Raw genomic sequence first — 72,089 nt, forward strand, 5'->3', positions numbered from 1 at the left:
TGATGAGCTTTCTGTATCCCACACCCCTCCCTGCAGTTGTTTAAAACATTTTAAAACATCCTTTGCCCTTGTATCTCACATTCTTAATGTATGGACTTCAACACAGCATTTTGAGCTCCTTAAAAGTGTTATTTTAAGTGCAGTTCTGACACAGGAGGACAAGTTGGGGCAGGGACAAAAAAGGGAAACTCCACCTTGCCTTTTAAAAAGAGCTTTGGAAACCTTAACTTAGAGTTGTCTGTCAGACCCTTAAGTGTGAAAGCATCCACTGCTAGGTAGAGCAGATGCTGCTCCACAGCACTACCTGCTACACTGACCAGTTCCCCATCTGTGTATTTATCACATCTACTCTGATGATTGACAGTTGTCTTCACCAATAACAAAGGATATTGATTGCTTTTATTGATTGACTGATTAAGGGAAAATCAACTGTATTGACCAATGCACTGGTCTGTGGTCCGTCAATGGACCCACCACTACAAGAGGAAATCTCTCCTGACTTCATGCTGAGTATGGTTAGACACAGTAATGTGACACCAAACCTCAGTTCAAGACCAAGGACAAGCTCACACTGTCTAAGCAGGCCCCAGGAAACTATATAAATGTATTGACTGATTTGGCCACTAGTAGTTCTGGGAGTGATGGCAGCTGCTGGGAGATGCAGTCCACTGCAAATGTGACCTTATTGCCCTTGCAGTCACACTCTAATATGTCTGCAGGAACCAGAGATTCATTATTCATCTTTTTGCTCCACAAGGTCTAAGAAGCTTTTCTATGGGCAGGAAAACTACCAAAATGTTTCAGAACTTCAGCAGTATGAAAGAGACAGGTCTCCATGGCACAGCACTGGAAGCAGAAACACTGCTGCTCTGCTGGCTGGGATGAAGGCAGGTGACATCATCATGATGATGATGAAAGGGCAACCAGCCTGTGGAGGACATATGTAATGAAACAAACCCCTAGGGTGTGGAGGCAACGTGCTTTAGGCTCGAGGTAGGGAATGCTTCAGTGGGCCTTGATAATATAACTCATGTGAACATTCTGGAAGGGAATTAGCAACCAGGAAAATGTATTAGGTTACAGAGCAAGAGAAAGTGGCCCATGAGTCATCACAGCAGTGTTTGATGACATGCTGTTTCATCATGGTAACACTTCATCAGAGTCTTTGGGGGGAAACCTCTATTCTGAGTCCTTGTCTTAGAAAAAAGTGCAGCCTCACTGACTCACCATTTTCAGATGAAGTTCCTTTCTGTTGTAGTTGAATACAAATCTTTGTGACTAGATCTGTGATCTCTGCAGGACCTTTGTGTAATCTAGAACGTCAAAGTAAAGGATATGTAAGAGAAGATAACTGAAATATTTTTATCACTCATCTTATGCACATCCTACAACCACTCTCTTGATGCTTGTGGTTTGCTTTTCTCAGCAAGTGGAAGGAACAGGGCAGCTAAAACCACCTCCCAACAACTACCTTGCTAAAAAATAAATAAGAAAAAACTCTTTTTTCTTTTTTTTTAACAGAAAGTTAAATAGAATGTAAAAAAAGTAGAATGTCCTTTCTTGTGTAGTGTTTCTTTGACATAAAACATATTTTTCTGCATGTTACCTATACCTCTGGACGATACTAATTCAGCTATACACTCAGCTCCCAGATGGTGCTTGGATTTATAGATCCATAGAGCAGTCTGGAAAAGTGTTGGACCCTTCAGCTGCAAGCCAGCACACTGCACTCCAGACTGACCTGGAGCAGTAAATCAATTTGGTATGAACTCAGTTTCTGTCCACTGGCCTTTCAGAGCTAGTCTGTAAAATATTCCTGTTCCATCTCCTTTCTTAAGGGCTTTCTCAGGTGAACCATCACGTTGAGGTCCTCCAGCTTCACAGTACGGCCTATGGGTGACAAAGGCATGAACCTGACGTGCTTGATGTGCTCAAGGTGCACACAGGCTCATCCTGGCCAGGAACTCAGTAAGGCAGGCAAAAGAGACACATTCCCAAAGAGTCCTTTAAACAGTGTTTGTGTCGCTTCACTGGTGACAGAATGGTGAGCAGACCCCCACCAGCATCCACAACAGCAGCAGCCCAGCACACAGAGGTGATGGCATTTCAGCTCTATGACCAGCTTCCACTTAGTGTTCTCCAGCCCGCACTACCTCACTGCCACAGCCAGAGGCTTGTGACGGTGGCTGCCTTACACCAGCACACCTGATTTCTTGATAGGACAGACATTACAGCTTTGGAGCTGCAAGAGTAACAAAACTCCATTGGATGTTTTTTTCCTCTGCATATCAGCTAAACAAAGACTGATTTTTACACTGACTAAGCAGAATGTGTGGACAAAAAGGTGTCCTCTTAAAAGCAAACAAATGTGGGTTTACTCCTGTCTCACTAGCTCATAAATACTGCAAAATCATTCAAAACTAAAATCTCCTCATCACAGAAGAGAGAAACTATCATGTCTTGGTTCATGATTAAGTTTAGGTGGGATTCAGTAGTTACAGATCTCACCAGGTTAAGATGAGTGGAGTATCCTCAGATAAGTGACCTTTGGCATACTCTATCCTACAAGACATTTCTATGTCTTGAGAGCTGTTAAATAATTATTCACTACAGAGGGGGGAAAAATGCCATGGAGAATGACCAGCTGTCCCTGTGCTCTTAATTGCTCTCAGCTATTGTCTTCTCCAAGTAAGTGCTGTTCCTCTATGGCAAACAGCAGCTTCTGGTATTGCTTTACTTCTCAGCACAGAAACTGCTTCTCACTTGTGGTGCTGGCATCATCCCAGTGATTCTTGTACTGGCCATTGTTTGGTTTAATTGCTATTCATAGCTGAGATCAGGAAGAATTCTTTTTCTGCAATGCTGACAAGTCTCTGTTATTATCACTTTCCATTTACAAAACGCATAAACCCCCATCCAATCTCCTTTAGAGTAAATGACAGTGAATAAAACTGAAAGGAACCCAAATCCTTTGCTATTTAACACTGCCCAATATAGACTTGGATTGGAATGGCATAGCAATAAAGAAAATCATCAGTTCCTCTTTCTGCATGTATTCCTCTCTAGCAGGCAATGCAGGCTAAAAAGAGAAGCCAGAGCAGAGCCACAGCACTGTTCTGACATGGTGGAAGCAAAATCTTGCAAGGCGAGAGGAGAAAGACTTGGACCTTACTCTACTACTCACTGACCGCTGTGACCTGGGGTAAACGATGTGTATGCCTGAAGTTCTCCATGCCTGCAGCAAAAGCAGGCCAGTGTGTTCTAGGTCTGCTTCCAAGGAGAGGAGAACACATAAATGTAATTACACCATCAACACTGCTTCAGCAGAGCCACGAACTCTGGAGAGTTCAGACAAAAAAAGTGCACTTTTTACAAGCTTTCCCACTCTGGTAACTCCAGACTAACTAAAACGAGCACTCAGGTGTGCAAAAAGCTCAGGTTTTTATCCCTTGTAGGAGAATGGGTATTACACATTTAAGGGTAAGTGATACAGCTCAATAAGCTCGTGAGGGAGCTTCTTCGGGTTTTTCTTGTATAAATCTTTCATCTTTTGATTATTCCTACAAATGGTTTTTGAACAAGGGTGTGCAAACACTGTTAATCTTCACAAGTTGAGGGCAGGATTGCCATTGTAACAGCCAGAGACTGTCAGCAGTACTGACAGGTATAGTTCATCATACAGAGCTGCCTGTCTGGGGGGGGGGGCGGGGGGGAAGGAAAGGAAAATAATATTGTGAGGGTGGAAACACAATTTCAGTCCTAGTTTGTAAAACTCAGCTGCACCAAAAAAGGATTGTTTAGTTTAGTCAGTTCTGGACATAGCACAAGAACGCTATTCCAAACTGTGGAAGGAAAAGGGAGGAATTCTGAGGAGCCTTGACAGGCGGCACAGCCACACGGACAGCTCTGCTCCAGATCATGCCAGCAGAACGGTGCTTTGTGATTCTGACACGCGTTGTCATCCTGTGTGTTTCCAATAAACATTTGTTCCCTGCTGCTGCTAACAGCTCAGTGACTCGATGCACTCACTTTTTCCTGTTTGGAGGACTCAGGTTTGTGACATAAGACAGAGCCTGCAAGCTCCAGTTTGTGATAATACCCTCACCCCTCCTCCCTGGCCATCCTGCAGTCCTCCTCTCATTCCACCAGATACTTCCCTTGAGACCAAGAGCACAGGCTATGCAAAAGCAAGATATTTTTCTATTCTCTGTTTCTATGCACTGGACTTTGACTGGGCTGGGGTTGGCAGTGCCTCACCACATTGTAAAGAAATGCTGAGTACATAGCTGCATTTCACTGAGCTGTGAGATGTGATCATAAAATGCCATACAGAGGGTAAATTTGCAGCTATGAATACACGAGGAGGACACAGAACAGTAGCCTTTAAAAATAACAGTGGCCAAGTGCATCTGATAGCCTAGCCAGAGAAAAGCAGAAGCAGCCTAAAGAACACAAACCATGACTGAATCACAGCTTCTCAGCAAGAACAATTGTGCATGAGCTGTCTAAGCAGATCATTCTATACAGTGATCCAGAGACAGTACTGCAAAGACAATGCAAATAACACACGTTATGAGATACCAGGTATTAAACAATGTCCCACTAGAGCTTTTCCCTTGCTTAAAGACATTCTCAGTTCAGACCGGCAGGCAAATGAGACTGTTTGCAGAGATATTTACGTCTGAATTGGCCAGATGTGGGCAATTAAGACAGAAATGTTGAGGTCCGGGAGAAAGCATTTGTCCTTTAACAATTTGACTCTGAGATCTCCTATCGAAGCCTGGAGATGATTTTAAGCGTTCATGCTTTGTTAAGCAAAGAAAGGAACCAGAATGCAGATTGCTGTTTACTGCCACTCACAAGCTGACACCACTTTGTGCTTTTGTTGGTCCATTCAGCAAGGACTCAGATGCAAAATTCCTAGTCAGCGTTCCACGGCAGCCCTGCTCAGAGCAGACCCTAACAATAAGATCATTTGTTCTGTTCCTATTTTTGGGCAGTTTTGGAGGCAGCCTGAGCCTTGGATTAAAATTAACTCCATTAGAGAAACCGCTCCTGCTGAGAGGAAGAAAACAAAGATCCTTCCAAAATGTTTCTTTCCTTCCTCTCCTGTGATTGAGCAGAATTTCCCCATAAATATTGCAATGTACCACAATTAAAAGTAGACTTCTTCAGTCCTGATTGACAATAAGAGTCATTGCCTTACATAATTAATTCCGCTGTGATTTCAGAAACAGTCCCTGATCCTTGCAATCAGAGAGTGCTGTGCAGTAGTGCATTAGGCAGAAGTGAGTGCACTTTCACACCTCTGTCTGACAAAGGCCAGCAATCACACCAAAGACAGAGGCACAATGAGTCTCAACAACCAAATACGGCTGGTAGTTTGCTAAGAGAGATTCTTCCTAAGCTTGGACAGTGTGGTGGTAACATACCCTGAAGCACTCCAGGGAAGAACTGTGGTTGGTTTTGACACCTCAGCTTTGCTCTTGAGGTACTTTTTAAACAATTGTGTCCTTTATATCTTCTAACTGTAACCTTTCCATCATGGGCTACATCCTCTTTAACTGGCAAATAATCCCCACTGTGCTGTGCAAGCTTCTTTTTTTCTTCCTTGCTGAATTTTAACCTCCCAATCTTTTGGCACACCAGAGTGGACTGTATCCAGTGGGTGCTGGTTGCCACGGAATGGTCAAAAACATATAACAGAATCACAGAATGTTAGGGGTTGGAAGGGACCTCCAGAGATTGCTGAGTCCAACCCCCCTGCTCAAGAAGGATCATCTAGGGCAGGCCATGCAGGAATGCATCCAGGCAGGTTTTGAAACTCTCCAGAGAAGGAGAACTCCACAATCTCTCTGTTCCAGTGCTTGCAGACATAGCAAGGTTTAGTTTATTAATATTAGTGGAACCAAATCAGAACACAGAATATGCAACAAGAGAAATACAATCCAACATATCAGTCAGCTTAAACTGGTGTTGACTAATTCAGGTCATTGGTCTCTCACAGGGACACTGGTGCCAGGTAAACCAGAAGTCTCTGTCTGGGTACATTTGTGAAACAGAATGGATATAATCAAAGAAGTGACTCAAGACTTATAGAGAGAGAACTGAGAGGAGAATATGGACTTCTCTATAAGCAGGAACACAGGTGAATAATTCATAACAAATAACAAATTTATTTACCATATTTTATCTCCTCTCCCACACAAGATTTGTGCAGGAGGACCTTGAATCCATGCTACACAGGTCTTGGGAAGAACTGAGCAGGAAAGGCTTAGTACAGAGCAAGAAGTGTGCCTCAGCCTTACATGTCCTCTGTGCTATGGCAGGGATGGCTTCTAAATAGCCTTCCCTGTCCTCTTGTCCTTCAGGTGTTTGCCATCCAAGACTGGATCTCAGAGTAAAGCTTTGTTTTGACTTTGCTCCCCAGGACACATCTTTCTCTGGCCTCTCCTTCTGCATAGTGTGCTGCTCCCAGGCTCCTTTCCAGAAACTCAAGAGCCCCACACATCTAGTGCTCTGCAGGGAAGGAACAACACCCTACCGCACGGTACTGCTGGCACTGCTCAAGAAAGAACAGGGCTGGACCACTGCCAGATCTCACGCAGAGACTCAAGCAGTGGCAAGACACTGTCTAAATCAACAGGCAGTCCAACTATCTATATTTAGCTTCCATATTTTTGTGAGTAGCTTTAAAGACAGACAAAGTTGCATTGATTGGTTGTATGCACCCAAAAAAACAACCCACAAACCACCAAAAAAGAAACAACCCAAAGACTAACACTAGACAGCTTAGCCAACAGTGCCTGGGATCAATTCCTGGCATCCTTTCAGGCTGCAGTTAGTTAAGCTTTACCGAGGTATCAAAAGGGAACAAGACACACAGTGTCACAGCTAGTGAAGGGCAGGTGCTTGCCATCACTGAGACAAGTCCTCAGCAGTAAGCTCTTCCTTTCTTTAACAGACAGTGTCCAAGGTAGGCTGCTTTTGATCTCTGGCTCTGATGGGCAGCTTAAGTCTTATTTAATAATTGTCTTTCATTCTCCACTTGCAGGGCAAACAGACAGTATTCCCTCAGAGAATTGTCTTCCACCTGCCCTGGTGCTTGTAGTTCTGAAATCATCTCTGACTGCCTTTTCTCTCTTTTTTCTGGAGAAGCATTGATTGTAAGCATGCTCAGATGCCTCTGTCTGAAAGCTTAAGAGACCCTTTGTCAGCTTCTCAGTGTCAGAAGTGTTACTTGAATGTCTGAGCTCTATCTAGATAAACCTGAGTTTATGGATTTATTTACTATCTTTTCCATGAAGCAACAAAGGTGGAAGAGCAGCCCAGTGTAACACTAGGGCGACTTGAGAGCAGCTTTTCCCTGGGGAGCAGGTGCCACTGATAGAACTCCTTCTATCATCCTTACTCACGGTGAATGACGTCAATTACAGGTGAATAAAAAGTGAGGAGGGATGTCAGAGTGCAGCCTTTTATGTACAAGTTTACAGGTGAATTTAGCCTGCAAAGAGTTGGGAGATTTCCTTCCACTTTAAAGTCATCAAAGATTTTGAAGGAAGCTTTATCCTGAATGATTTTTGCTTTCCTCAGGCCTACACTTCCCTTCTTTGCTTTTGAGAATTTAAAGTAGCTCAGCACCAAACAAAAATCTCAGCTTTCATTTACTTGTTTGATTTCTAATCTCCACTGAGCTTTTCATCCTTTGTGATTTAATTTTATCTCAACCTTGATCCTACTGTGCTATCAATAAAATGCTCACTGAGTGCCGCTTAGCTGTGTGGAAATCACAGGAACTCCTCACAGTGGAACAAAAGAGCACACTCATATACAATACAAAATATTGCCAAAAGGGAAGGAGAAAAGCAGCAGTGGTGGGTGACTTCCAAATGCCAGTAGTTCTGTTAGCATGGGGTCATGAAAAGCATTCTGGAGTCTCCTTTCCCTCTTTTGAAACATTGTGTTTATAGAAGAGAAGGACAATTTCTAGCATTCATGCATGTGAGGTATGGGAGGAAACACCAGGCTGGGAACAGCAATAATGCAGGAAACCAGCTCAGAATTGCAAATAAACCTCTCCTTTCTGCCCTGAGATTCCTCTGAAGTTTCAAAGGGCCTTTGTAATGCCAACCACTGATACCTACTGAATTACTTACAAGTTTGTGGGGTGTGGGTTGTTCATTTTTCATGTGAACCAAAGTCAAGTTTGAGGGGGAAATTACTGAGTTGATTTTATTTTCTCAGATCTGAACTCCTAAAAGACTGCAAATTTCATTGCATTTCCACTGAGCATGGAGATATTTCTGTTCTGCCAAAAGTGTTCCAAAGAAACTCTGGCATATAGGAAAAACAACGTGAAACAGGGCAGACTTCATTCTTATGGTTAATACTTTCTTAGCAGCTTGGGGACTAGGGCTATGCTTATAGTTTTGGTTGTGTTTTTTTCTACTCTCACACTTAGAAGTAAGTGATTCTCTTTTCCTTGTTTTGTTTTACCATCTTACCTGTATCAGAATAACCATCACTGCCTACATGCTGGAAAAGCTTCTAAAGCAGATGGCAACCCCAGGAAACAATGCAACGTTTCCCTGCTGAAATATCCTTTGTTTCATTCCACAGTCAAGGGGAAGAAGAAAAAGAAATCTGTAAATTTAACAGACATGAAGTCCATTGGGTGATTTACAATCACAGTTGGATTATTCCCTTCGTGAATCAGCTTGTGCTCCACCTGTCAAAATCCGGATGCCTGTGAAATTTCACAAATGAATGTTTTGTCCCTACAGTCGAAGTACAGCTCTTGGCACACCACAAAACAGCTTTTCAGCAATGGATGGACAGAGTCCCAAACAAACCAGAAGCCACGATCTCCCCAAAGCCTCACCAATCCCTTTCTTTTTCTTGCAGGTTTTTTTCAGTGTTTCCCACTGATCACACTCCAGAGAACAAGCTGCCTCTGGTGCATTGGTGTGCATTGAATGACCCAGAGAAGCTGATCTTCTTTCAGGGGATTGATCTGATTACTGGGGGGGTTGGTGGTCTCTCTGCACTAACTCATCCTGAAAGGACTTACAGAACAACTGAGTACCTAATCCATGTCCCTTGGATAGGTGTATGCCACACAGGAGGATCAGTTTGAGATTACATAGAATTACATAGCATAAACCAGGTTGGAAGAGACCTTCAAGATCATCGCGTCCAACCCATCAACCAATCCAACCCACCTAAACAACTAAACCATGGCACCAAGCACCCCATCAAGTCTCCTCCTGAAAACCTCCAATGACAGCGACTCCACCACCTCCCCAGGCAACCCATTCCAATGGGCAATCACTCTCTCTGTCTAGAACTTCTTCCTAACATCCAACCTATAACTCCCCTGGCACCACCTGAGACTGTGTCCTTAGATCTTCCCTGTTTCTTTGTAGTCATCACCTCTAAAATGTTTCACTGTTGTTCAGTTGTCTTATTGTCATAAGAGCCCTTTTCTCAGTTTCCTCTAGTTAGTTTCAGCGCTGATTTTGTGCACTTTATTTTCTCCTTATCCTGAGGTCTGTTGGGGGAGGTTTGATAGCTCACCCATGGAGGCAGATGTGTGAGGTCTGGACAAACACCAGACAGCTCTTTGTTCACCAAACTGGAAGATCCATGGCGTTGTAAAGAAAGATAGCAGAAGAGTTACCTGAACTGTAGAGTTTAAGACAGGCTAGGGGATATAATACTCCTGAAGAAACTTCAGGATTTTCTCCAAAATATGTTCATTCTTAAATGATGTTCAACTGCAATCTGCACCTCCTTTTCTATGCTAACCTGTAGCCAAATCCCCAATTCAGATTTTATCCCTAATTTCATTTTCCATATCTTGACTTTATTTCAATATCATAGACAAAAGAAGAGAGATGAACCCCAAGTTTTCACATGGGAAACACATGCTGCCCCTGCCACTTTAACCTTTCCTTCAGTGTAGTGCTGCAACACTTAAAGGTTCTGAGCCAGCTCCAATATGCCCTTGTTTCTCGACAGCTAAAGCTGTGTTCTGACAAAACAGATCTACTAAACAGAAAGAAGAAAGAAGGGTACAAGCCATGTTTCCATGGTTAGCACAAGCAGGGAGTTGTCAGAATTGAATCACAGTTCTTCCAAGTCTCACCCAGCCCACAGGCTTTACAAGTTTGTATACAGACAGAGAAATTCTTGCTGCATTGACTAAGCCTGACAGATTTTCAGCCTTTTGCTTGGTTCTGATACAACAGCAACTTTAATTTTTCCAACTGTTGGCAGCACAGGACAGAATGTACCCTCCTTCCTATAATTGCTGAAATAGGTTAAACACAAAAGCAGCAGGTTAAAAAAACCCATTGGCACTCCCCAGTAGTTCAAAATAGGAAAGTTAAGGTCTAAACCCGGCCTTGTGCATGTGCAAAGATCTGTGCTAGGTGTGAATTTGACAGCAATGCTCATTTTGTGAGAGTCTGTCTATTCAGTGCACATGAAATGAGATGAGGACTGGTTTGTGAAGAGGCAGTTCTGAAAATACACTTCTGAGAGCAGGGATTGGTTCTTTAGGTCCTGAGGAGAGGAGGGCAACCTGCACAAAGCACTGCGAGTGCACAGTCTGAAGCTGCGTGTCTCGTACAGCCTCATTCAGGACAGGGCTTGCTCTGAGCAGAGTCGCAGGAACATTCAGGTTGGAAAAGAGCCTCAGGATCACCAACCCAGAACCCTACTCTACAAGGCTCATGTCTAAACCAGAGCCCCAAGCACCACAGCCAAACCACCTGCAAAGACAATCAGGCTTGGGGACTCCACCACCTCCCTGGGCAGCACATTCCAAGCCCAGACCACTCTTGCCCTGAAAAAAGGTTTCCTCATGTCCAGTCTGAACCTCCCCAGTGGCAGCTTGAGGCCATTCCCTCTTGTTCTGTCTCCTGTGAGAAGAGACCACAGGCAACAGGCTGAGTGTGGTAGGAGAATCTGGCTGGCTGCATTAGCGTGCAGCTTTGCTGAGTTTGACTAAGAAAGCTTGCAGGTTTTCCTGCCATACACAGACAAATCCACTATGTGCTGCACAAAGTCACAGGACACTGACCTGAGAGAATGTTCAGGAAAACTTGTGTTGAAAATCAACAGAGTTGGCTCCTGAGAAGGAACAAATGCAAAATGCAGGAGGAGAGTATTTGGCAACAGGGGACTGTGCCTCGGGGTTGAATGCCCTCAGCTGTGTAGTTTTTATTCTAAAACCCAGAAAGTGTAAACATATTTGGTAAAAATGGTACAAAATTAGAATTTTGGCTGATATTCAAAAGAAGAGAACAAAGAGACTTTACCATTTTAATGGGGATGCTTAGAAGGGAGTGCTAGCAGATAGCCACTGCAGTCAGTAAGACCACACTTGCTGACCTCAGCTGAGCTTCTCTCATGTGTGTCTCTGTCTATTGGGTTTTAGTTTATTTGAGTTAATCACAACTGGACTGTGAGGGACAAAATGAGTCCATTGCAAGGATGAGTCAACTGAAATGACTGAAAATTACTGAAGCTCTGCATCATTTGTCCTGTACATGTAATTGATGAGGTGGGGTTATCAGTTCCACATCTATGAAAGCATGAGGACACCTGTCAGACCCCTAGATTGCATGGAATTGTTCCTCCCTCAACATCTTTCATTTCCCTTTATTCCTTCCTGGTTTGTTCCTTAAAATGTAACATGTTGCTTTTGCTGTGTAGTCATCCTGGCTTGTCAAATGTCAGTCAGATGACTGGTCATTCCTCTTGCAGCATTTCCCTCGCTCTCCTGCGAGAAGGATATTTTTAGTGAAGCTCCCATTTCTGACTCAGACCTCATTTCTGGAGAGTGGCTAATGTGAGCCATAATATGCAGGAACATCGTTTAGGCTTGCAGCATTGTGGTGCTTTCAGTCCCATAGTTACTTCTGCTTCACCAACTTACCAAAACAGAGCTGGCTCTGACTTCACAAGGTTTTCCTCTAGGGCAGATTCAGCTTCCCTGCAGTGCTGGAGGTGAGAGCTCCAATCACAAAGACAGTGTAGCATCCATGTTTGCTGTGCTGGGGAGCATTTCTTCACTTCTGTAGTTACTACACTGGGTGATGGTACTCTGGCAGGGGGGGCTGGACTTGTTCATCTCTTGAGGTCCCTTCCAACTTCTAACGTTCTGTGATACTGGAGCATGTGCAGAGCCATTACTGGAGACCTAATCACGTGTTAATTAACAGTTCCATGTCTCCCTTCACTGCTGTGAGAACAATCTAATTCAGTAACTCTAGCCCCACCTGCAGTTTTGAGTGCTGAGTGGACCACTCTGCTCTTGCCTTCTGTCACACTGTGGCCATAAAAGACAAGGCTGGCTATTGACTAACATACTCATAACCTGCAAGCTGGCTTTGTCATCCATCAGCAAGGGAGCTTCTACAGATCTGTGATGTAGGAAGATGTGTTCCTTCTCAGTCTGGAGACTGTTTGGTTCTAAAGTCAGTCTGAGGGGTGGTTGTGGCCGGGAGGGGGTTGGTCTCTTCTCCCAGGCAACCAGCACCAGAACAAGGGGACACAATCTCAAGCTGTGCCAGGGGAGGTTTAGACTTGAGGTGAGGAGGAAGTTCTTCACCGAGCGAGTCATTCATTATTGGAATGGGTTGCCCAGGGAGGTGGTTGAGTCATCGTCCCTGGAGGCGTTCAAGAGGGTATTGGACGTGGCACTTGGTGCCATGGTCTAGTCATGGGGTCTGTGTTGATAGGTTGGACTCAATGATCCTCGAGGTCCTTTCCAACCTAAGTTATACTGTGATACTGTGATATTGTGATTTTGACCTGCCCATAAACATGCCAAGTGAATAAGGCCAATAAGGAATAAAACACTTAGTGATTTCTGAAGCAATGCAGAGCAATGCCAATATCAACATTGTTTCTGCAGAGTTCTGGTAACCACTTCTGCCCTCTACCTGCAAGGCCAGAAGGAAGAGGGGAACTCTTCTTTCCTGTACAAATGGCAGCATGACCTACTCACAAAAGCAGAGAACCTAGTGGTAAACAGGGAGAACTTTACTGTTTGCAGCGGTTGCCAGTCCTACACTTCCACTACCAAACTGGCACTCGTCATTTCTCTGGGTGTTTTTTAGTTCAGATTTTCCTTTTGCTCCTCCCTGAGGAAAAGTTTTACTTTTTCAGTAGCTCTGTGTAAAGACCACTCAACGTTTTGTGCCTGCACCAAAGGGTTCTGACAAAATAAGGGGTGCTGTGTTTAGAGCTTGGCAGTGCGAGAAAGACCTTTACTTAACAGCAACAAAACAAAAAGGTGAAGGATTTCTGTTGTCTTCCTGTTTTCCTAGCAGAATGAAATTTTATGTTAGAAAGATAATCTTTTATAACCTCCTGCAAGTGTTAATTGCCTTGTTATTAGGCTGTTAGCTAAGGGTCAAAGTCCCCCCTCCAGTGGTTTGGATATCTGCTAAGTATTGAGGACTTTTCATAAACCAGAGTGAAGGTCATCCCAAAGTAGGTCTTATGTCCTGGAACAAAAATTCCAGCCTGGATCTAAGGAAATCCACGGAAATCCATATTTTTTTCTCCCCCAAAATATTTTTTTTAATTCCAATGTACCTTCAGTCCCAAAGAAAAGCAACTTCCTCAAAAATACCCTATCTGGTTATGCAAACCTATTGTTTCCTTCAAAACTGGGGGAGTACAATGTGCCTTCCAAAGAGAGAGAAGATGCTGGAGTCACAAAGAGCTTTCTCCCTGAGCAGTATCAACTACCACTCCCACAGTGATGATGTCTTACACCAGGGCAGCTATGATGAGGCATTTTAAGAGACTTTAAAAACAAGAGAAAATAAGAAAGCTTTATTTCTGATATTTTCTACAGCAAACACTAGATGTTTGCCTGGACCTGAGCAAAGCCTTTGACACTGCCCCGCACCACCTCCTGGTCTCCAGGCTGGTGACACATGGGTTTGAGGGGTGTCCACTAGATGGATACAGAACTGGCTTGATGGCTGCACCCAAAGAGTGGCTGTCAATGGCTCCATGTCCCAGGGGAGGCCAGGGACAAGTGGAGTCCCTCAGGGATCAGTCCTGGGACCAGGCTTGCTCAACATCTTTGTGGGTGCCATGGACAGTGGCATTGAGTGCACCCTCAGCAAGTTTGCTGATGACACCAAGCTGTGTGGTGCAGCAGGCAGCTGGAGGGAAGGGAGGCCATCCAGAGGGACCTGGACAGGCTGGAGAGGTGGGCACAAGACAACCTCATGAGCTTCAACAAGAGCAAGTGCAGGGTCCTGCATCTGGGTCGAGGCAATCCCAGGCACAAATCCAGGCTGGGCAGGGACTGGCTGGAAAGCAGCCCTGAGGAGAGAGACTTGGGGGTGCTGGTAGAGGAGAAGCTCAACATGAGCTCTCAGTGTGCACTTGCAGCCCAGAAAGCCAATCAGATCCTGGGCTGCATCAGGAGAAGTGTGGTCAGCAGGTCAAGGGAGGTGATTCTCCCCCTCTACTCAGCCCTGGTGAGACCCCACCTGGAGTACTGTGTCCAGTTAGGGAGCCCCTATGACAAGAGAGATCTGGAGGTGCTGGAAGGTGTTCAGAGAAGGGCCACGAGGATGATCAGAGGGCTGGAGCACCTCTCCTATGAGGACAGACTGAAGGAGTTGGGGCTGTTCAGTCTGCAGAAGAGAAGGCTCTGAGGAGACCTCATTGTGGCCTTCCAGTATCTGAAGGGGGTTGCAGGAAGCCTGGGGAGGGACTGCTCAGGATCTCAGGTAGTGATAGGACTAGGGGGAATGGAATTAAGCTGGAGGTGGAGATTCAGGCTGGAGGTGAGGAGGAAGTTCTTCACCATGAGAGTGGTGAAGCCCTGGAATGGGTTGTCCAGGGAGGTGGTTGGGGCCCCATCCCTGGGGGTGTTTAAGCCCAGGCTGGCTGAGGTTCTGGCCAGGCTGATGTAGTGTGGGGTGTCCCTGCCCATGGCAGAGGGGTTGGAACTGTCCTACCTACTCTAGTCGTGAGGTCTGTGGTTGGACTTGATGATCTTTGAGGTCCCTTCCAACCTTAGCAACACTGAATATTGAATACTGAATACTGAACTAGATGATCCTTGTGGTCCCTTCCAACCCTGACTGACACTATGACACTATGATACTTGACAGAAAGGAAAGTGAATGCAGTACATAGGAAGTGTTGAATATGTAGTCCTCCAGCCTCCATCAATTTCAAGGCAAGACAAATTTTAGTCCTCAGATGCTTGAGGCTGTTAATTGCATTCTGTAATTATTAATTGAAAGAGAGAGGAATCGTGCTTGACTGGCTAGCTCAAATTCATTCTAGCATCCAGGTTTGTCTCTTCTGAGTTCATCATCCCCACATTTGTAGGGATTAGTCACTTCTGTAAAGTCTTGCCAGCACTCCAAATGCATCATACACAGCAGGGAGAACAATTCCAGTGATTAGCAAAACTGAAGCATCAAAACACAGATTCATGCAGTGCAGCTGCAGAAATAAGGTCACGGAGACAAAGTACTGCGCTCTTCTCATGGAAGGGAGCTGATGTGAAAATCCTTGCAACTTCTCTGCCTCTTTTCTGGCTCCTTTGCATAGGAAGCCCTTGTAAGTTTTCTAAGAGAAGTGCTGCTGCTTCCCCAGCCTTCAGAAGCACATAACATGGTTTGATTTCAATGCTTTTGAACTGTTAGTATGCAACATCAAGAATAAGAATCTTCTGGCATGTGTAAGGTCATAATAGACAAAAAACCCAACACCTTTGTGGCCTCAGAGTCCCACATCTGAGTTCTTCAGCAAGACTGTGCCTTCATGTGTGGTATGCTTATGTGACAGCATTGATAGTAATTCAAAACAAATAGTCTTGGAAAGAAGGGGGAAAGGCAGCACAAAGGATGGTAGGTCTCAGAATACAATGCTTGAGTGCACAATAGCCTTTTGATACTTGCAAAGGAGAAATAATCGATGCATCGAGCAAACAGAAAAGAGATACAGCAACAGCTAGTACATTTTTTGCTTCCTGTGGTAGGTGTGATGAACCAGATGTTCAGCCACAACCGAAGGCATTTTGCTACCCATACATCCTTGTGATCCATTTCCTTGCCCTGCCCACAATTGCCTTTACCACTATTGTATTTTAGAAGCCAGAGTTACCTGTAACAGGAAATTAGAGAGTTTTCTGTTCTTTTCTGCTCTTTGATTTCCTGTCCATAGCTCACTATATGAAACAAAGAGAGTTATGAATCATAGGACACTCTCACTAGGCAAGCCCAGCTGGTATGGAGAACCAGGCAATGCCTTTGTTTGTGTTCTGCCTTACCTCGTTTTTTCTGCTTGCAGCACCACAGCTATGATCTACAGGCAGCTGACAGCATGAGAAATGTCCTGAGTGCTTGACCAAAAGCCTGGGGCACAGACCTTCACCTCACACCCTGAGAGGGATAAATTATCCATCTGCACATAGGCTTATGGACACCTACTGGCATATTTGTGGAGATCAGTAAATCATTGTTGATACAAGACTGACTGCTGGCTACTTTCCACTTGCTGAGCAAAGCGGGCACTGTCAGAGGTCCCAGGGCTGTGACCCCGTGTACATCTTGTGCTGTTTCAGTGCCCTGCCTCTCTTTATTAAAAGCAAGGAGTCAGGTTTCCACATTGAGGCCATCTATACAGAAGAACTCACAGGCTTTAAAATCAGAAGGCACAGTCTTCCTCCCCTCAGTCTTTCACTGTCATGGTTTTGCAGTTGATCTCCTGCACTTGGGTTGCTGAGCACTGTTATATCTGAAAAGATGTACGGATGGCAAGGCTGATGTCTACCCCATCCCTACACCCTGCTATAGATCCCTCAATGACCACTTCAGAACACAGCAGGAGCCATAAGGCTCACAGTGCCAGGGTGATAAGGATGCCCAATGAGCAAAGGGAAGGAAGGGAATCTCAGAAGTGGATGCGAGCACTCAGGAGTTGAATGTACAGCTGAAGGAATTAGATGGATTAAGAAAATCCAGCTTTCAGAGTTCAAAAGTGCCAGCTGGGAGGTCAGCATGGACCAAGAGATTGCAGGAGAAGCAAATGGCATGAAGTATACAAAAGCAACAAGAGCAGCCTAAGGATTGCTTCTCCCTAGAAATCAAATGGAGGAGGCAGCCAACTACAGCACTGCAGGCTCCTTGTACATCTAAGGAGCTGGGGAAAGGAGAGGTGATGAGAGCAGGCAGCATCCTTCCCAGTGTGCAGAGAAACAAAGTACTGAAAATACATTGCAGCTTGGTTTTCTCACCTCTGCTTCTCTCTCTAGTGAAAAGGACCCTGCACCTTCCTCTGCTCTGCTCTCCTCTCCACTCCTGTAATCCCACTGCCAAAATTGATGGTGATGGCAAAAAACTGCAGATTCCAGCTAATGCCTGCTTGTCTCAGCTACCACCAACAGCCTGGTTCTGCAAGCCACACAAGCCAGGCAGTGTTGTTGCCCTTGCTGTGTGAATCCCTTTCAGACAGACTTGCACACTCATTCACACACAAGTGCGCTTTCAGTGTCCAAAGAAGGTTATCTGCACTGAATGCCTACATCACAATTTGCTTGAATCCTAGCAGACTATTCCCAAAGGCCTGCAGGGACAGGACCAGGGGCACTGGCTTCAAACTAGAGCAGAGCGGATTGAGATTGGATGTGAGGAACAAGTTCTGCACCAGGAGGCTGCTGGAACACTGCAACAGGTTACCCAGGGAGGTGGTTGAGCCCCATCCCTGGAGGCTGGACAGGGCTCTGGGCAACCTGATCTAGTGGAGACGTCCCTGCTAACTGGAGGGGGTTGGACTGGATGAGCTTTGGAAGTGCCTTCCAACCCAGACCATTCTGTGACTGAAAATCAGCTTTGCAAACAAGGGAGCAGTAAGTGGCAGTTATTCCACCTAATGTCTGGCACAACTGTCTGAAAGTAACTTATGTTGTGCTTCATTATCACCATATGAAACAAGAGAAGCAATATTACTGCCAGCTCCTGACCTGTACTTGAAACAGGAGATACCTCTGCACTTGCCTCTTTCTATCTGCTTTGCTGAGTTAATTACATTGAGCAAGAGAGAAGAGGAAACCGTTTGATCTTATGGATGATTCCCACTGAAGTATTTTTGTGCAGAGTTTGTTCCATGTCACGAGAATGAATTGTATAACACCTGAATTCCTTAGCAACCTTCCTACAGTCCCATTGGAAGGATCCAGCTCTCGCAGCTTCCAGCAGCTTCACAGGAGGTGCTCTGCAACTCTACAGCTCAGCCCTCCCCTGCTGCTGAGGCACAGAGAAGGGCTGCATGAGCAGGTAGCTGAGACACCCACAGTCTGTCAACCAGCTTCAAGATTTGATGTCCAAAACAGTGCCAGTGCCAAGTGGTGACTGCCAGAGCAGGGACTGTAACAATTGGTGCTATTTTTGCCTGCAAAGGAAGCAGCCTGCTGATGATCAATTTCCCTCTTGGGTGAAAGGAAATCAGCTCTGTCACTTTCAGACTAACAGAACAATGGAACAATATTTGGTTCATCCTTAGTGTAGCCTTGCATATTTCACATGCACAGCTTCCAAATGCTAATTCTTGTCTGAATAGACATCAGAAAATCTCTCCAGGTTATTCCAAACCTCTCTATTTCCAGCTTAAATAAAGCAAGCATTAAAGTGGAGTGTTATAGATGGAGGGAAACTTTGCAGCTAGTGGTGATTAACCCCTGAACACCCAAGAGGGTGCTGGGGTGGCTTATGGGCCCTATGTTAATTAAGTGCAGCTCATAACAGGGTGAAGCATGCTTTAGAGAGGGTGCTGTACAGGTGTGTTGCAACAGGCAAACAGAGAAAGGCTTTAAAGCTTGGCATTGCTTAGCTTGGAAAAGAGAAGGTCCCAAGGCATCCTTAAGGCAGCTTTTCAGTCATTAAAGAGGCCTGTAAGAAAGACAGGGACGGTCCTTTCAACAAAGCCTACTGTGGCAGGACAAGAGGCAATGGTTTTAGAGTAACAGAAGGTGCATTTAAACTAGGTATAAGGAAGAATATTTTTTCAGTGACGGTGGTGAAACACTGGACTGCATTGCCCAGAAAGGTGGTGGATGCCTCATCCCTGGAAACTTTCAAGGTGGGGCTGGATGGGGCTCTGAAAAATCTAGTCTAGTTAAAGGTGACCCTGATCCACTTGAGGGGTGGGGCTAGGAGACCTTTTAATGCTCTTGAGAACACAAACCATTCAATGATCCTATGAAGATGAGGGGGATAAAGAAGGATGAGCATGTTAGTGGAGTGTGTTCATTCTAACCACTAAGACAAGGTGCAACATCCTTTCTCCAGGAAGCTTTGGTTGCCCTCGTGAAACTTAGGCTCCTCCTTAGGATTTGCTTGTTCCTCTGATTTAAAATACCTGAGCAGACACTCAGAGTAAGTGTATGAGCTGTGCTGCATCTTGAAGGGCTCCTGCCAATACCAAGAGAGCAGCTTTGAGCAGTCTTTGTGATATCAATGTCCCAAAAAGCAGAGTTACAAGAATGAGTTGCAGCTCTCCAGTTGTCTTAGAAGCAACTCTGGTTCCTATGAGGATTTCTTCCTTTCCAGCTTCCTGTCAGCTCAGATTGCAAGCTGAAATTGAGACAGGTTTCTGTCTCTCTCTCCCTTTCTTCCCCCAGGGAAGCTGTGTGGTAGGAAGGTAGAAGCCAAGGGGCAGATTGGGTGTCCCGGCAGGGCTGCCCCGCTGCAGGAACAGCACCTCCCTGGTGTGGCTCCCAGCAGAACTGTGTGGAAGCACAGCCTGGCATCCCGGGAATGCCAAGCTGCTCCATGCAGAGCTGTGTGGAAGCGCAGCCTGGCATCCCGCAGTGCCCAGCCTGGGTTTACTGCCAAGCAGCACCAGGTGGCAGCATGTCAGCACGCTTCTGGCAGGCTTTCGCTTGGTAGCTGCAAGCTCTCTGTGGGCTGTGGATGAAGGGACTTCAGAGGAGATGTGATCTGGGGGGGAACACTAAGAAGCTATAGAAACCCTGCCTGTAGCTAACCAACCCTCTTCATTGTTGGGAGCGTGTGGAGAGCTGACGACAGAGTTTGTTGCACTACTCCGTGAGAAGTGACCAGGGAAATCCCTGTTTGTCTTCACATGCCAGCACTGTGGGCTCCTAGAAAGTTATCCTTTGACATACAAAATGCATTGGGTCAGAAAGGACATTTAAAGGTCATCTAGCCCAACCTCCCTGCAGGGAGCAGGAACACCTTTAACAGGTTTCTCAGTGTCCCATCCAACTTGACCTGGAAAGTTTCCAGGGATGAGGCATCCACCACGTCTCTGGGTATCTTGTTCCAGTGTTTCCCTTCCTCCCTGTGAAAAATGTCTTCTTTATATCTAGTCTAAATCTACCCTCCTTTAGTTTAAAATCATTGTCCTGTGTCCTGGCACAATAAGTCTTGCTAAAAAGACTGTCCCCAGTTTTCTTACAGGCCCCCTTTAAGTACTGAAATGGTTCAGTAAGGTCTCCTTGGAGCCTTCTCTTCTCCAAACTTCTCCTAACTCTCTTAGCCTTTCTTCACAGGAGAGCTGCTCCAGCTCTCTGCTGACTTTTGTGGCCCTCTTCTAGACCCACTGCAACAGATTCCTGTGCTTCTTGTGCTGAGGGCTACAGAGCTAGATGCAATATTCCAAGTGAAGACTCATCAGAGCGGAGCAGTCTGCAAAACCTGCTCTCATCCTGCTGGCTGTGCTTCTTGTGATGTAGCCTAGCTACCCTCTTGGCTACAAATGCAGATCTTTGTGTCATGTCCAGCTTTTCATCCAGCAGAAGCCCCAAGTCCTTCTCTGCAAGGCTGCTCCCAATCACATCATCCCTTAGCCTGTATTGATGCCAAGGATTGTCCCAACCCAGATGCCACAGCTGCCACATGTGGTCCCCATTAGGTCTCTGTTTTCAAATTGATGCTTTCCTGTGGAAAGCGTGGCTGCACTGCTGTGGGGGTGCTGTGTCCCAGCCTGGTGTGGCTGATGACAAATCAAAGTTGTGCTGCCTATCCCATTGGTTTGTGCAGGGCAGTGCCCAGGGGCACTCCTTTGCAGATTCACTGTTGTACAGGATGAGCACTGAGAGCCCGACCAAACGACAGGAAGAAGGTGATGGTAGATATTAAGCTACCTCTGAGCTGAGTCCAATAGCCTGCTGACAAAGGGATGTCCTGTGTTGGCTGGGAAACACTAAATACTAGATCCAGCATCGTTCCTGATCAGCTCTGGCAGTAGTTAAAGCCTTGCCATTATTTAAAATCACACATTGTTCCTAGTTGCAAATAGTTCCAGCTGCTGAAACTTGCTGTGTGCCTCACCACAGGGCTGAAAATCTTTCTGTGCTGCACTGTAAATATCTTCATGATATTACTTCTCTTTGATTAAATGAAGCAGTATGCGCACTTCAAATCTATCAGGGAAAACAAAGAAAGAAAGGAAAGGGGGGAAAGAAGAAAAGACATGTTTTCTGTGCTTGTGGTTTGCTTGCAGCTCTTCTCTGTGTGCTTTCCAGCTTCTCACCATGTTGTTAGACCAGTGGCCACCCAGGGTGAATGTGTTGCTCTGTTATTGATCTCAGCAGCCTCACACAGATGCAAAATGTCACCTCCCCGCTGCTCCTCATTAATCCAAGATCATCAAGTCCAACCTATCCCCCAATACCATCTAATCAACTAAACCATGGCACCAAGTGCCTCATCCAGGCTCTTCCTAAACACCTCCAGGGATGGTGACTCCACCACCTCCCTGGGCAGCACATTCCAATGGCCAATCTCTCTTGCTGGGAAGAATTTCTTCCTAACATCAGCCTAAACCTTCCCTGGCACAGCTTGACAACTCTGCCCCAACAGCCCCTGGCAGAGACACCTCACACCTCAGCTTAGCTTAACAAACCCAAGTGGAGCATCTGTGCCATGTTCCTTCATGAAGTGAGTAGCATTTCTTTTTGTAGGCTGCCTTCTTGTGTTGCTTGTTCTTGCAGTACAGAAAAGCTATGCTTGCTAAGGGGACCTCTTCATGGGGAGACTTTGATCCTTGTGCAGGATTTCAAAGGTGAGCAGTGTGAGAAAGAAAGCTGGCTCAACAGTTTTGATATGAAGTTAGGATTCCATAGTAACAATGTGAGCTGTCTTTTAATTTCTCTCCAGTAAAATGGATGAATCCACTGCTTCTGAGTCTTTTACACCATATTAGAGATAACAATACCATTTTTTCACTTACATAGAAGCCATGGTAGTTCCTGTGCTCCTATCAATTCCTGCTCTTTTTCCTTTGTATACAACAAGCAAATTCAGAAGGGAATAAAAGACCTACAGAGCTAGAAAGTTGTCAGCTATGCTCCTGAACAATTTTTCCTAATTCCTGTTCTGGAGGAGCACTCAGTCACTTGCTCTGTCAGCTACTCTGAGACCTGGCAAAAGTGTGCAAGCCTCACACAGAGCAGGGTACTTCTCCCCTGCCCCACTTACAAGCTCATAGAGGGGTTACAGAGGGGAGGTATGTGCTGAGTAACCTCTCTATCCATGAGTCTCACTTTAAACAGAAAACAAAGTGAATAATCAAAGAGATGAGTGAGTCACAAGGGGGAAGAGCAGAGGGATTAAAAGTCTCCTACTCCAGATGGTCAGGATTTAGATAGAAAGAAGGTGAGGTAAGAGTGACCACTCCCTGGGCCTGCCTGCTTTGCACTGCTTCAACCTGATGGTGACATCAAGAGTGTCTTGGTGGATCCAGGATCCAAACAGGTGGCGAGTACAGTATCCACAATTATAATCTCACATGGTCTTCATGCCTGACTGGTGAGGAGTGCTTGTCCCAATAACAGGAGCAGTCTTGTTCTGTGAGTACTAACAGAAACCAATAGCAATGATACTGACAACTCTTCCTTTCCATTCTTAGTTCAGTACAGTACATCCGAACCATGAACACTGCACCACAACATTGTTAGTTAAACACTCCCATTCAGAGCAACACAGCATCTTCAGATTGGCTGAGGTTTGGCCATCTTATAGAAAGGGCTTTACTAACCTCTGATTCTTCTGGAGATCTTTGGGTCAAGTTTATGGAAAATGGAAAAGACAAGTCTCTCAAGACCAGTTTCCTGAGCAAGTCACTAAACCCTTTATGGGCTGTTCCCTGGGCACTGCCACACTGCTGATTCATAGTCATTCCCAGGCAGTCAACAGAAAGGCTGAAACATCTCTAGACATTTTCCTCCTGAGGAAGGCATCTATCTGTAATCAAAGTTGGAGTTATGTTGATCAGGTTCCCCAGCTCATACAAGACTCCAGTTTCATAGATGTCCAGTAAGAAATTATTTTAAAGGCATTGCATTCAAATGAGAGGGGAAAAAAACCCAAACAAAAAAAAAACCCAAACTTGTAAGGATAAAGCAAAATGAGGTGGCCAAGATCTTAGAGGAAGTCCATGTCAGAGCTCTGCTACACCCCTCAGGTGCTCTGCAGTTTTACCACACTGCATTGTCCTTGGAGAGCTCTTCATATTTGAGAAACTCTTTGTCTTGTTGTGGATCTTTTCTTTCCCTAGCCCTTTGGCAGTGACAGAGGTGGAAGTGCTGAGCTCTGTGAAGTCCCACGGCCATGACAGCAGGAAAACAGTGACTGGAAGCAGAATCAACGGCTGCTATATCCATGTCTTTGCTTCATATGAGCTCCAGAATTTTCTCTTCTGTCACTCAAAGACCTCTCTATCTGTAAGAAAAAAGGATCATGATTTTTTTACATCATCACATAGGATTTCGATTTACTGTGCTGCCTAACTATACTCCTGTCCTACTGCTGTCCTGTGCCCAGCTCTCTCATAGACCTGATTGTGAGATGTGCATACCAGAGACCATCTCGCCCCACGCAGGTACAGCACATTAGTTGCTCAGGTGACACAGAGGGTGCAGTAGAGTTCAGCACAATGGTAGTATCATAGTGTCAGGGTTGGAAGGGACCACAAGGATTGGGCATTTGTACCATGACTTCAGTGCCTGCATCTTGAGAGGATCAAATGCCATACCCCCTCATTATCTGGAAGAGCTAAGAGCACCCTGTCCAGGCGAGCTGGACTTGCACAGTGAGAGCTTTTATAAGTTGGTGCTTTGATGTGCAGTCTTCAACGTGCTGAACAAATAACCTAAATTTCTTTGTCCAAGCTAATCACTGAGAGTGCATGAAAGTGCCCCAGCACCAATGGCATCTCACATCAGCATGTGAATCAAGCTATCTGCTTCTGAACACTTAGCTTGATGGCTAAGATGAACTGTGGCTGGAAGGAGAGGCTTCTCCTCTGTCTCTGAGAAGATAGAGGGTTAGTACACAATCCTTTTGTTAACATGGCTTGTGGTGTGATGTTCCTGAATGAAATTAGTAACAATCCCAAGCAGCTTTGTCATATAACCTGCAGATCAACCTGGGATTTAAAACCTAGCTGTGTGAACATTTGGGCAGTTTACAAAAGAGCTCTTGCAATACCTAGCCTGAGGTCATGGATGCTGAAAGTGACACATCCCTGGACAGCTGAGCTGCAGCAGAGTGGGTTTGAGGCTATTACCTGTAAGTTACATAACTGGTCAGGGCAGAGGATCAATATAGACCCAGGCAAAATACAGGAGAGTCTAAGCTTTTCAGCAAGGCTAGCTCAGCAGCGGATTTGTGCAGCTCTGCTTGATCCTGCAGGCTGTTCAGCTTGTTCAGAGCTAGCTGTGCATGACACAGCATTGCAGGAATAAGGTTGGTGTATGTTTTCATTCTACTTCTGTTAAATAGCCACCTTGGCTTCCTAGCCTTACTCAGATATCAGACTGTCAACAGTGGAGGATGGATTTTGAAGAGAATGCTGTCTGACCTGATAACAATGGAAGCCCTACATACAACTTGGCTAGGAATTAAATTGGTGCACAGTAAAATTCAGCCTCCCTCTGGAGGAGTATCATGCTCAGAAATGGCATTTGTGTTCAGTGCTCTCCTTAAAAGAACTTGGAAATCTCATGTGATGGAGAAGCTGACTGCCTTCCAGGTTCCAGAAACTAGGTACAGACATTAATTCTTTACATGTTGCATATGACCCAATTAAGACAGCCTGGGATGTTGAACAGACAGAATCATGGAGTATTTGGCTGGAAGGTCAAGATCATCCAGTCCAATCCTCCACCCATCACTGAAGGGTCAACACTAAACCACATCACTGAGCAGCAGGTCCATACACCATTTAAACATCCCCAGGGATGGTGACTACAGCATCACCCTGGGCAGACCCTTCCAATGTTTGAGATCCCTTTCAGTGAAGAAATGTTTCCTAACATCCAGCCTGAACCTCCCCTGGAACAACTTGGAACCATTTCCTCTAATGCTGTCACTCACAAACCAAGAAAAAGGGGCTGCCCCCTCCTCCCTCCAACCTCCTTTCAGATAGTTGTAGAGAGCAATGAGGTCTCCCCTCAGAGAGACCTCTTCTCCAGACTGAGCACCCCCAGCTCCCTCAACAGCTCCTCATAAGACCTGTGCTCCAAGCCCTTCACAAGCCTCATTTCCCTTCTCTGGATGTCTCACTCAAAAGCACGAGCTGTCCCACATCAGCTTCTTCCACAGAAGGAGGGATGTCCCTTGGCACACACAGCACAAACCCACTTTGCCTTTTTGTAAGGTATTGACTTTCATTGTCAGGCTGGCAACACAACAATGGCAGTTCCTGTGACTCGCCTTTGTCGGAGCCACTAACCCACCCAGCTGACGTGCATTGCTTTGTTTTACTGGTTCAGTTAGTGGCATTCCTGTGAGCAGCAGCTTTGCTTTCTCACTGATCAGCTAGGCAGTGGTAACTGGAGAGCAGTCACTTTTTATGGGTGCCTGCCACAAGGAACATGTGCACTAACGATGCAGATTGGCTCGGGGTTGTTCCAGGCTGCTGCTCCTAGCAGCAATTTCCCCATCGAGGCACAGTGCAGATTAAGCACTGCCGAATTTACTTAGTGGAAAAGATGCAGTACTTTGGAGAGCTCCATCATGAAAACATTTGTTTTTCTTTTCCCTTTCATCATGAAGAGCTGGAATGCAGCAGGAAACCTGTAGCACTGCTGCTTCTTTAAACATGTATGAGTATTTTGCAAAGAGGATTTTCCTGGGACTGCACCAGGTGCAAGAGACAGCTGAAATGCTTCAGGAGAGGACTGCGTTGCTCCACATTTATTGTCTCAATTAAAACATCACTCCAGTCACTGGCATTAAAGCAAATGGAGTTGAATTCCTGCTTTGTTTCGGAGGAGGAATGGATGGGTTGTACTCCTGATGTCTTACAGTTTCAAATTTTCCCAGCTTACTGAAGGATTCAGTGGGCATTCCTAAATTGTGCCTTTGAGGCATTTCTCAGGATCAGCTCTTTTTTCCCCAAACAGAGAGCAAATCCTATCCGGGGAGCTCCAGAGCATCCTCTGGAGAAGAAGGGTCCCCAGGCACCCAAGTGTTTAATGAGGCATTTATGTAACCCTAGACATGTTCAGATCAGCCTTGGGCTTCCCAGGCTCTCCTTGGGCTGCCTGCAGCAGTCCTGTGAGTCCCAGTCTGGGTAAAGGGCTGATGGATGCAGGAGCAAGCTGTGCTCCCAGCTGTCCCTAGCACCATTTCATAGGGGCAGCCTCATCAAAGGAAAGATTCAGCCACCTGTCCTAGGTCCATGGCTTCGTAATGATCTGTCTGGGCTGCATTAATCACTGTCCTCAGTTCTGCTCCAAGACTGCAGACCTGGCAGTGATCCCTGCCCAGGCCTGTCCTGGCCAGGCTGAAGAGTGCTTGTTTATGGTTGACACAAACTTTTGAGAAATCACCAGGTGTCTGGAAACAAGGACAAGCTTTGTCCTGTGCAAGGTGAAGCAGAGGTGCCCTGTGACCAGCACATCTTGGGCTGGTGAAAAATGTAAGGGTCTAGCTCAGGGGAGATATCCAATGCTGACAGAATCTATCACAAGTCAAAGCAGTGTTCTTCTTACATTTTGCTGTGTTGAAAGACACCCAGCCTGAAAGTCAGCTACACTACAAAAACAGACAGAGAGGTCTCACTTTTAAAGTAGGAAAACTTGTCACTCCATAACTGTAGTGATGGAAGCTGGACTCACCATGAGGGTGGTAAGAGACTGGCACAGGCTGCCCAGGGAGGTGGTGGAAGCCTCATCCCTGGAGATTTTGAAGGCCAGGATGGATGTGGCTGTGAGCAACCTGCTGTAGTGTGAGGTGTCCCTGCCTATGGCAGGGGGGTTGCAACTGGATGATCCTTGAGGTCCCTTCCAGCCCTGACAATTCTGTGATTCTAAGAGTCTATGGTTCTACATTGCACTGGAGATGCAATTCTCATCATTGCTGTCCTAATCCCCATTACATCCTCTTTGTCCATCTTGTGCTCACATCTGTACTTCATCTTATCCCTGCAGAAACAGAGTTTCTGTGAGCAGTGGAGCTGGGTCTCAGCAGAAGCAGGTGAGAATTCTCAGAGAATCCAAGAGCTGAAACTGCTGACTCAAATACTGAGTGCAAATATTGACTCTCATTCTCCAGGAATTCTCCTTTTTCTCAGCTGCAGAAAGCAGATGTAGGAACAGGTACAGCATCTGGAGAATGTTTTTATTAAGGTGATGAAAATATTTTACTGTTTATTTCAGGTTTATTTCTGCCTGATAACTAAAACCTTTGCCCTTTATGTACCATTTTTAACATCCATGAATCCAACTGGCTTTTTCCAAATCAAATCCCATAATATATACTTTGCACAGGATTTAGCTAATTTGCCAACAGTTAATCAACCTGACTCAAAAATCAGAGACACTTGGCCTGTCTGGCTGTGATACACTTGTTGGAGTTCTTTTAAATGTAGAAATCACTGAACTTTTGATAGAGGCTGATCAATTAAATGTGTCTTCAGGCCTCTCACTTCTGTGTTTGACACATGCACACACTCACAAACACGTTCTCCCAGCAAGCAAATTCTTATTTGTTCTGCTTACAGTTCCCTTTTGTCCATTCTGCTTTTCATTTCTTCCCTGATTTCTGGTGGTCTAGCACTGTATATATCAGGCAGCCCAGGAGCCTTCCTATCCACAACTCTCTCGTGCAGAACAGAAGCCTTCAAACAGCACTTTGAAAGAAAGCCTGTGGCCTTTTTGTGCAGCACAGACATGAGGGTGTCTGCAGCTGAAGGGTCCCAGACTGGAGAGATTGAGCCATAAGCCACAATCTGCCTCTGGGCTTCTCTTCCACTGAGCACATGTGGATGAAGGATATTTGCCCAGATTTCAGCCAACACTTTGCAGGGGCAAAAAAAAGTGCCTGCTTGAATCAGTTACAGCTCAATTACAGACCTCCTGCAGGAGTGACAGGATGGATGGATTCTGAGTTTTACCTTCAGCCACTTGCTCCTGGCTTGGTGATATGCCAGTGCCCTCCCTGGGCACCCAGAGTCTCTCATTCAGATTTCCCTCAGTAAAAATAAAGGATTCACTTTGCTATCTTTAGCAAGCATCCTCCTGCTCACCAAGCTACATGGCAGGGGCTGCTGTTCAGAAAGAGGCAGAGCTTTAGATATGTAAGTTATGAAGCACTTTTGGCACAGAGATTATAAATACTTAGTGCTTTGGGTGCATGATCTGCGCCTACCTGAGGCAGAGCAACCTAGGCTTTGGACTTCAGGAGCTGAAAGTTTCAGCATCCTCTTGGCAGAGCTACTGTCCGAAGGCCTATATGCAGGATACACTCCTTGCTCAACTTGGCTGCCTAACTTACTAAGTCAGCTTTTAAAATGCATTGAGCACTTGGAGACCCAGGGATGAGTGGTGAACCAACCAGTAGATAATATAATCCCCATGAGCTAAAGAATCCAAAATCACAAATTGTTCTTATGTGGCACTTAGTTATTCTCTGTAGAGCTGAATCCATCTGGTTGGATGGATACTACACTCTCCTCTGTGGCAGATTTCTCTGTGTCTCTGTATGCTGCCAGACTGATGCTGATAAGCTCAGAAATCCAGACAGTGACTTGAAACACCCTGACCAACATGCTGCCGGTGCTTAAATATGGTCATGTGTCCCATCATGTAGTCAGGCCTCTGCAATACACAGGCCAGTGGTCACTGCTGCAAACAGGCCAGTGGTCACTGCTGCAGGTCAAAGGGCTGAAAAGCAGCTTTCCAAAGGTGCAGTGCTTTGCAATCCCCCAATTCTGCTGCAGCTTCAGACACGTGGGGGATCATCACATGCAGAGGCAGGCACGAATGGCCTGGTAGATGTCAGGGTACCCTCCTGTGAAAGCACCCCGTGTCTTCCTGCCCCTCATCAGCATATGGCAGAGCAGAAAGAGGCCACGTTTCCTGCAGTGGTGGTGCTCTAATCTGCCCAGCTGATGCAGAAGCCAAGCAAGCATAACACAGGGATTCAACGGAGGAGCAATCAAAGCTTCTTGGGGCTTTGATCAGTTTCCAGCTACCAACCTTCTGAGCATTAGTTTGAACCTTTCACACTTCCACCCTCCAAAAGACTTCAGCAAATGCATTAGTTACAATTTAATGAAGCTCACAGGAGGATCAGTGCTACATGCATCAATCTTATATACCCTGATAGCTTATATACCCTGACTTGTCACTGGCAGAGGGAAAGTGTGGCCTCTGGTGAAAAATAAACCCTTTCTTGACAAAACAGGAACACACACTGAACAGTGTTGTCACACTCTGAAGAGAATTTAGCCTTCAAGAGAAAGTCCCTGGTGATCTTCAAAGCTGGGAATGCCAAGGCTGAATGAAATCAAGTGTAACCCCAGCATTCAGGTAATTCACACAATTCACACTCCCAACACTCCCACCCCTACCCACCATCATTCCTTCACCACCAGCACAGGCAAAGGCTGTGTTTGACAACTGGTTTGCAGGTTGTTGGGATGGCAGGGCTCCTCCAAACTCTCAAGAGACCTGAGTCATTGATTTCTGTGCTTTTCCAAGTTGCTGCTTTTCCACAAGAGCAAAGGCAATAAAAGCAGAAGCTGCTCTCATGTGAAAGAAAAATGGTTCCTTGTTGTGCTTTGCTGAAATATTCTTTACAGAAAGCCTTTCCCACCCTCAGGAAATGTTGTGCTGGCTCCCCTGTACTGACAAGGCAGCTGTCTCATGAAGGACCAAACTGGCAGTGCAGTGGTTCAGTTTGTATATCAGTTCCTGAAATATTAATGCAGGAGCTTTGCTGCTGATTTGCTTTCCAGTGGCACCGTGAAACCTTGTTCATTAGGACCACCTTCTGCGTCACAGTGAGGTGCTGTAGTCACAATGGTTTTCCACAATGCAGTCCTTTGCTTCCCTCTTAAATACAAGGATCACCAGAGAAGTGGTACTAGGCATTTGGGTTACAAATGCATTTGGGTTACAAATGCATGTGGGTTACAAATGCATTCGAAAGAGGCAATATAAAGTTAAACACTGAAATCACTAGGATGAGCTCAGCATATCAAATGCTGCATACTGATTTGACAAAACCTGGGTTCAGTATAGCAAATTCATGCTCATTTTGAATAGTTCTGGTAATCTAAATAACACTCTTAATGTTTGCAGGAATCCACTCTTGACTTGGAGCTTGAGGGAGTTCTCTTTCCATGTAGATTGCCCCTGTGACATACCAGAGTTGGAAGGGACTTCAGAGATCCTCTACCCCAACCTCCCCACCATGGGCAGGGACACCTCTCAACTACACTTGGCTGCTCAAGGCCTCATCCAGCCTGGCCTACCCATCTGCCCTGTGATGACCATTCCAACTTAAGCTGTGTCTCAACAGGCATTTAGACTTTCTTCCTCTTTTTCTCCTGCCCTTAACCTCACAGCGGGGGCATCTGGAGTACTCAGTGCTTCTTTGTTGAAGGAGCCACAGAACACCCACAAAAAGAATGGCAGAAGTGAGAATGAACTGTGGGAAACAGAGTCATAGAATAAAAGCAAGGAGAGCAAGACTTTCCCTCACCTTTCCCCAGGCAGATTTTTGCCTGGAAAGTATAATAATTGCCAGCTTTCCATGATCCACTAACAGGAAGCTTTTCCAAACATGTATGTTGGTGTGTAACTGCAACCCTAATGATGTCACTGACTTCATTTGATGGATCTGCAAAGAATCTGCCACTGAAATGCTTGCAAGTGACCAATGGTGCCTGACCTTGGCATGGAGCTAAGTTTATGTCGATGATTTACTGCAACGAGTTCCTTCTGAGTTTGGTAATTAATATCTCCTGCCTGAAGTGCCTCCCATCATTGCACTAATAAATCTCTTCCTGTGCAGAAACAAGTGGAGTGTTCTGAGGTGAACACACTACTGAATGTATATATACAAAAAGCAACAGCCCTCTATTCCCTTTCAGGGAATTAAATCCTGCAGGGACATATTCTGTCTTTACTAAGGTTTGTGTGGCATCTCTCTCTGGATTGCCAGAACCTGGGCTAAATGCCATGGGGCATAAACCTATAGGCTATCATGGAGGGAGATTTTCCTCTCTGAATGTAAAATGCTTCCCAGACTTTACAAGCTTTTTGACTCTTAATATCAGTGGTGTTTGAAACCCAGTTTGGTTTTAAGCACCATGTGAGAATAAGTTACCTGAGAATGCAGACAGCTGCTATGGACACACAACCTCTGGGAATTAGCAAGAGATTGCTGAAGGAGAGCTGCTAATTCTGCCCTCTCTCTGTGGGTTACCTCCATGGCTGTGGAATGATGCTGTTATCATTGATGACCACATCACAACATGGCAATTCACAGGAGATCAAATGGCTGCTAAAAATAGTCTCCTTCTGCTCTCTCTGGGAAGGATTTGGCAATTTTGCAGTGGCATTACTCTTGCTTTTGCTACATCAGGATGGCAATAAACATGAGATTGCTGTCTTCACTCTTTCCCACAGAGGGTAGAAGTAACAGTGATGCAAGACACCATGGGTTTGGGATGCTCTGAACAAGCATACTTAGCTGGAGGGCCATCTAAAGCCTTCTGAAATGTTTTCATACTTTCTTTTCCCTCATCCATTCATCAACCTTTTACTGAAACCCATATATATTTGTTTGTTGTTATTTACTCACTGGTATTTGGTACCACACCCTTTAACTATTTAAACAGTTGTTCCATAAATATCCTCTATTTGTTCATAGCAAAGTAGCTGTCCATAAATAAAGTAAACATAAAAATCAGGATAAATGTATAAATCAAATTAAATGTAATTGAGATGTGGAAACAGGCTCTGGTGGGACCCAGTGGCACCGCACTTGCCGTGTCTGCAGTAGGACATATTTGCCTCCATACATGCAGCAGAGCTTAGGTGACACCAGAAGTTTTTAATGAATGGGAATCATAGAATCATAGAATGCATTGGGCTGGAAGGGGCCTTTAAAGGTCTCTAGTCCAACCCCACTGCAGTAGCAGGGACATCCCCAACTAGATCAAGTTGCTCAGAGCCCCATCAAGCCTCCCTCAAGTGCACACTGCTTGCTCTTGCCCAGCTTCTCATCCACCAGTACCATAAGTCCTTTTCCTCTGCTCTCTGTCACATCATCCCCCAGCCTGTATTGACAACAGTACAGGATCTTGCACTTGGCTTTGTGGAATCTTATGAGGCTCACCTGAGCCTAACAGCTTGTCCTGGTCCCACTGGATGGCATCCTGTCCCTCTTGCATATTAACTGCATCCTTCAGCTGTGTGTCATCTGTAAACTTGCTGGGGGTGCCCTTGATTCCACTGTTTATATTTTTGATGAAGATATTAAAGAGCACTGATGCCAGTGCAGACCCCTGAGTGACACCACTTGTCATCTGTCTCCATAGGAGCATTACCCTCTCCAGCTAATTCCTTATCCACCAAACAGCCTACCCATTGAATCCATAGGGCTCCAACTTAGAGAGAAGAATGTTGTGAAGGACCACATCAGAGGCCTTGCAGAAGTCCAGATAGATGACACTCATTGCCCTTCCCTCATCCACTGATACAGTCTCTCCATCACAGAAAGCCTGGTCAGGCAGGACTTGCCCTTAATAAAGCCACGCTGGCTGTCTCAAATCACTTCCCTGTCCTCCATGTGGCTCATCAGAGCTGCTAGAAGGGCCTGTTCCATGATCTCCCCAGGCACAGTGAGGCTGACAGGTCAGTGGTGCCCGGGGTCTCCTTTCTATCCTTTTTTAAGATGGGTGTAACGTGTCCATTCTTTCAGTCACAAAGAACTACACCTGCCTGACTTTTCAAATACCATGGAGAGTGGCTTGGCAACTACATCAGCCAGTTGCCTCAGGACTCTGGGATGCATCTTATCAGGAAGAGCCAGGGGATTTTGCTCGTGTCCTTCACTCTTGTTTGCAGCCTCACTTCAACATATCTGCTCTGTGTGAGGGTCCAGGTTCTTGGTTGAGGCCCTCTGTGCTTCAGCTCTGTGTGCTCCACACTTTGCAAACACAACATGGTGTACTGGGGAAGGCAGACCCATGGGTGGGAAAATCAGGAGGATTTCAAAGCAGGGTTTGGTCTGGTTTGCTCTCTTAGAGGCAGGAGAACTTAGATATATCCCTGAAGCCATCAGCTGATGGTGTTAATATCAAACACTATCATTTGATATCCTCCAGTTTAGAAGTTAAACTGTTTTCCTTTTTTTAGAATAAACCTTTATTTAGAATAAACCAAACCAGGTTGGAAGAGACCTTCAAGATCATCGCGTCCAACCCATCAACCAATCCAACCCACCCAAACAGCTAACCCATGGCACCAAGCACCCCATCAAGTCTCCTCCTGAACACTTCCAATGACGGCAACTCCACCACCTCCCTGGGCAGCCCATTCCAATGGGCAATCACTCTTTCTGTATAGAACTTCTTCCTAATACCCAACCTGAACCTCCCCTGGCGCAGCCTGAGACTGTGTCCTCTTGTTCTGGTGCTGGCTGCCTGGGAGAAGAGACCATCATCCGCCTGTCTACAACCTCCCTTCAGGTAGTTGTAGAGAGTGATAAGGTCACCCCTGAGTCTCCTCTTCTCCAGGCTGAGCAACCCCAGCTCCCTCAGCCTCTCCTCATAGGGCTTGTGTTCCAAACCCCTCACCAACTTTGTTGCCCTTCTCTGGACTCATTCCAGCAAGTAAACAACCTTCCTAAACTGAGGGGCCCAGAACTGGACACAGGACTCAAGGTGTGGCCTAACCAGTGCAGTGTACAGGGGCAGAATGACCTCTCTGCTCCTGCTGGCCACACTGTTCCTGATGCAGGCCAGGATGCCATTGGCCCTCCTAGCTGCCTGGGCACACTGCAGGCTCATGTTCAGCCTACCATCGACCAGTACCCCCAGGTCCCTCTCTGCCTGGCCGCTCTCCAGCCACTCTGACCCCAGCCTGTAGCACTGCATGGGGTTGTTGTGGCCAATGTGCAGAACCCGGCACTTGGATGTGTTCAATCTCCTGCCCCTGGACTCTGCCCATCTGTCCAGCCTGTCAAGGTCCCTCTGCAGAGCCTCTCTACCCTCCAGCAGATCAACTCCTGTCCCCAGCTTGGTATCATCAGCAAATTTACTGATGATGGACTGAGTGCCCTCATCCATCAATAAAGATGTTAAAGAGCATAAAGATAGCATACAAGCAGAGCAAAGGAAGCTCATGCCATCTTAAGAAAATAAGATTTCTTTTTAATTAAGATGATGATGATGAATACAATCAATAAACATTCCCCAACCAAGTTTTTCCATTCAAAAGCATTTAATCAGTTCTAGCTGCTATAAAATATTGAAAAGCAACTGGATTACCATGTGGAATTTCAGCTAAAAATAGGAGAGGCTTTTGTTTCTAAAATTCCCTTGATATGTCTGAAAATCTTGTTGACAGTTTTGTGATCTGACTTGAGGGAGTCCTGTGTTAACTCCCATCTCACAGGAGAAAGAGAACTCAGCCACAGAATCAAACTATCCTTTTTAAGCTAAGTGATCAAGACTTTATTATACTTGACATCTGCAACCCTCAGCAGGAAATTTCTGTGCTTCAGGGGGCTCAGTTTAGCCAAACAAAGTAATCACAACCTAAGTCAGCTGGGAAAGAAACTGTTTAAAGGAAAACAAAAAGCATGATGATTGAAATGAGGTTAACAATTCTTACTTGTTTTAACACACAAGGAGGGTTAGAACATATAATAATTTGGCCTCATCTTGCAAGAAAGTAAAAGGAATAAAGGTTAAGAAGTGCTTAGGATGGTCAGAATAATTCATAGAAGTCGTATGGAATCAGAAAAGAACAGAGAAAGGAAAGAGCAAGTTAAAAGCCTACAGAATGTGGAGAAGCAAGAAGGCATCTAGGGGGCAGGAGCAGAAGGAGCTCTAATGCCAGCTGTGGTCAGCTGTTTGGAAGAAATGACACCGTTGCTAGTTTAATACAGTTAGCATCTTTCTGATGCTGTTCAAAGGGGTTTTGGCTTGTCCAGGGTGGAATTTTCCCTGCAATGAACAGACTGAGAAAATGAACATTATGTACTTTCCAAGGATTCAAAGCTCATGTCACAGTAATTGCAAACAGTTTTCGCCATAATTGAACAGATGTGTTTCTAATAAGGACCCTTGGGGACCATTTGTATTGAGCATTTTCTCCCAACAACCTTGAAGCAAATATGAAATATAAAACAGAAAAAGCTAGAAGCTGAAGACAGCTAAATTCATACTGACCTAAGACATGAGCTAACACTCAAGCTTTAATGAGCCAGACTGGAACTGTGAAACATTGGAAGCCTTCAGGATAAGCAGGGAGTGCTAAGTTGAATCAGTTTGTCTTGGCTTAGCTCAGGTCGATGGTCAGCTGAACATGAGCCTGCAGTGTGCCCAGGCAGCCAAGAGGGCCAATGGCATCCTGGCCTGCATCAGGAAGAGTGTGGCCAGCAGGAGCAGGGAGGTCATTCTGCCCCTGTACACTGCACTGGTTACGCCACACCTTGAGTACTGTGTCCAGTTCTGGGCCCCTCAGTTTAGGAAGGAGGTTGACTTGCTGGAAGGTGTCCAGAGAAGAGCAACAAAGTTGGTGAGGGGTTTGGAACACAAGCCCTATGAGGAGAGGCTGAGGGAGCTGGGGTTGCTTAGCCTGGAGAAGAGGAGACTCAGGGGTGACCTTATCACTCTCTACAACTACCTGAAGGGAGGTTGTAGACAGGCGGATGACGGTCTCTTCTCCCAGGCAGCCAGTACCAGAACAAGAGGACACAGTCTCAGGCTGCGCCAGGGGAGGTTCAGGTTGGATGTTAGGAAGAAGTTCTATACAGAAAGAGTGATGGCGCTATGGAATGGACTGCCTGGGGAGGTGGTTGAGTGGCCGTCATTGAAGGTGTTCAGGAGGAGACTTGATGGGGTGCTTGGTGCCATGGGTTAGCTGTTTGGGTGGGTTGGATTGGTTGATGGGTTGGACACGATGATCTTGAAGGCCTCCTCCAACCTGGTTTGGTTTATTCTAATATTCTAATTATTCTAAAGGTAAAGACACTAGACCACGTGGCATTTTTGCTCTGATCAACATCAGTTCACCCAGTCCAAATTCCAGGCCAGAACAACTTCTGCTTTGCTCTTCCCCTTGTGTGTCCTAATCACGGGGTCTAAACAAGAGAAGCAGTTACACTGAGCTGATCATGGATGCCTCTCAGACTTGGTCATGATTTGGCACCAGTGTGTGCCCTTCACAGTGATGGCTCTGCTTTCTTAGCAAGAGTCTGTGCTGAAAACTCTTTAGAGAACTGAGGGAAGTTGGCCATGCTCTTCCCCTTCAAAAGCTATTGATGCTGATTAAAAGTTGAAGAGAGACTTCAGGTTGTCTCCTTAACCTAATCCAAAGCTTTTATAGCAGTAAAGAAAAGAATTTAAAAATTCATACTAGTTTTGTGGCAGATTTCTGATACTCCTACTGACCCCCCCCCCCCAGCTAACTAGGATATGAATAGTATCACACTTTGCTTTGGCTACATCAGGCAGGATACTTCTATTCAAGGTAATTCTGGCTTATGGATGCTAACAAAAGCAGAAGGATTCCTCAAAACAATACAGAGGTGCTAATTCTTGTTTTGTTGTGAAAAGCAAAGAGCTGTGAACTCAGCAGGAAAAACCCAGGTGACTTTATTCTATGGCTTACACCTGTCCACTCCCTTCATCAATATAATTTTCTCTTCTAGCCCTTGGCCTACAACCATCTGCAGCATGTACAGCAATGCTATTAGGCACCTCAGCAGGAACTGCTCACACCTTCTGTGGGGGCATCTCCTGCAAAGCATCAATTTGTTCCACCAACACAATGGTTCATTTGTTGCTGTGCTCTATTTTACCAGGCTTTGTTTTCTCCATTGTCATTTATTTCATGATGGTTTTGGACGTTTTACTGCCTTTTGGTAGAGTGTAAAATGTAACACACATGGCAGTGATGCTGGCACCAACACAGGGTATTTCCAGATGTATTTGGCATATTTACCCCTTTCCTTTGTGGATGGAAGTTTGAGCAGTCATCATTATGCCTCTAGGAAGCTCAGTTTGTCTTCTTCTAATGACAATAGTTCGTTCAAGTGCAGTGTGTACCTATGACTTCTGTAGAATAGAATAGAATAGAATAGAATAGAATAGAATAGAATAGAATAGAATAGAATAGAATAGAGCATAGCATAGAATAGAATAGACCAGACCAGGTTGGAAGAGACCTTCAAGATCATCGCATCCAACCTATCAACTAATCCAACCCACCTAATCAACTAAACCATGGCACCAAGCACCCTATCAAGTCTCCTCCTGAACACCTCCAGTGATGGTGACTCCACCACCTCCTCAGGCAGCCCATTCCAATGGGCAATCACTCTCTCTGTATAAAACTTCTTCCTAACCTCCAGCTTAAACCTCCCCTGGCACAGCCTGAGACTGTGTCCTCTTGTTCTGGTGCTGGTTGCCTGGGAGAAGAGACCAACCTCTGCCTGTCTACAACCTCTCTTCAGGTAGCTGCAGAGAGCAAGAAGGTCTCCTCTGGGCCTCCTCTTCTCCAGGCTGAGCAACCCCAACTCCCTCAGCCTCTCCTCATAGGGCTTGTGTTCCAAACCCCTCCCCAGCTTCATTGCCCTTCTCTGGACACCTTCCAGCAAGTCAACCTCCTTCCTAAACTGAGGGGCCCAGAACTGGACACAGTACTTGAGGTGTGGCCTAACCAGTGCAGTGTACAGGGGCAGAATGACCTCCCTGCTCCTGCTGGCCACACTCTTCCTGATGCAGGCCAGGATGCCATTTAGTAGCCATCTGTAATTCCACATGAGACAGGGAAGGTTTTCAATAAGTAGATCACACACAAAAGCAAGCAGCTGACATTTTCTTTGCTCCCTCTTATTGTCAGCAATAGCAAATTTACAACAGCAATATACATTATCCTCTATGTAATACATTAATTTGGAACATTTCAACACTGAGCACAGTCATGCTCCCCTCTCTTCCAATTCCTTAATGAAAACAACTTCATAAAAGCCCTGGCCTGCATCCAGGGCACCTCAGATCCAGCTTGAGTGCTTCAAAGTGGAAGGAGCTTGGTTCTGCTGAGGGACTCTGGGAAGTCCAATCCACTTGTGGGGTCTGCTAATACTCTATCCCATGGATACTAGCAAAGATAACCAGTAGAAGGAACTGTGCACTCACAGCATCTCACAGCCTCAAGGCTGGCTTTCCAAACCCATTTCTCTTTCTTTTAATACAATGTGTAAAAAAATACAGAAAACTCAGTGACCATAGTTCTGCAGCCTAAGTACTTCCCTTGAGTCTGCACTGTGTGATGTGAAAATGAAGGTAAGGACAGCTCCTGTCCTGGCCAGGGGCCAGGCCTAACTCTCACGCTGTCAATATAAACTCAATGTTTCCAGCAAGCATCCTTTCTACGAAGGCTGGAACTAAACCAGTGCTTTAAGAGAAGACAAGTAAATGATTACATTTCACCCAATAGAGCTGGAGCAGGGTCATTTTTGAAACTGGAATCAAGTTTTGGATGGCACAATGCTGTTTTGCTTACTTTACATGAATAACTACTACTATCTTTAAAATCACAGTCTCACAGTATCACCAAGGTTGGAAGAGACCTCGAGGATCATCGAGTCCAACCTGTCACCACAGACCTCATGACTAGACCATGGCACCAAGTGCCACATCCAATCCCCTCTTGAACACCTCCAGGGATGGTGACTCCACCATCTCCCTGGGCAGCACATCCCAATGACAAATGACTCTCTCGGTGAAGAACTTTCTCCCCACCTTGAGCCAAAACTTCCCCTGGCACAGCTTGAGACTGTGTCCTCTTGTTCTGGTGCTGGTTGCTAGAGAGAAGAGACCAAGAGACCACAATGTTACAGATTTGATCTCTTCAACCTCTGCCATATGTATAGAAATCTTTATCTTCTAAAGCACAAATTGTAAGTGCCTGGCATACCACACACATAACATTTTTTAACATATTAATCTGAAGTGGAAGACATGTCCATGGCAGGGACTTGGAATCAGATGAACTGTAAGGTTCCTTCCAACCCAAACCTTCCTATGATTCTATGTACATCGGCACTGTCTTTAAGCAGACAGTAACTGGTTTCTGTTTACCCTGCACTTATTTATCACCTTGGTGCATCTGCGCTGCCTGCCTTGCATTTTTTGAAGTCACAGTGTTGTTTGTCAGTCATCAGTGTGACCCCAGTGAGAGGCCTGTAGCACCTGTCTGTGTCTGACAGGAACTACTGTTAGCTGGGGGCAATCTTCTCTGGATCAGGGAATTCGTGTTTTCTGCCAAGGGGATTTTTAAAGCTTCCTCCAGATTATTATTGTAAGACAAGCAACAGCAACTTATGAAGCCAGTGAGGAGTTCAACACATGGAAATCTGCATGAAAAACAAGAAAGGAAGAGTCCTGGGGCTCCCACAGCTTGCCTGGCACACAGTCATGTTGCTCAGTTTGAGAAATGCCACTTCTAAGTATAACAGTGAAAGGGTGCACCGTAAAGGAAAGGCAGGGTGGTACTAAACCTGCCCTTGATCCATCCCTCTATCTGTATTTCTCAACAGATCGTTCTGTGAGTGCTGCTGGGCACCGAATAGGTACTTAATGGCAGTGAGGACACAGTGGGGCAAGTTATCTAAAGTGTGATAAAGAATTCCCTAGTAGGTTAAGACATTTAAATTAAAAGAATTACACAGGAGCTAGACCCAAAACAGACTTAGCTTTTGGTAAGTCTTTAATTACTTGTGTCTAAAATTGTACACCTGAACACTTCATCTCATTCCTAAGGAGTTTTAATTCTTTAAGTATTGTAGGAGCAGGTTCAGGGCTGCCTGAGGGGATTATGCCTCTCAGTTATGGTCACTGCCACCCCTGCTGCTCACATTCCATCCCAGTAGCAGCATAGTCAGTTTGAGAAAGGTAGATTCGTTTTCCTGAGAGTCTTCCAGCCCACTTTCCCTGCATACCGGGCAAGTACCCTGGCCTGCCACTTCACCCCACCGACAGCTAGGAGTTTAATGGAGCCTGTGTTGCTGCTAATCAGAGTAGGGACAGGAATGTGTCTCCTGTGCCCGTTTTTTAGTTTATTTCCCTGAGCCGGAGGAGGCCTCGGGTGTGGTCTCTCCTCCAAGCACTGCAGCTTAGGGCTGGTGCATGTGAAATGCATAAACAGACCATGGAAGGATTTCAGGAGCCTGGGTCCCTGCTTGTCCCCAGGGAGTGCTCTAACTGCATAATCTGCTCACAGGTAAACTCTTACCAGGATTTTTATGCTTCTGTGCACAAATAGCAGGCACCATGGGGAAGGTCCCCAGGGAGCCAGGTGTTTCCTGAGAGCAGATACAAATCTCTGATGGATAGAGACAATGCAGATGCTTTTACATCACAGATAAAGGTGCTAAGAATGAGGCTATTACAAGGAGAGCAATGGTACTAGCATTGTTATGGCTATGCCAACTAAAACAACATCTGTTTTAAAGAGTGTGACCCATGCTCATCTTCGAAAGAACGCAGTGCAGACTTGCCAAGGCAAGGGGGAGGGAGGGCCAGACTGCTGCAGACCTGACCCTCTGCCCTGGCAGTTCTGAGGACAGGCTCAGGCTAGAGATACCTCTGGCTTTCCTCCCTCTTCTTTACTGCCTGCCCTGTTGTCCTGGCACAGCATTCTGCTTACCAGGAAACAGCCCTGCACCAGGCCCAGAAACCATGCTACAGCCAGATGCTGCACACAGCTGGAATGCCACTCATGGCTGCAACACCATGACACAGGCTCCATGCAGCAGACAGGCTCACACCACTGTTCTGAAAAGCTCTTTCCCAAAGTGCTTCAGACTGGGAGTGTGGGAGATGTCCTAACCACAGAGGGCATGATTGTATGGCTCCATGTCCCACGGTGTTCTGGCATGCAATCAGACCAAATGTAGAGGATCATTTGTTCCCTTATTTTCTTTCTGAGGAACAGAAGCCAATCTAGCTGTTAAAGAACAGTCTGTAGCTGCAGTAGAACCTGTCATTTTTAAAGCCATGGCTGAAATGCAAGGATTCCCACGTTTAATGTGCTTTCATTGTTCTTACAATTTACCAAGATGACAGGACTGTTAAATAGTGTATGAGGTACATCACTGACAAAAGTGTTGCAGGATGCAGAGCAGCTACGACTTTGTCATTATGTAAGGTCCTGAATTTTTCATTCCTTTCCATGCCTTCAGTTGTGCAATCCTTGATGAACCCCTCAAAACAAAAGTTGCTACCAACCAGAGCAGAAGCAAAAACTTTTAAAGAAGAATTATTCATCTGATTCCCAGCAGGGCTCAAAGGTGTCAGAATTTGTACAACAAATAAGGATAAAATGACAGAATTTAGTATTATTAAGCCAAAAATGACAGCATTCAGTATTATTAGGCTGATACTGTATTCATCTAAAACACTACACAGATTTCAGTAAGCAGCAGCTGTGGAGTTCATGCATATATGGGAAGCAGATGGGAATGATCAACTGCAACATCTCCACAGGGCCTTTTGTGGTGCATCACATCAGTGAGTCATGAAATGAGAAATGTTTGTGCAACAGAGCCCATGAGCTCCACAGCGAGTGCAAGCAAACACCGTCAAGTGAGGGCTCTCTGGCCTCACCCTCAGTGAGGGATGCTTTGTAGTCTTGACTGATACTCCTTTAAAAGAAAGTACCAAAGTATCTGGCAGTTCATTTGTCCACAGCTCTCAGATTTCTCTGCAAAACCGTGTCAAAGCAGTTTCAGTTACTGCAGGGGAAATAGTAGATGTAAGTGAAAGGACTGAAATATTGTGGCTTTTATTGCATACGAGGTAAGCAAAGTCATGCATGATTTGTGCCTTTGATGCAGAGGCTCAAAGTGAATTTTGGGCTGAAAACCATCACCCTTATATATTCTATTTTATGAGCTAAACAGGGCCTGAAAGTTACATCTTGTTTTGCTCTTGAAAGTCTTTTCTGCACACTTCTGTTGCTGAGTTTGTATTTTAGATCCAAACATCTCAGTATCTCTCTAGAAACATTTAATGTCTCCCCAGGTCTTCAGTTTCCTCCTTTGCTTAGAAAGCACTTTGCTGAAATATTGATATTGCAACAAACATTGAAGAGCTACTTGCAGTTTTGTCAGCTCACCGGGGGCAGAGCAAACCTGAGCTCTCAGAATTGCTTCTCCCTTTCTGCCAGATAGTGGCCACAAACATTTCATTTTGAGTGCATTTGCTCTAATTGTTACCATATTAATTGTGTTCTCCAGGCAACTCATCCCCAGTGGTGCTTTGCCTACTGAAAGTGACTTAGAGTCCAGTAGTCATAAACCCATTGTTTCAACTCAGCATTTTGGAGCTCTACAAGGTAAGCAGAGAGGAACTGTGCTTCACTTTGCATCCTTTAATGGGTGTCCTTCAGCAACAGAAATACATGGAACAATCAGCTTAAGCTTTCAGACAAGGGACTTTTTCCACCACGCAGTGTTCCTCTTAAGGATACCCCATGAGTATAGTTTATATCATTATTACCCAGAGAAAGAGGGAGTGCTGTTACAGAAAGTGTCTCTGCACTTCTACACACACTTCCTGGGATCTCTGCTTTTGTACTCTCACTCCACTTCTCCCCAGGTCCACAGTAAGTCTGTGTGGATCTGCATTTACTCTGTGGCTTAGCATATAGCAGATGTCAGCTCTCTGGTTCTGGTTGTTAGCTCTGAAACTGCCTTTGCTGGTATCATCCTGTACCCCCTCTGCTATCATCTCACACTTCTCTGCTGCTCTACACAGCATCCTGTGCCCCCACTTTCAAGGCCTTGGCTACCAGCCTAAGGCTGTATTCTCCTTCACCATACCACCATGCTGGGGTCATGCATATTCCATTCCACATGATACAACTGCTTGCCACCAATTCTACATTCAGAACAATGGTTATGTCAATTGCACAAGCCTGTGTCAAAGTAATGCCAGAAATACTGTCTTGGTCATTAGAAAACTGTTTAGCTAAAGCAAGGCTCAAGGCAAGCAATGGCAAGTGTAGAAAAAGTCACTCTGAGGAAGTAAGCCTTGGTTCTGAGCACCTGCAGGGCTGGTACCAAGTGTGTGACTGGTACTAGCAGAGTCAATACTATTTATTTACACAAAGCTATCAGTCTGTCCTAGACTGAAGAGAAAAGAAAATCCTCCACAGGGTGGGAGGTATCTGACATTTCTGTAATGACCTTATGGAAAAGTACTGCTGTGTCTCCCTTGGGCCATGCTGTGTGGGGCCGGGAGGATCCTTTCTGTGGTGGTGTAAGCTGATACTCTTAAGGCACAGAGCTGTGCACCATCCCATATGTCAGGCTGTGCCAGAGCTCCACTCTCAGACTAGTTTGGGAGGTCAGAAGATGCAGACTTGCCTGAGTGTTCATCACCACAGCCCAGAACAAACTCTGTCCCAGGACTTGTTATGAGGATTGATTCCACTTGTACTTTATTGTTGCTAACTCTTTAGGTTGAGTTTGCCAGGATGTTTTGTAATGTCATAGATCTTAAGTTTTACTTTCTCTTTCATACTATGCCCTTGTGTCCCAAGTCAAGATATTGCTTGTTCAAGCAGCTTCTGGTGATTTAGACTTTTCAAACTTCTTTAATACTTTTTTCTGCATTTGATTTCTTTTGTTATCCAGCTTCCATTTCCAGAGAAGATAAACAACCAGATTCCTAACAAAACTGCAAACAAAACTTTAAGTCTCGACTAGTAGCACAAGAAGCCTAAAAGAAGGGTACAGCAGCTGCTTCTGTCAATGGTGATGATCAGGCTGCTCTTAGGAAACAGACACATCCATATTAAACAAGAAAATGAAAGGTTTGGTATGAGAGATAAGAGTTTTCCTCTGGCCAGTGCTCATTCCTGCACTTTGCTGTAGCTTTCACACATCTGATAGGGATGGTTTCATCGGGGTCCAGCAGTGACCTGCGTGTGTTGCACAGGCAGAAGAAATTCATGTCAGATTCAAACACTTTCCTGCAACCCGAATGTAACCCAAAGAATAATTTGTCAGTGACTGAAGGAATTGCTGACTTTGGGATGACAACATTTTGTCTAAAAACAATGACCACAGTTGGTACTAAATGAAGTGCAGCTGGCAAGGTCTGTTTGATCAATCATTTAACAAACTGACAGCACTCACACATTTCTTCTGAGATCCAGTTCCTTCTGTGCTTTCACAGCTTTACTTCTCCTCTTGCTTTTCCCTTCACTCTCCAGGGCATAGACAGAAGTAGTCTTCCTCCCTTCTATCCTCTAGGTGTTCCCTAGCTAATGCTCATTCCACCTAATCCACGTTTGCTGTCTGAAGAACTCTCTCCCAGCAGACACAAAAGAAGCAATCTTCACATCTGCAGCAATGCAGCTGGGAAAAACCCTGCTGAAGTCACTGCATTTTTTGCAGCTAAGTACTTTCAACCTTTTCATTGCTCTGAGAAGTTCAGAAGTTCAGAATTTACAGCAGAGCCTGACACAAGAACAGCTTTATTATAGAATAGAATAAACCAGGTTGGAAGAGACCTTCAAGATCATCACGTCCAACCTATCACCCAACACCACCCAATCAACTAACCCATGTAACCAAGCACCCTGTCAAGTCTCCTCCTGAACACCTCCAGTGACGGCGACTCCACCACCTCCCCAGGCAGCCCATTCCAATGGGCAATCACTCTCTCCATGTAAAACTTCCTCCTGACCTCCAGCCTGAACTTCCCCTGGCGCAGCCTGAGACTGTGTCCTCTTGTTCTGGTGCTGGCTGCCTGGGAGAAGAGACCAACCTCTGCCTGTTTACAACCCCCCTTCAAGTAGTTGTAGAGAGCAATAAGGTCACCCCTGAGTCTCCTCCTCTCCAGGCTAAGCAGCCCCAGCTCCCTCAGTCTCTCCTCATAGGGCTTGTGTTCCAAGCCCCTCATTAACTTCGTTGCCCTTCTCTGGACTCGTTCCAGCAAGTCAACCTCCTTCCTAAACTGAGGGGCCCAGAACTGGACACAGTACTCGAGGTGTGGCCTAACCAGTGCAGTGTACAGGGGCAGAATGACCTCCCTGCTCCTGCTGGCCACACTGTTCTTAATGCAGGCCAGGATGCCATTGGCCCTCTTGGCTGCCTGGGCACACTGCAGGCTCATGTTCATCCTACCATTGACCAGCACCCCCAGGTCCCTCTCTGCCTGGCTGCTCTCCAGCCACTCTGACCCCAGCCTGTAGCACTGCATGGGGTTGTTGTGGCCAATGTGCAGAACCCGGCACTTGGATGCGTTAAATCTCATGCCGTTGGACTCTGCCCATCTGTCCAGCCTGTTGAGGTCCCTCTGCAAAGCCTCTCTACCCTCTAGCAGATCAACTCCTGTCCCCAGCTTGGTGTCATCAGCAAATTTACTGATGATAGACTCAATGCCCTCATCCAGATCATCAATAAAGATGTTAAAGAGCATGGGGCCCAGCACTGATCCCTGGGGGACTCCGCTACTGACTGGCCGCCAGCTGGATGTGGCACCATTCACCACCACTCTCTGGGTTCGGCCATCCAGCCAGTTCCTAACCCAGCTCAGAGTGCTGCTGTCCAAGCCATGGGCTGACAGCTTGGCCAGGAGTTTGCTATGGGGGATGGTGTCAAAGGCCTTGCTGAGGTCCAGGTAAACTACATCCACAGGCCTCCCCACATCCACCAGGCGGGTCACCTGATCATAGAAGGAGATCAGGTTGGTCAGGCAGGACCTGCCCTTCCTAAATCCATGTTGGCTGAGCCTGATCCCTTGGCCATCCTGTAAGTGTTGTGTTATTGCACTCAGGATGACCTGTTCCATGATCTTGCCTGGCACTGAGCTCAGGCTGACAGGCCTGTAATTCCCTGGCTCATCCAACCGGCCCTTCTTATGGATGGGCACCACGTTGGCCAGCTTCCAGTCCTCTGGGACCTCGCCAGTGAGCCAGGACTGCTGAAAAATGATGGAGAGCGGCTTGGCCAGCTCCTCTGACAGCTCCCTCAGCACCCTAGGATGGATCCCATCTGGTCCCATGGACCTGTGGGGATCCAGGCGGCTGAGCAGATCACCAGCTAGCCCATTTTGGAACAGTGGAAAACTATGCTGCTCCCTGGCTCCTTCTGCCAGCTCTGCAGGCCAGCTGTCTGGAAGACATTCTGTCCTGCTAGTAAAAATTGAGGCAAAGAAGGTGTTAAGTATCTCTGCCTTTTCCTCATCCCTTATCACAACGTTCCCCTCTGTGTCCACCAAGGAGTGGAGGTTGTCTCTGCCCTTCCTCTTACTATTAATGTATTTATAGAAGGACTTTTTGTTGTCCTTCACAGCAGAGGCCAGACTAAGCTCCAAATGCACTTTTGCCTCCCTAATTTTCTTCCTGCAAGACCTAGCAACATCCTTAAATTTTTCACGGGTTGCCTCCCCTCTCTTCCAAAGGTGATACACCCTCTTTTTTTCCCTTAGTTCCATTAAAAGTTCTTTAACCATCCAGGCTGGCCGTCTGCCCCGGCGGCTCATCTTCCGGCACATTGGCACAGCCTGTCCCTGAGCCTTCAACAGTTCTTCCTTGAAGTAGGACCAGCTCTCCTGGACCCCTTTGTTTTTAAGGGCTTTATCCCAAGGAACCCTCTGAATTAGTTCCTTGAGTAGCCTGAAGTCTGCCCTCCGGAAATCCAGAGTGGAGGTCTTCTTGCTACCCTTCCTAGCTTGACCAAATAATGAGAATTCAATTATCTCGTGGTCACTGGCCCCTAAGCACCCTCCGACCACCACATCACCCACCAACCCTTCCCTATTGGTGAAGAGGAGGTCAAGCATAGCCTTGCCCCTGGTAGGCTCTCGCAGCACCTGGGATAAGAAGCTGTCCTCCATGCATTCTAAGAACCTCCTAGATTGCCACTTCTCTGCTATGTTAAGATCCCAGCAGATATCAGGCAAGTTGAAGTCACCCATGAGAACAAGGTCAGGCGATCTTGAGACAGCCTTAAGCTGCCTATAGAATGACTCATCAACATCCTTCTCCTGGTTGGGTGGTCTATAACAGGCTCCAACCAGGATGTCAGCCCTGTTGGCCTTCCCTCTAATTCTTACCCACAGGCACTCAAGCCGATCGTCCCTAATCTCCGTCTCAATGGCATCTAGTGCCTCCCTGACATACAGGGCCACCCCTCCACCCCTTCTTCCTTGCCTGTCTCTCCTGACTGTTTTTGAGATCCATGGTGATAGGTGAGGTTTATTCTGCAAAACTGCCAGAGAGTTTTCTAGCTTCTCATTTCTAATTTTGGTATTTCAGAAGCATAATTGAGGAAACCACCATGCAGGGTTGGGGAGAAATTCCAATGAACCAGTACAGAGGGCATATCAGCAGCATCTCCTCTTGGTTCTTGTCTGTTTGTTCAGCAGTACAGCTCCTGCACTATGAATGGATGCCCTTACTTAAGTCCTCCCAAACATCACAGGATCACAAAATCACCTGGTTGGAAAAGACCTTAAGATCACTGAGTCCAACCATAACCAAACATCTCCCTGTACACGACCATGTTCCTAAGCACCTCATCCAAAAGTCTTTTAAACACCTCCCTGGGCAGCCTGTTCCAGTGCTTTCTTTCAGTGAAGAAAGTTTTCTTGATGTCTAATCTAAACCTCTCCTGGTGCAGCTTAAGCCATTTCCTCTCAGCCTGTCACTTGTCACCTGGGAGATGAGGCCAGCCCCCACCTCACTACAACCCCCTTTCAGGCAGCTGTAGAGAGCATTGAGGTCTGCCCTTGGAGCCCTCTTCTCCCAGCTGAATAACTGCAGCTCCCCCTCAGCTGCTCCTCATAGGACTTGTGTTCAAGAATCCTCACCAGCTTCACTGCCCTTCTCTGATTGTGCTCCAACACCTCAATGTCCATAAAACCTGTGTAAAATGACATGAGCTAGGCAGGGGACAAGGAGCTGTTGACTGATGGTGTGGGCCATCAGACAGCAAGCAGCAAGTAACTGTACTGGGCATCCCTTGTCTCTTTTTGGTTTGATTTCCCCCTTTTTGCTAGATTTCTGTTTTCATTATTATCTTTTATTTCATTTTATTTATCAAACTATTCTCAGCTCAACCCATGATTTTTGCTTTCTCTCTTTCTCCAGTTTCCCTCCCTATCCTACTAAGCATGAGGAGGAGTAAGCAGCTATTTAGCTGCTGGATGGGATTGAACCACAGCAGTCAGCTAATACTCTTAGAGTGCAAAGAGTTCCATTTCTTAAAGTCTCAAAACTATTCTTCAACTCTTGTCACATTTGCAGATTATTTTTGCCTGCTCATCACTCTTCAAACAGTATCCTGTGTGATTTGTTCCAACACCACTATTAACAAGAAAAGCGAAGCCAAAGTTATTTAAGTTGATGCAATAAAAGGTTTTGCTGAAGGCCAACTGCTTCATGAACAAAGTCTTTTGTAGTGAGGAAGAAAGTCAACAGCATACCCCAAGCTTCTTGGATATTGCATTTGGAACTTGTCAGCCTACATTTTTGTACAAGCATCTTTGGAAATCTTCTCCCTCTGTCACGGTGTTCTAAAGATAGATGCATTAGTAATAAAACCTGATTTGATTAAATAATTAAGCTCTTGTCAGCTGTAATTAAACACTAGCTCTTAACAGGACTCTAATTATTTCTGCTTAGAATTCTCAGGTCACATAAATTACTCTTACCTCTAAAAAATGCAGGGACTATTAATCCAATTAGTCTTCTGCTTTGTTTACTCTGTTTGTTCTAAACTAATTCTTCCATAGCCAATGAAGCTGAGGATCATAAATGCCCAGGGTCTCATCCTTGCATCATTCTGGGGCCCTTCCCTCCTGCCACAGAAATCTCAAGGAAAAGTAAAACAGATGCCATAGATGTTCACCTGCTTTTAACAGGCACAGACTCTATGTCAGAAGAAAAGTTTCACCTTCCTGGTTCAGTTAAGCAAAAAATATTTACACCAAAAAATTACTTATACCAACTGGGAATTTTCCCTGCCAGGGTGCTGTGAGCTAAACAGCAAATCCAACAAAGAGCTGTGATCATAGTATCATAGTATCATAGAATCATAGTATCATAGTATCATAGTATCTTAGTTTCATTCAGGGTTGGAAGGGACCACAAGGATCATCTAGTTCCAACCCCCCTGCCATGGGCAGGGACACCCCACACTACATCAGGCTGGACAGAGCCTCATCCACCTTGGGCTTAAACACCTCCAGGGACGGAGCCCCAACCACCTCCCTGGACAACCCATTGCAGGATTTCACCACTCTCATGGGGAAGAACTTCCTCCTCACCTCCAGCCTGAATCTCCCCACCTCCAGCTTCATTCCATTCCCCCTAGTCCTATCACTACCTGACATCCTGAGCAGTCCCTCCCCAGCCTTCTTGTAGCCCCCTTCAGATACTGGAAGGCCACAATTAGGTCACCTCAGAGCCTTCTCTTCTGCAGACTGAACAGCCCCAACTCCTTCAGTCTGTCCTCATAGGAGAGGTGCTCCAGCCCTCTGATCATCCTCGTGGCCCTTCTCTGGACCCATTCCAGCACGTCCACATCCCTCTTGTAATAGGGGCTCCAGAACTGGAGGCAGTACTCCAGGTGGGGTCTCACCAGAGCTGAGCAGAAGGGGAGGATCACCTCCCTTGCCTTGCTGGCCACACTTCTCCTGATGCAGCCCAGGATCTGCTTGGCTTTGTGGGCTGCAAGTGCACATTGAGTGATCACAAGACCAGGGTCTCTCCTACCTCCCTCATAGTTAGTAACTCATCACATTTCTTCACTTATGAACATTACATGAATATTACACCAGAGATATTCTTCAGGTTGTGAATATCTATCTTCAGTATGTAACAAGGGAGTTTAAAACCCACTGTACTTAGACTTGTGGTAAATCACCTGCTTTTACCTGGCATGTTCATCACAGGACAATGAGAGAGAGGGTACATGGTGACAGTCTCATTTCTGGAGGTAAGAAATGGCTGTCAAACAGGTGACAAAGCAATGAGTATAAATGTCCATGAGCTGAAGTGCTGGACTTCTGAGAAGGTAAGGTCTTTTCTACAGGAGCTCTGCCAGCGCTGTACACCGTGCTGTAATGGCAAGTGAGGCAGTTACAACTGACTGAGGACAATTTGCTGCTCCTTCATGTCCTCCTGCAAACACAGTGATTCAATCTGACGAGTTTTTGGACAAGATTGGTTTCCACGTGTGGTTTATTTGCAATAAAATAACAGTGTTCTGCATGCCTTTTTTTCCTCTCAGCATGCCACACAGCAGTCTGTGGTCAGTGGGAGGGAAGAGTTGGTTCTGTGAGTTCTAAACAACTCCTGAACAATTGATGTTTCTGAAAATTATCATTAAGACATGTCCACAGCAAATCCAGATGTTGTTTCTTCAAGCACAGACTCAACTTCATTCTCTCCTGCTTTATCCTAAGTCCCTCGCACAGGCAGGACCTGGGAAGAGGGAACGCTTTGTCTTTCACCAGTGCAGCACGGCATGCCAGTTGACAGCATGGATGTTGGTCTGCCCAGCTAGGATCAGCCTGGCCAGCCCAGCACACTGCTTGTCTCAGTGTGTAGCATGGCCAGCTTCAGGCAGGCTGATTTGCCAGGCCGTCAGCAAAGCCAAGTTCAGCAACCTGAGCCCAGGGACAACTCAACCAGACAGACAAAGGTTCTGAGCTGAGCTGGCTCCCACGCCACTGCCAGATAAATGACAACAAATTTTCTTCTTCCATGACACAACTCCAACTGCTGAGGGATGCAATTTATCCCTAGGTTCTTTTTAATGACGTTGCTGAAGTATTCCAAACTTCCCTGAGCAATGGCCTGGGTTCTTTTCTTCCCAAAGAAGGCTTCTGCACAGATACAACACACAGCATAGCTGGAAGCTAGTTCCTGTAACTCCTGTATCTATTTCTCAGGCCAGGAGCTTTTCATTTAAGGTTTATGGTTACTCTAATATATACATTTCTTCCTCCAGCTACTAGTCCAATTAAAAGGCAGACCTTGTGCAGTCTGCTCCGCAGTTTTTCTTCGACATAAGGGTAGACTCCAAGAATGCTCTGAAAAATATTTTATCTCACTTTAGTCCTTCAATCTGCATGTTCAAGTTATGCTTTTGATTGTCACGGATTTCCTATACACATCCTGAAGGACCCAGGTAACTACAGTCATGAATTCAAACCTCTGAGATCTAGATCTCATTGCTGCTGTTGGACACACACTTGCAGCCTGGCTTTCAAAAGGTCCTGAGGGTCTGGGGAGTTTTCCAGCTCTGCACTGACACATCTATAGGGCAGTGCTCACTGGGCTCTGCTGCAGACACAGCAACAGAGCCCAGGTCTCTGTGGGCAGCTGGTATCAATGCCTGTGGTTCTCAAACCCCCTTGGGCTTAGCTCAGAGTAGTTCAGCCTCTGCCATCAAGGGTCTGGCACAGCATCCTGAATCACAGCTTGGTTAGTGCCCCAGTCTCCTAAAGACAGTTGGGACCTCTGGTTTCCAAGGCTCTCTGGGCAGGACCTGTGAGTGAATTTTACAAGCGAAACTAATAGATTGTCTGTTGTTTGTTTGGCAGGGGTGGTGGGTTGTGTAGTTTTCCACATTGGAGCAAACTAAGAATACTGAGTGTCAAAATCCTATCTGTTTATAGGCAAAGCTATTCTTAGCTGTTTGGTGAAAGGACAAGTGAGATCGAGCAATACAGCTGAAATCACAAGGTACGATCACAATCGCTCCAAAGGACAGCTCAGTAAAGGGCATACTGATGCCTTGCTCTTGATGTGTCCTTCCTTACTAAGTGAAGCCTGAGATAAGGCTGTTTTCACCAGAGGGTTATCATTCTTCATTTCAGTCACTGCAAAGAGGTCTGGAACCCACCAGAGAGTAGTTAAATGCTCTGGGAATCCATAGTGAGGAAGGCATGAGCATGTCATGTTTTACAGGAGCCATGCAGCAGGAGAACTTGGGAACAAAAGTGTTTGGACATTACTCAGCATTTAAGGGGTTTTTATTTGTGTGTTTTTACCCAACTGTCATTCAGTCACTGAAGAGCTGCAGGTGACCCCCAATCATTGTGCATTTAAATTAAAAAGATGATAGGCATGGATCAGGAACTGGTAACACAACAGAGTCCAAAGAGTGGTGGTCAGTGGTGCCAAGTCCAGCTGGAGAGCTGGAACTAGAGGAGTCCCCCATGGATCAGTGCTGGGTCTGGTCCTGTTCAACAACTTCATCAATCACATTGATGAGGGGACAGACAGAGAGACAGACAGAGTCTGCTTCGCAAGTCTGTTGATGATACTAAACTGGGAGGCTTGGCTGAGACACCTGAAGGCTGTGAGGCCAGAGACTTGGATAGACTGAGAGCTGGGCAGAGAGGAACTTACTGAGCTTCAACAAGGATGAAAGCAGAGTCCTGCACCTGGGATGGAAGAATAACATGCAGCAGGACAGGCTGGGAAGGGATCTGCTGGAGAGCAGCCCTGGGGAGAAGGACCTGGGAGTGCTGCTGGACAAGTTCTGCATAGGACAGCAATGTGCCCTGGGGGCCAAGAAGGACAATGGGGTCCTGGGGTGCATTCAGAGGAGTGTGTCATGCAGAGCCAGGGAGGTTCTCCTCCCCCTCTCCTCTGCCCTGCTGAGACCTCACCTGGAATATTGCATCCAGCTCTGGGCTCCCCAGTTCAGGAGGGACAGGGATCTGCTGGAGAGAGTCCAAGGGAGGCTACAAGGATGCTGAAGGGACTGGAGCATGTGCCCTATGAGGAGAGGCTGAGAGCCTTAGGGCTGTTTAGCCTGGAAAGGAGAAGACTGAGAGCTGATCTGACCAATGTCTATCAGTAGCTGAGGGCTGGGGGTCAGGAAGAAAGGGACAGGGACAGCCTCTGCTCACTTGTGCCCTGTGACATGACAAGGGGCAATGGATGGAAACTTCAGCACAGGAGGTTCCACCTCAACATGAGGAGGAACTTCTTGACTGTGAGGGTCCCAGAGCCCTGGAGCAGGCTGCCCAGAGAGGTTGTGGAGTCTCCTTCTCTGGAGCCTTTCCATCCCTGTCTGGATGTGTTCCTGTGTGCCCTGTGCTGGATTCTATGGTCCTGCTCTGGCAGGGGGGTGGACAGGAAGATCTCCAGAAGTCCCTTCCAACCCTCTAACATCCTGAGATCTGTGATAAATATCATAACATTTTTTTCTGTGTTACCAGGAGCTCAGAGATTCTCCTCTTCCCCAGACAGCCTGCCCAGTGTGAGCAAGTCCTTTCACCCCAGGCCTGAAAAGAAGAGCTTTCCTTCTCTCACATGCAATGGGTCCATGGAATGTTTCCTGTGGAAGTCCATCTGCATCTTTATGCGCGTGAAATATGCAAACATGCACAGAGCATGACCCAGTAAAATCCTCATCCTCCTTTGCTGGTGCAGGAACCTGGCAGGTAACTGCCAAAAATGGAAGGCAAATGTAACAATCATCTGGGAACAAATAAATAATTTATCAGTTTTGAATGTAGTGAAAAATAGCTTTAATATTCAGCACATCTTAATGAATTGAAGACACTTTTCTTCTCGGTTCTTCCTAAGATGAAATGCTGCTTCTTCGTGGTTAAATGAGAGTCCTTCATCATCTCTAGGAAGCTGTTGGATGCCATCAGTGCGACTGACTGACTCCTGTCATGGTCTGGCTCTCTTACCAGGGGTCCTTACTTACAGTAACATTCCCCACATTGCATTTAATATCTATAGGCAGAATTTTGGTTTAGAGTGTATGCAGCAAGGACAAACTCACAACTGATGTCTCTTTTAATTAAAAGATAAAATGTAGCCCAGACAGCCTGACCTTAAGATTGCTATGTCACTAGAGAAAAACACTCTGGTGATTTTTAAAGTGACTAATGAAAATATTTTCTTGCTATTTGCTCCTCTTTCAGGACCATTTTTAAGAATAAAAACTATTTTCAGAACACTCAGGAAACTTGATTAATAGACCCAGGGATTTTTTTCTGGTACTTATCCCCCCTCACAGCTCTACTGCCACAGCAGCACACTGTTCTGCATCCCCACTCCACAATGAGGCTGAGCCTTTGCTGGAGTCATCAGTGACAGTTACACCAGCACTAGGACTGCAGACCTCAATCACCATCCAAAGGTTCAATGTCTGCCTCTCTGCAGTGATAATTGATCAAAGACAGTAACTAACTCAAGTGTGCTGCACTGGTTTGGGTGATGTGCACGCATGAGCACAGGCCTCTGTCCTGAACACGCCATCATGACATCTGAGTTATGTACACAAGTACAAGGAGGCTGGTTAGATGAGTATCACTCAGCCAGTTTCTCATGGAGCTATTCAAGGCTGTTGCACCTCCCAAACTGATCTATGCCATTACACATCCCATTGCCTTGACAGAAGAACTCACTGCTTCGGGGAAAGAGAGTAGTTGGTATCCCTGATATCTCCAGAGCTGCAGCCAGGCAGCAAACTCTAAATCCTGCTGTAAGCCCAAGAGCTACCTCTGTGTCTTTATGAAAGATCCTGAGCAAACCTATGACACAGTCCCCTCCAGACCTCAGCATTTTTCCCAGCTGGGACTTGTCATCAAGTTCCATTGGGGATTTTCTGCTGCTGTGAAAAATGAACTGCCAAATGTTCACTCACCTTCAGTCACAATAAATTAGTCACATACCTAATTGGTTTACAAACTAAGGTCTACTCCTGAGAAGTGAACTACCATCCACAAGGAGAATGTCAATGATGCACCAAAGCATTTCCAAGCTCGGTTCCCAACTGTTTTGGTAAGGATGTAAATTCCTAGCATAGGAAGAGAGAAAATGGAGTATAAGATATAAAAGAGGCTGTGATTCTGCCAGTGCAGTTGGCAAAGCAAACTGAATCTTTACCTTGTTACCTTAGGGTGGAGACTTTCTGGCTGAACGGCTTCAGTCCAGCGTTTCTTAATGATGGTTGTAGACTTCTGTTTCGGCAAGAGCACTCAGATATGATGCACCCTAAGCATTTCATTTTGCCAGATTCCAGCTGGGAAACAGTGATCCCTGTCAGCTGCAAAGTAAGAAAGTAATGCTGCATTTCCAGCTGAATGATTCAGTACTGTGCAGGCCATGCAGACCGCAGCAATGTCACACATTACACCTACAGGGGACTTGACGGCTGTAATTTGTTTCACTTTTTACCCAGGACAGTTTGGGACAGTTAGATTTATGAAGCCATAATAAAACATGGACCACATCAGTAGTGGAATTGCATTCATTTCACTTTCTTTTTCATTCTGCCTGCCTTGTTTTTAGTGCTGTTCAAAACGCCTTCCTATGCATCTGCACACAGCTGCAAAAGAAACATATTGGCTCCAATGAGTGATTTATATTGCATTTATAATACCCTCATCAGTTCAGATTGTACAAACACGTTACCTCAGAAACTTCACCCACAGCTCTGGATAAATAAAAGCTATATAATATTTTCCCTCTCCTTCCAGAAACTTTTAAGTAGCTTGCTGCCCAAATCCCTGCTTTGGCACCCCACAAAATGCCCATGCTGTAGTGGTCCTATCCCCTCCCGGATCCCCTCCCTTGCACACTTCCTGTTTGGTTTGTTGCACTGCTCACCCTCTGAAAGCAGGACTTTGCTCTTTTGGCTGTTGGACCCTGGCACATAGTGAAGCAGTGTGCAGAAAAGCATTCACCCTGCCAGAACCTCACCCAAATGGCACTTCTGACTCGTGGTTTAAAGACCTGCACTTGTTTTCTGCTGTCTTCCATGAGGAAAGGGAAAAGATTGTCTGTGCCCCACAGCAAGAGAGGAAGTGTGCACCCTCATGTGGAACAGCTGTTTCCTGAATGTGTCTACTTTATATGCTGTCTGTGCAGGCAGATCCACTCCACATTAACATAAAGCTCAAGGGTTATAAGTATTTTAGCTTGCTGACCTTGGTGCCTGACCACAAGCTCTCCCCAGGAGGCTGGGACAGCAATCTCCCATCAGCCAGTCAAGTCGAAGGGATCCCTTTGGCCCAGAGCTGTGCTGCTGCACACATCTCCACCTGAGAAGGGCGGAGAGGTTGTCCCTGCTTCTTATCTACTGCTGCATCTTGCTTGCCTCTTCATGCAGGCTGTTGACCTCTCCCACACTCTGAGACATCACCTGGCTACAGGACTGCACTGCTTGCCCCACAAGCACCATTGTCTCCCCCCTGGGTTCTGAACAAAGTGGGGATGATGGAGATGGCTCTTCTAGCCATGGGGTGCACCTTGCTGGAAGAAAGTTCAGATTTATAGGAATATATAAGCCTGACATTGGAGGTGCAAGCGCAGGTAATTTTTACCTCATGGGAGTTCATGGCACTTCCATGGCATGAGAGTGAATTCCACTTCTGCTGAGGCTTCCCTGGCATATCCTCCAAAACAACTTCTCAGCAAATAGCGTCTTTTGGCACATTCAGAACAGGAAAGGATGTTCCAGAGCTCAATACAAGCATTTGTTACATAAGAGCAGAAAGGCTGGAGAGGTTCATCGTGGAAGAGGAAAGCCTGACCTGTTCCTGGTGAGAGAGAAGACATCCTTTGCACAACGGAAAATGGAATGGGTCTGTCTTTGATCATAGTTAGTCAGAAAAGAGATAGACACAAATGTGCAGAGAATTTTTCAAATGTCTTCAGTAATTCAGGAAACAAAAGCACAGTTTCCCCATGCTCTCTCAGGCTGTTAGCTCAGCCCTGCTGTGGGCTGTGCTTAGAAAAATGTGTAAGCACTGCAGAAGAGCTTGCCCATTGGAATGTGCTGCCTGAGGAGGTGGTGGAGTCACCATCATTGGAGGTGTTCAGGAGGAGGCTTGATGGGGTGCTTGGTGCCATGGGTTAGTTGTTTAGGTGGGTTGGATTGGTTGATGGGTTGGACGTGATGATCTTGAAGGTCTCTTCCAACCTGGTCTGGTCTATTCTATTCTATTCTATTCTATTCTATTCTATTCTATTCTATTCTATTCTATTCTATTCACTGTAGAAGAGCTCATACCAAGCTATGTGTAAGCTCTGCAGAAATGCTAATGCCAAGAAAGTCAGTTGTCTGCTTTCTATGAGATCTGTGGGAAAGAGTTGCAGCTTTAGTAGCTCTATAATAATATGCAGAATATTTTCACTCAGCTTTGCAATTTTTGTCAATTGCTTGTCAGATATGTGGGGACACACACGCATTTTTTTGGTTCATCATCCTGCACGTCAGTTTCTAAATTGCCTGTGAGTATCTTGCTTTGGAGGAGAGGGGACTCCAGTTTGTCCTGTGCAAGCCCTCCAGTTTGAAGAAGAGCAGTCTCAGCCTGGATTACTTTGTTTTCATTTGAGCTACTTGTGAGCAAGTCACAGTATATACTAATTTTGTGCTGAAGGTTTTAAGTGTTCTGTGACTATTTCCTTTGACTGTACCTTCACTTCTTGTCACTTTGATTCTCAACATGCATATCAAGTCCAAGCCTCTTGAGCAGCCCTTGGGCCAAGCCTGCCAGGGACACCTACGTATTTCCCCAGCTGAAGGAAGCTTCAGTTCTGCTCGTCATAAGCCATCCTCGCCTTATTCAAATATCTAGTGCAACAGAGCTCAGCAATGAGCTGACTTCTGGGGGAAAAAGAGATGTTGAGGCTTCATCTAATTGCTGGGGTGAGCAACAGCCTTCATCTTTCTTAACAAATCAGCTGGGCACACAGCCTTGGCTTTGGGCTATGTCCCATCCTGCTCTTGACAGATCCTTGCTCTCAACAGCTCAGGAGCTTGCTGTAGTCTGCTGCTTCCCTTACAGCTAGTCCACAGCTCAAAACAAATCCCAGTGGTTCCCTCTTGAAATACTCCATGCACGGCTAGGTAAATGGCTCTAAAAATATAGAGAAGAGTGCTGGCAGTGAGAGGAAGGTTGGATCAAATAGGAATATATTGCTCTTTCTTCATCTAACTGCAAAAATGATATATTAAATGTAAGATACAGAGATCCAATTTGTCACAGAAAGAGGGAAGCTTGGAAAGGCATGTCAAATGCCATGACCTGCAATCTCACCCACAAAATGAGGCTGAGCTGCCTTCAAAATGAAGCATCCTGCTCTGAAAAATTGAATCTAGACAGCATACATGCTTAGGCATGAAGCACTTCTGTGGTATTTCTGGGCATGATTCTTCTCACATATAGGTCACCTGAATTTTCACTATTTTGTCTCTGATCGGCTTTTAGAAACTTCTACCTTGAAGTCATGTTCTGAGGACTTGAAAAGGTCTCTTCAAATTGCACCTGACAGGTTTGAGGCACCCAAGCAACAGCGCTTGGATCCAGTGGGTTGGGGGAGCTGCACAGCTCCATCCCTCCAGGCAGGTGTGTCTGCTTTCCAGCTGAGCTGCAGACAGATGGAACCTGACAACGTTTCCCCTTCAGCTGCATCCTAAGGAAAGTCAGCTAGCTTTGGCTTTTAGTTGACACAGGCACAGATAACAAGCAATTGACAGACAGGGGTATTTTCCCATACTAACCCCACAGATCTGACAGCAAACAGTGCTGAAACAAAGGCATTTATAAAAGAGTAAATTCTCATGGGCCTGTAAAATTAGAATGTTTTGTAAGAATGGCTGCTTTTTATCTGTGCTAGTAATTGCAGATACAAAGCTAATCGTGGTGAAAGCTGCTGACTGTGGATGAAAGGAGTTACTCAAAGCTTCTCCTAGAGCAAGCCCAGCTCTCTTCAGGATTCTGGATTTATAATAAGAAGGCTGCAGGGGAAAATGTTACAGGAATGAATTTTCACATTCAGGGAACAAGGGTTGTCAGTCACACTTCTGTGTCTAATAAATCCACTCCTTGAACTACCTGTATTTAATAGTTTCAGCATATAGTAGTGCCATGGGATGGAAAATGAATATTCAAGATGGCTTAAGAGACTTCTAATGTATCCTTCCTGCCTGCACTTCCTCTGCCACCATGCCCAGTTAATACCATTTCTGCTATCTTCAGTTACAAAATAATCTACCTCCTACAAACTTTCTATACTGACTTCTCATAGTGGAGAAAGGAAAGTTAACATTCCCTTGAGTATGGGAGCAGCTTTTATTTGCTTTTACCATTGTGCCATTATATTTCTCACTCTTGCTCTAATTTCTTTAGCCCACACCGAAGGAAAAATGCAGCTCAGCCTTATTATCTCAGCCTTATTATCAACAATGCCTACTGATATAAGGTCCTCAGAGACAAACCTTGTAAGCACAAGGCTTTAAGAGTAGCTCTCAAATTTAGGATAGCATGGAAGCTTGCAAAAGTTTTTTCAGTGTGACAGTACCTCACCATACAACCATTGAGAGAAAACCTGTCTAAAACTGACTCCCAAGAAAATAAAACTACTCAAGGCTAGCTGTCTTTTTTTCAGTCCAGTTTGCCACATATTTGTTCATTAAAAGCCTTTAGGTCCAAAACAAGGTCAAAAGCGGGGGCAAAACCGTAGTTTAATGGGTGTATTCCTGAACTACAGTTTAAGACATGCTCATCAGTATCTCTGAAAATAGAGGGGCCACATCAAAAAACCCCACATCCATTCAGAATAAGAGTGATAGTTTATTATTTATATCACTTCATGGCTTTCAGAAACTCCACTGAATCTGCTGAAGTCACAGAAGATTTTCCAGGCCTTCAGCAAAGAAAACCAAAGCACCATTTGGTTAGAAAATGAGGGGTTGAGAAGCTGTAAGAGTTGGTGTTGCCAACTTTCTGTGACATCAATATCATTAGAAATCCCTTGGGCAGACTCTTTCTTGCTGGATTGCATAAAAATCACTCCTTTAAGAAAGACTTTCCACTTACCCACCCCTTCCACACACTTCTAGTGCAAAGCATACTGGAACCATTGGCTATGGAGTAAGATCATTACGAGGGTAATTTCTTTCTGCAGCATGGCTCAAAGCTGTAATCAAACTTCCATTGGATCAATATCTATTCAAATATTGAAAGCAGTCATAAATTTTCATGGCATTAACAGAATTCAGCCATTTGTCACTCAGGTGGGTCCAGATGAAGATATGTTTGACAGTTACTAAAGCTGTAGAAATAAAGCAGAAAATTTGGGGGAAAATGGCTGGGCACTTGTGTCTCAAACTAGAATTTGTGCATCGATAGGATCAGAGAATAACCTTCTGCAAAAGGCTGGCAGACTTCTTTCCTGGCTGCCACATTGCCCTGTAGCCTGCTCCTCGCTGAGGTGGGTTCTGGGAAACATCCCTCCCTGCTGAGCAAAGTGTGGCACTCTCTGCTCCCTTTGAAATGTAGATGCTACTCGGCCTCACCAAAGCTGCAAGCACTGACCAGCAAGGGGATTGCTTCTCTTAATCAGAAAAAAAAGCTAGAGGAGAGAAAATATGAAACCATTTTCCTCTTAGTTTGCTTCATGGGTGGTGTTGTGAGCTACACATTAACTTTCTTGGCCATTTTTGTCTATGCTTTTGAAATTTAATAACCTACCAGTCGGCCATGAAAATGGGTAAAATAAGGCATGTTTGATTTCTTTTAAATTGCTTAGCTTTAGCTCCACGATATTTTCCTTTAGGACATTTTGTACTTCAGGGTTTTTTTGTGGGTTTTGGTTTTTCTGGTTGAATTTGTATTGTACATGATAGAAATTAGAATAGAATAGAATAGAATAGAATAGAATAGAATAGAATAGAATAGAATAGAATAGAATAGAATAGAATAGAATAGAATAGAATAGAATAGAATAGAATAGAATAGAATGAAAATAATAGAATAGAATAGAATGAAAATAATAGAATGGAATAGAAAGAACAGACCAGGTTGGAAGAGACCTTCAAGATCATGGTGTCCAACCTATCAACCGATCCAATCCACCTAATCAACTAAACCATGGCACCAAGCACCCAATCCAGTCTCCTCCTGAACACCTCCAATGATGGTGATTCCACCACCTCCCCAGGCAGCCCATTCCAATGGGCAATCACTCTCTCTGTGTAGAATTTCTTCCTAACCTCCAGCCTAAACCTCCCCTGGCACAGCCTGAGACTCTGTCCTCTTGTTCTGGTGCTGGCTGCTTGGGAGGAGACCAACCTCTGCCTGTCTACAACCTCCCTTCAGGTACTTGTAGAGAGAGAGTTTCCTTGGTCTACTGAGCAGATCTGCATGAGTTAAAGCTACTCTGTGGGTAATGCTAAGTAAACCAGTTTAGTTAAGGAGAATGGACACCTTTCTGCCACTGCTATGAGAAATAGGCTCCAGACAATTAAGGGGAAAGATTTTGTCTCCTCTTTTCCTTTAACAGAATATTTCCCCTCTATTCTCTGCAGTGTATTGCTACTGCTCTTGAAAGTGTAAGTCAATTATCATCACAGTATCACTAAGGTTGGAAGAGACCTCAAAGATCGAGTCCAACCTGTCACCACAGACTTCATGACTAGACCATGGCACCAAGTGCCACATCCAATCCCCTCTTGAACACCTCCAGGGACGGCGACTCCACCACCTCCCTGGGCAGCACATTCCAATGATGAACAACTCTCTCGGTGAAGAACTTTCTCCTTGTTGAAAAGATACTTTTATCAGGCTTTCTGTATTTCAATGCAGCTCATGTTTTTGAACACAGATTTATTACACTTCCTGCATCTACAAATAAAATTAATTTGAAACCATGGAAAATCAATACTCAAAAGGTTTCTGAATCATCCTAATTTCATTCTAATCCATATACTGAGGGGGAAATATTCTTCCCATAGCTGCATCTGAGAAGGGCATCTTTAAATCTTGTTAACGTTTTTCAGTATATTTAATTGATTGAGCTGACAACCATTTAAAGACAGACCATTAGACTAATTCCTAGCACAGTGCACAGAAGGATGTGGTGTGCTGAGCCCTGCCTTACACAACCTGCTTTAGATGGACAGTCCTGCCCAGCCTTTCACCAGCTTCAGTAACAGTCATCATGTTCTAAACCCCAGACAAACACAGTTTAAAACACTAGTTTTCTGAAATCAGATGTAGAGACAGGTGTGGGAGACTTAAATGTTGGATAATGAATTAAGTCCCTTCCTATTTTTTTACGTTATTATGAAGTTTTATTTAGACAAGTTACATTTATTGTTCTTTATAAAGTATTTTTATACAGTTTATCATCTACCCAATGCATTCTGTCAGCAGCTTCAGCACAGATTGCTCTCATCTAAAGAAAGTAATATAAAGGCAAATAGATACAGGAGGGTCATTCCCTGGCTGAAAGTATTTCTCCCTCATACCCTTTCAACTATCTTTAAAAGAACAACAGAGGAAGATATTTATGCAGCGTGAAAAGTTTAACTGATACTGAAACGCTATTGTGACTGCGTGTCACAAAGCTTGTACCCCAACTAATCTCATAACTCCTAGGATCCTAGTTGTGAGGAACAGCTTTTGAAGGTGTTTTGTATCTCTTGAGTATCAGGGGCCAGAGGACAATGACCTTTTTGTGGACATACCAAGGTTTAGTTGATCACATGGTGTTGGGTGATGGGTTGGACTTGATGATCTCAAAGGTATTTTCCAACCTGGTCCATTCCATTCCATTCCATTCCATTCCATTCCATTCCATTCCATTCCATTCCATTCCATTCCATTCCTCTGTGTGGCCAGGTATTTCTGCCCTGTGTAAGACCACATTTCTATGCCTGGGGTTTGTCCCCTTTATATCAGCTCCAATGGAATCCTTAAGACACAGGCTCTTCCTGAGCCAGACACAGAAGGCTCTACTACAAATAATGTGCACTGCTGAGCATGCAGCAGTGGTCCTGTGCTCAGCAGGGAGACATTAGAGTATAATTGCATATAGCCAACTTTGGAGCAGGAATTACTGTCTGCACAGCTCCTCTAGCCAACGTCATCCTGAAGACTGGAGGAAAGCAAATGTCACTCCAGTCTTCATAACAGGGCAAGAAGGAGGACCTGGGTACTTAGCCTAGCTTCCATCCCCAGAAAGGTGATGGAGCAACTTATCCTTGGAGCTGTCTCTAGGCAAATCAAAGATAAGATGGTCATTTTGAACAGTCAACATGGTTTTAGCAAGGGGAAGTCATGCCTGACCAACCTGACAGCCCTTTGTGAGGACATAACCAGGTGGATAGATGATGGCAGAGCAGGAGGGTTGTGCTGTCATTCAGCCAGACCTGGACAGGCTGAGATTCAGGCATGGAGAAATGGAATGAAATTCGACAAGGGCAAGGGTAGAGTCTTGCACCCAGGAAAGAAAAACTCCATGGAGCAGCATAAGTTGGAGACTGGCCTTTTGGAGAGCAGTGAAGGGGAAAAGGACCTGGGGGTCCTGGTGCATGGGAGGCTGACCATGAGCCAACAACGTGCTCTGGTGGCCAAGAAGGCCAATAGCATCCTGGGGTGGATTAGAAGGCCTGTGGTCAGTAGGTCAAGAGAGGTTCTCCTCCCTCTCTGCTCTGCCCTGCTGAGGCTGCATCTGGAATACTGTGTCCAGTTCTGGGCCACTCAGATCAAGAAGGACCACAGGGAACTGCTTGGCAGAGTCCATCACAGAGCCACAAAACTGATGAAGGCAGTGGAAGATCTTCCTTAGGAGGAGAGACTGAGGGAGCTGAGGGCTTGGTAGCTTGGAGAGGAAGATCCTGAGGGTGATTTCATCCATGTTGATAAAGATGTGCAGGGCAGTGTCAGGAGGGCAGAGCCAGGCTCTGCTGGGTGATGTCCAGTGACAGGACAAGGGGCAATGGGTGCAAGCTGGAGTAGAGGAGGTGCCATGTAAACTTAAGGAAAACCTTTTTCTCTGTGAGTGTGACAGAACACTGAATCAGGCTGCCCAGGGGGGTTGCAGATTCTCCTTCCTGGAAACATTCAAAACCCACCTGGATCCATTACTGCTCTTGGTGATCCTGCTCTGACAGGGGGCTGGACTAGATGATCTTTTGAGGTCCTTTCCAACCCCTAACATTCTGCAATTCTGTCATCCTTAATGGTGTTCCTGATGCACAAACTGCAAGCACTTCAACCCACACACATTCTGCATGGAATCCTGTATTTCCTGTATCCTGAGGTGCAGGATGTAGGTGGTGATGCAAGGCAAGGCTTCCCTTCTGCTACCCCGCAGACAGAGTTTCAGTCCCTGCAAGCTAAGAGGTAAATCCTACGTGTCTGAACTAAGCTGGGAATTCATTGCTGTTGTGCTCTCATTTGGTACTTTCTCTCCCTGCGTTGCTCACTTGAGTTTCTGACTAATCACAATTAGCTGCAGGCATGAGTCATGTGCTTCAACACAACCTGATTAACCAGTCAGAAAGTATGGAGCAATTTTTCACTAAGGCAAACTTTCCTAATTGGGTCATGATCTTCTTTTTTTTTTTTTTTTTATCCCCTCTGCATGATACATCATGGAAAAGTGTCTGAGCAGTTCAAAGCCCTTCATCCTTGAGATGTGACCTACCTCCTGCACTGGGCTTCATGCAAGTTACAATACAGGGGGAGAACAGAGAGCAAATCCCAGGGACAGGTTTTGTTGCGCAGGTTTGGCTCAAATGCCTGTGTGCTTTTTGGCACTCCTGGATGTGACACTACCTTTGAGCCTCACATAGGCCCTTGCCATTGCATGATATTCTCTGTAGTCCCAACCCCAATGAAGGTCAATTTTGCTCAATTGTTTGCCTTTTGAATAATATGCATGTTATATTACAGCATATACAGCTAGAGAGAAACAGCCGCTGGAAGTGGGGCAGAGGTGATAAAGTCTGAAGTTCAGAGTAATTTCTGAAGCTTTTCTCAAAAGTGAGTTGTGTCCAAATGTCAGCTCTGGATGAAAAGGAAGTGAAATGGTGAAAAGGACTTGATACAAGGAAGCATCTTTTCACCATAGAGTTAATTGAAAACACTTCCAAATGGGCTAAAATAGCAGTGCAGTATGACGTCAACAGAGCAGCAAAGAAGCAGGCAGAGTGGCTAACTGGCTTGCAGGAGCCTTTGGCAGAGGAGATTCCTTGATACTGGTTCTTTTCTGCATGTCTGTGGATCATGTTTAGGTTGTGTGGTGAATCATTTACTAAACCTTTAGTGTTTCTTGGGGGGGAGGGTGTCAGATTAGATCCTCCTTTGTTTAATTCCTTGCTTTCACTGCTTCCTGAAGTACATAAAATTGGTGAACGAGACAGGAGAGAGAAAATGAAGTGCACAGCTGCTTCTCAGTGTTAAGGTCTGACAAGTGTTTGCTTGTGTGTCGTTTATTACCATTGTCAGATTTGGAGCCAGAAGAGAATTTTCCCCTAATTGTGTTGCTCTAAAGACAGACAAAGGCATGGCCATTCTCAAAGGCTTGCTTGATTTCACCCCACATGATCTCTGCTCTTCTATTTCCCCTCCCCCTTCCCCCCGCATACAAAATATCTCTGTTTTTTAACCTTACACTCTAGGTCTGAGTTGGCCACAGGATACCAGGAGTGTTCTGCCCTCTGCTGAGCAGGGCTGTGAAGCAGCAATCTCCTTCGATGTTGTTGGTCTAAACGTCTGCTGCATAGTTGCCTGTGACAGGAGGAGAAATTCAGGACTTGGTTGCCTGAAATGTGCAGATAATGTAACTGAAGGGAGGGTTGGGGGAGCCCTTGTCACGCTCAGAAAGCAGCAGGTTTGCAGTAATGTGGCTGCTGCCGTGGGGGGGTATTTTCTCTCCCTTTCCTCACATTTTCTCAGTGCCACTTATTTCTTTTCTCAGAACGTGGGGGTCTCCCTATTCACCTTTCTTCAGAGAAAGGGTAAGAGCAAATGCGAGGGGAGAGAGAGGAAGGCAGTGAGAAAACGCTAGCGAGCCGTGGGAGGGCTGGGAGGAGTCACAAAGAATTCCATGTCCATGACAATGCAGCAGTCCTTCAGTCCTAGCTTCTTTTGGTTTGGGGATTTCCCGCCCCCCCTCGGTGCTTCATGTTCAAGTCTGAGATTTGAATCTGAAATTATCATGAAGTTGTTGATCAGGAAAAGCTTCATAACTACATCACAACTATAGCAGCAAAGAACAGTAAAACAGAACATGTTTTATCAAATGATAACCTGGGGCTACTGACTCCCTGCAAGCCAATATGGGAATCAGTGCAGGAGATTCATTAGCATGGGAAACAATCATTACCAAGCCACTGGAAAGTTGTTCTGCCACTGAATCTTGTCATGAACAGTCCAAAATTTTAAATTCATTGAAAAGAAAGCACAATGAAGAGAGAAAGCAGCCTGCCACATTCCTGAAAGGCAAACTGTTACATGTACACATGTGAGCATAAAATCCTTCCTTCGCAGCTTCTTTTTTCTTCTATCTTCTTTGTGATCTCCTCCTGCCGCTGGCCTGAGCCAGTGTCCTGATTACACAGAGGCTCCCTCTACAAAGGGTTGTTGACGGCTGTGGCCTGACTCCCAGGGACTCGTGAAGCCCATGAGATTACCCTGACCAGGCTGCACACCCTGTAAGCCAGGCACCTGCCAAAGGGGAGTGCAGAGTGTGACACACCAAGGGGGAAATCGCTGTGCCATGCTTCTGTGCCCATCTTCTGCTCCAGCTGAAACTGCCCCATTTCAGGGTAAGGTGCAAAACTGTAACCTAAGCATGCCCAGCAGTAGTCTACCCTTAGGCAAAAGAATGATCAAAAATCAGTACAAAGCTGAGTACCATTTAGTCTCTTAGAAGAGCATTGGCACAACAATAAAAACATTACAGATACTTTAGTCTAGAATGAGGGCCATTAAGGGAACATGCTCTGTATTAAAACATCTCTGCGCAGTAATACCTACATGTTGCTGCTTTGCTTCTATCTGTAGGGAATATTACTGTACCTAGCCCTTGCATAACTCCTATTGCCAGAGCTTATGCAAGGGCAGCCAGGGGCCTGCACAGTCTTCAGCTGCTGCTATCTTTGTCCCTAATGGAGAAGCAAGCAGCACACCATTTCAGCTGGCTGCTGACAGGAGAAAGGGCATACTTAGATGCAGATATATATCTTCCTGTCAGCACAAGACAAGGCCTCTTCTTGCAAAAAGAAACTTTCCTTTCCTAAGCAAATATCATTTAATTTTTGCCAAGGGTTAGGGCTGAGCTGATTGCTGGAGGAGAGATGGATGCTCTCTATTAAGCTCCTCTCCCTTCCCACACAGAAGAGAGAAAGTGAATAAGGGAGAGAGACTTACTGTTTGGAAACTCAAAACTTTAATGAAAATAGTAACAATAAAATTAAATATATGCAAATACATACAAGTCCAGGATCAAACCAGCCTCCCCGAGGGCAATCACATCACCATCACCACTGATGCTGTGGGAAGGCACCGCGAAAGCCACAGCCTGGACTCAGCAGCAGACAGAAAGCAGATTCAGGAGCTAGGTTTTCGAACTGGGTTCAGGAATACACATACTGGGATCTAAGGCAGAGGGAAAGATTCCTTTTTGACAGTGCTATAGAAGAAGAGAGCTCAACCATTGTCATCCCTTAGCTTTATGCTGAGTATAGCATGCATGGAATGGAATACCCTTTTGGCCAGCTTAGGGCCACCTATCCTCTCTGCTCCTCCCCAAAGGGAGGACCTTTTACTTTCTGTGCTCCCAGCACAGTACAGAAGATTTAGCAGTAACTTTCACCTTAAAAGGAGCAAGTATAAACTAGAGCCTTGCTGCTTACCAATTCTTGGTAATTATAAGCATCAAGTCTTACCACCTCTAGCAGCAGACAGTGTGTGTGAAAATATAACGTTAACTTGAGAAAGTGCAGTGACTTAGAAGAGACTGAACTGAAAAGTAGCTCCACTGAACCTCATTAGTTCTATTCTAGCTCCAAACAGGGCAATTTTCCATTTGTCTATAGCACTATGGAAAATGTTTCTCTGAGATAAGCTGCAAATGGTTACACAGACAAAGAAGGTTCTGCAGCCTGATTCCACAGAGCCCAGATGTGAGCTAAGCATGGAGAGCACTGATAGGGACACTATGGTTGAGCTTGAATAATTTGAGAAGGGCATTTAAAAAGCAAGGCTGGTTGCCAGCTTGGCTAGGAGTCAGATGTGCCTAGAGCACAAATGGATCAATGATTACCATGTGAGTGCAGGGCACAGGCAAGCTATGGCACCTCTTGGCACATGGGAGGTGCAATGTATGGGGCATCACCCTAGATGAAGGCAGCCTTAATGTCTTTGGACTTGGCGCACAAACAACGGGAATGAACCTAGTCTCTGCATGCTGATACTGTGTTCCCCTGCTGTACTGAAAGGATCAAGGCAAGCTTGAGGAGAATTTTTGGTGTCAGTTCACCTTTGTGGCTGAACAGTCATGCTCCCTGAACTGTAAAAGGAGCAGGCCTTGAGAACAAAGAGGTGGTTTGACAACTGCAGAAACCACTTTTATCCAGCCTTGATTTTAACAGGATTAAGAAGAAAATACTGTTCTCATTTAGGGCCCAAGTTTGGTTGGTGATCAAGAAACATCTGATCTCTTCCACTGGCCAAAAAAGCTGGGCTAGTTTCTTGACTTTGCTGAAAGGGATGCATTAATGCTTTTTGCTTTGTTGTCTAGGGATAGCCTCATCACCAGGATCAGGAAAACTTATTGCTTCATGCAATAGGGAAAAAAATGTTGATTTCAGGAAACTCCAGTTTTCTAATGACTGCCCAACTCTGTTTTGCTTTCCTACATGCTTATGGTTAGGCCACCTCCAACATTCCTCTAATCAACGTGAGCTTGGGCCTACAAAGTGAAGCTTCCTTTGACAAGTGCAGCTGGTGTTATGAACACCTACCAGCAACTGAGTGTGATTTACACCTTCAGCAGGGACAAAACCAAAACCACCAAGTCACTGCTGGAAGAAGAGAGGATAGCAAATGTGAAGTTGTCTTTGTCTCCAAAACTGAATACTTACATATCACAGTACAGTAGAATGCTAGAGGCTGGAAGGGACCTCCAGAGCTCATGCAGTCCAACCCCCCAGCCAGTGCACCATCACCCAGGGGAGTCTGCACAGCAGTGCATCCAGGTGGGGTTGAAAGTCTCCACAGAAGGAGACTCCACAACCTCTCTGGGCAGCCTGCTCCAGGGCTCTGGCACCCTTACTGCAAAGAAGTTTCTCCTCATCTTGAGCTGAAACCTTCTCTGTTCAAGTTTGGCTCCATTGGTCCTTCGCTTATTACTGCATACCACCCAAAAGAGCTTGGCCCCTTCCACTTGACACCCACCCCTCAGCTATTGATAGACACTGATCAGATCCCCTCTCAGCCTTCTCTCCTCCAGACTGAACTATAACTGCAGGCCCACCATAAATGAGATTCCAAATGCATAGCACTGACACACATGTTGGGTCTTGACACAACTGCTAGACAGCTAGAAGGAACCCTTAGGTTCCTTCTGAGTCTGGTAAAGAGCAGTGAGAGACTGGGCACTAATGAACTGTTACCCTATTCACTACTCACCACACATATTGAACAAACTTCATTGGAGTTCACGTGCAAAAGAAAATAAATGCATCCATCACAAGGCATTAGAATGCACAGGGACTGGGCTTAACTAATCATGAATTTGTTTTTAGCAGTGGTTTCAGCTCACCACTCTCTCTTAAGCTTTGAAGTTGGCACCATTTTGGGACACTCAACTTTTTTTAAGTCATCACAATAAAACTCTCAGTAGTTCTACATTTATGAGAAGCCAAACACTTCTTGATGTGTTCAGCCTGTGCATTTTGCTTGAAGCATGAAAAGCATTTCAACTATTTACTTTTGCTCCAGAGAAACCAGGCCTCTGAGAAGCATTTTATTCCATACTCACAGTTTTGGCACAACAGTTAAATGACTGAAAAATGAACAGTTCCCCAAACCTGCGAGGTGCTCATGTTTACTCATCCTTAGTACTTCCTTTCTTAAACAGGACTGCAGTAATAGTCACTGTTAACTGCTTTTCCAGATTGGGAAGGTCATCAATTTATTATTGAGAAAAAAAAAAACACAAAAACACAAACCCACCTTACTCAGCATTCTGTTTGTTTATTATTTCTAATTTTTGCTGAGTAGAGCTGTAGTAATTGGATTGCTTTGTTCCTCCTCCTACATCAGCCTGAGTCAAAAAGCTCAGGTGATTAAAATGAAATGGAGCAAATAATGGACAAAGCATTAGAGTCAGCACAAATGTACTGATCTGAACACCTCCACTGTCCATTGTGTGCCTCCCAACACTGCTGGAGGGTTTGAAGTTGGCAGTTGCACAGAGCAGCTATGAAGTTTCGCTCTGGATTTAATTGCACTTCAAGTAGGATGTGTCATTAGGTTCTCCTCTATGGACAACAGCATTCACAAGCAAACCAAAGGCCTTTCCAGCTGACAAATTAGGTGAAGGTGATGTCCAAGTCTTTAACATGCCCAAAAGCTCTTCTTAATCTACTTTTTAACTAAATGGTGAATTGTTTCTCCCCTTCATGGTGTTCAGGCTCTTGATAAGGAAAACTCACTTAGAGCAGGGCACTGGAGAGGTTCTTTCACACAGGTTTGGCTTCCTACGTTCCAGGCAGAGCATGAGCTGCTCTGTAAAAGGTCCATTTACAACAATGCAAAAGTAATGTGTTCAGGCATCCTCTAGAGATTTTACAAGCTCCTGACAACTTGCACTGGATGCTTTAGAACAGGGCAGGCTGCTGGAGCAGACAACACCATCAGCTTCAGAAGCACTTCACGGTGTTCCAGCTGTTCTGTTCCCCAGCAGTCACAGTCACCAGTCCATGAATTAAGAAGTTTCCGTTGCAGCAAGCTGGAAGAGGCAGAGGACCCTCCCGGTACACAAAGTGTTCTTGGTGTGATCCCTTGTGTTCCGCACAGCTGCTCTGGTCCCATAGCTGGCCAGAGGAAGTATCAAGTCTGAAGACTTGAGGATGGGACAAATCAAAACATAAGAACACCTTAGCATGAGTCCACTTTTCTGCTGTTTCATTCTTATTCTTCCTTCTCTGTGCTTCTCCACTGGTTTCTCAGGAGACACTGAACACATCTCTATCTCAGCAGCAAAAAAGTACCCAAAACTAGAGTCTCAGTTTGCCCCGGTTCTGAACCACAGGAAACAATTGCTTAGAGATGTAGTCTGTTCTTGTGATCCCCTAACAGGACCTTCCCAGGACACGAGCCAGCTTCCTTATCTGCACTCTATCTGTGAGTGTCCTGTGACCTTGGATGCTGTGGGACTGGATGTACTGCTGTGAAAACTTTACTTTTTTCAAGTACTTTACCAACTCAGGATATCAAATAGCATAACAGAGCACCAAAAATAGCACATCTCCCAGTCAGAGCCAGTGTTTACTAAGTCCTGATCTCCACTAAGTGTTTGGGTGATCCTCTCTAACAAATGACCATTTTCTTTATATCAATTATCCCAAAAATGCAGTTAATAACAATACCATCAGAAGAGTCCTTGCTGCTCAAAAGGTTATTTTGGCTGCATCTTATCTATTTGTTCTTTTCCCACAGGAAAAGGAATAAACACTAATGAGTGTGGATTGTCAGCTGCAAGGAATCCAAGTCCTATTTTTGGATGAGCAGGTCAG

General features: G+C 45.5%; 1 long non-coding RNA gene across 1 annotated transcript in view; it reads right to left on the minus strand.

The window, feature by feature from the left end:
- Positions 1-72,044: 72,044 nt before the first annotated feature.
- Positions 72,045-72,089, minus strand: part of LOC137454737 (uncharacterized) — a 3,422-nt gene continuing 3,377 nt past the window's right edge. Inside the window, exon 5 of the long non-coding RNA XR_010990677.1 lies at positions 72,045-72,089. This exon is cut by the window's right edge and continues 168 nt beyond it. This is a non-coding gene — a long non-coding RNA (uncharacterized lncRNA).

The sequence above is a fragment of the Melanerpes formicivorus genome, unplaced genomic scaffold (assembly GCF_026170545.1).
Source record: "Melanerpes formicivorus ecotype bairdi unplaced genomic scaffold, bMelFor1.0.p_v2 SCAF_3, whole genome shotgun sequence".
NCBI lineage: Eukaryota > Metazoa > Chordata > Aves > Piciformes > Picidae > Melanerpes > Melanerpes formicivorus.